The sequence below is a fragment of the Amblyraja radiata genome, chromosome 45, assembly GCF_010909765.2.
Source record: "Amblyraja radiata isolate CabotCenter1 chromosome 45, sAmbRad1.1.pri, whole genome shotgun sequence".
In the NCBI taxonomy this organism is placed as follows: domain Eukaryota; kingdom Metazoa; phylum Chordata; class Chondrichthyes; order Rajiformes; family Rajidae; genus Amblyraja; species Amblyraja radiata.
Genome location: NC_046000.1, coordinates 3,769,230 through 3,841,318, shown reverse-complemented (window position 1 = coordinate 3,841,318; position 72,089 = coordinate 3,769,230). Strand labels below are relative to the sequence as shown.

Sequence of the window (72,089 nt, the reverse complement as noted above, 5' to 3'; positions counted from 1 at the left end):
TGGCAGGACAAATCAAAATAGGACGTACGTGATAAATGGCAGGGAATTGAAGAATACAGTTGAACTGAGGGATCTGGGAATAACCGTGCATAGTTCCTTGAAGGTGGAATCTCATATATATAGGGTGGTAAAGAAAGCTTTTGGTATGCTAGCCTTTATAAATCAGAGCATTGAGTATAAAAGCTGGGATGTAATGTTAAAATTGTACAAGGCATTGGTGACACCAAATCTGGAGTATGGTGTACAATTTTGGTCGCCCAATTATAGGAAGGATGTCAACAAAATAGAGAGAGTACAGAGGAGATTTACTAGAATGTTGCCTGGGTTTCAACAACTAAGTTACAGAGATAGGTTGAATAAGTTAGGTCTTTATTCTCTGGAGCGCAGAAGGTTAAGGGTGGACTTGATAGAGGTATTTAAAATGATGAGAGGGATAGACAGAGTTGACGTGATCAAGCTTTTCCCTTTGAGAATAGGGAAGATTCAAACAAGAGGACATGACTTCAGAATTAAGGGACAGAAGTTTAGGGGTAACATGAGGGAGAACTTCTTTACTCAGAGAGTGGTAGCGGTGTGGAATGAGCTTCCAGTGGAAGTGGTGGCGGCAGGTTCGTTGGTATCATTTAAAAATAAATTGGATAGGCATATGGATGAGAAGGGAATGGAGGGTTATGGTATGAGTGCAGGCAGGTGGGACTAAGGGGAAAAAGTTGTTCGGCACGGACTTGTAGGGCCGAGATGGCCTGTTTCCGTGCTGTAATTGTTATATGGTTATATGGTTATAATATGTGTGTGAATGTATGTGTGTATGTGTGTATGAATATGTGTGTGTGTGAATATGTGTGTGTGTATGTGTGTATGTGTGTGTGCGTGTGTGTATATGTGTGTGTGTGAATATGTGTGTGAATATGTGTGTGTATGTGTGTGAATATGTGTGTGTGTGTGAATATGTGTGTGTGTGAATATGTGTGTGTGCATATGTGTGTGTGTGAATGTGTGTGAATATTTGTGTGTGTGTATAAGTGTGTGAATACCTGTGTGTGTGTGTGTGTGTGTTTGTGAATATGCGTGTGTGAATATGTGTGTGTGCATATGTGTGTTTGTGAATGTGTCTGTGTGTGTGTGAATATGTGTATGGTTGTGTGAATATATGTGTGTGTGTGAATATGTGTGTGTGTGAATGTGTATGTGTATGTGTGTGCATGTGTGTGTGTGTGTGAATGTGTGTATGTGTGTGTGTGAATATGGGTGTGCGAATATCTGTGTGTGAATATGGGTGTGTGTGTGAATATATGTGTGTGTGTGAATATGTGTGTGTGTGCGCGTGTGACTATGTGTATGTGAATTAATATGTGGTGTGTGAATCTGTGGTTTGTGTGTTGAATATGTGTGTGTGTGAATATGTTTGTGTGTGAATCTGTGTTGTGAATATATGTGGTGTATTGTGTGTATGAATATAGGTGTTGTGTGTATGTGTGTGTGTGCGTGTGGGTGTTATGTGTTGTGTGTGTGAGTATTGTGGTTTGTGTGTGAATATATGTTGTGTGTGTTTGTGAATATGTGTATGTGTTGTGAATTTGTGTACTGTGTGTGTGATACGTGTTGTATGTGTGTGAATGTGTGAGTGTATGTGTGTGTGTGTGTGAATATGTGTGTGTGTATATGTGTGTGTGTGTGTGAATATGTGAGAGTGTGTGTGAATATGTGTGAATATGTGTGCATGTGTGTGTGTGTGTTTATTGAATATGTGTATGTATGTGGGTGTGTGAGTATATATGTGTGTGTGTGTGGAATTGGTTGTCGGTGATATAGTTGGTGTTAGATGGTGTGTGTGAATATGTGTGTGGGTATATGTCGTGCGTGTGTGTGTGTGACTATATGTGTTGTGTGTATGTAGGCGTGTGGGTGCTGTTTGACTATGTGTGTGTGAATGTGCGATGGTTGTGTGAATATGTGTGTATTCGTATGTGTGTGAATACGTGTGTGTGTGTGTGAATATGTGTGTGAATATTGTTGGTCCTGAATATGTGTGATGTGCCTAGTGGTGTGTGTGAATGCGTGTGTGTGTATGTGTGTGTGTGTGTGTGAATATGTGTATGTTTATGTGTATATATGTGTGTGTGAATATGTGTATGTATGTGTGTGAATATGTGTGTGTGAATGTGTATGTGTGTGTATGTGTGTGTGTGTGTGTGTGTGTGAATGTGCGTATGTGTGTGTGTGTGTGTGTGTGTGTGTGTGTGAATATGGGTGTGCGAATATGTGTGTGAATATGTGTGTGTGTATATGTGTGTGTGTGTGTGAATGTGCGTATGTGTGTGTGAATATGGGTGTGCGAATATGTGTGTGAATATGGGTGTGCGAATATGTGTGTGAATATGTGTGTGTGTGAATATGTGTATGTGAATGAATATGTGTATGCGAATAAATCTGTGTGTGTGTGAACATGTGTGTGTGTGAATATGTGTGTGTGTGAATGTGTGCGTATGTGTGAATATGGGTGTGCGAATATGTGTGTGAATATGTGTGTGTGTGAATATGTGTATGTGAATGAATATGTGTATGTGAATAAATATGTGTGTGTGTGAATATGTGTGTGTGTGAATATATGTGTGTGTGAATGTGTGTGCGTATGTGTGAATATGTGTGTGCGAATATGTGTGTGTGTATATGTGTGGATGTGTGTGTGTGAATATGTGTATGTGTGTGTATGTGAGTGTGTGAATATGTGTGACTGACTATTTGTGTGTTAATATGTGTGTGCGTGAATATGTGTGTGTGTATGTATGTGTGTATGTATGTCTGTGTGTGTGTGAATATATGTGTGTGAGTGTGTGTATATATGTGTGTGTGCATATGTGTGTGTGTGAATATGTGTATGTGTGTGTATGTATGTGTTTGTGTGTGAATATGTGTATGTGTGTGTGAATACGTCTGTGTTTTTGATACAAATACATCGATAGATGCCCCTGAACACATCATCAGTGATGTAACCTGGGGTCATTGGGTGTTTCGGGTCTTTCAACATCTGACACCCTCAACCAGGCGACCCAGCCGTGGTTGATCAGACCACGACGTGTGTTCAGCTGGCATTCGCTCCTCCCCACGGACCTCTTCTCCTGATTCAAAGCCATCTCGAGGCCTTCTCCACTGCCTCTGTGATTTCTTGATGGCCCTTCTCCTCACCGCTCCGTTGATGCCCAGTGCACTCAATGCTTTGTAGAGTGATTGCCTTGCAAAACCTCTGCAGCCAACCTCGATGGGCATACACCTTGCCTTCCAGACCTGCGTGCGGCAGTCTATGACCAGCTCTTCATATTTGGCCATCTTCCTCTCGTGGGCTTCCTCCAGACGGTCATCCCACGGCACTATCATTTCCAAAAAGACGATGTTTTTGGTCGCTTCTGAGACCAGGAGGATAACTGGCCTCAGGGTGGTCGTGGCAATGTGCTGTGGGAAGGTCAGCTGTTTCACCAGATCTACAGAAAGCTGCCAGACCTGCGCAGTTGCCAGGATTCCTGACAGATTCCTGGTTGCTGTAGTTCTTGGCAGCGGCACTACGGCCTTCACGAAGGTGATCATCTGGGTATTGGGGCGTTCTCGTCTGCAGCTGCTGATTCCCATGCTGATGGCTTCTGCAATGGGGTTGAGAACCAGGTCGTGACGCCATGTGTACCGGCCCTGCCCAAGAGCCTTTGGGCAACAGCTCAGGATGTGTTCCATCGTCCCCTTGCCTGAGCATTGCGGGCAATCCGGAGATTCCGCTTTGCCCCGGATGAAGAGGTTCGATGGCCTGAGCAGGACACCATACACTGCCTAGCCAGGAACTTGATGCGCTGTGATTCAGCCTGCAAGAGCTCAGTCCATGTGACTTTTCGGTCCATGGCTTGCTCCCACCTTGTCCAGGCTCCCCGCTGCCTCAATCCAACTGCTCTGGTAGACCTCTCCTCCTCCACCACTGCCCTCACTTCCTCCTGGACCAGCCTGCGCCTCTCCTTTCCCTTGGCCTTGTCAAACTGGGGAGATGGGAAGATTCCCAGGCCTGCACTTCCCTGAGTCACTGCTCCCACCAGGACTCTGTGGCGTATCCGGGACTCTGCTTGCTGCACGGCTTCTCCGGCTCTCCACTTCCTCCCAGTTTTCACCTCCACCCCTGCTTGAGCCACCTTGGGGTCGCTGGAGTCCCTGTACAGCATCACCTCTCTGGCTTGAGTCACATTAAACCCCTCCTCCAGGGACTTCAGGGGTAGCTGGAGCTTGGTGTTATTTCCGTAAAGGGCGATGCTGCTAAGGCTCCTGGGTAGTCCCAGCGACCTTCTGAGAAAGCTGCTGACTTTCCTCTCCAATCTCTCTACGATGGATATTGGGACTCGTAGACTGGCAGTGGCCAGAGTATCCTTGGCAGGGTACCATGCTGGTAAATCCATGCCTTGAATTTGCCGGGAAGCCCCGACCGGTCCACTGCTCTCAACCAACTCTCCAGCTCCTGACAGGTTGCCTGGACAGATGCTGTATCCTTCTGGCTGCTGTTAAACACCTTGCCAAGACTCATCGCTGGCCTTTCGGAGACAGTTGGGATCGATGTCTCTTGATCGATGTTGAAGCGGAACCTGTCCATGACTTCGCCCTTCTTCAGCACCAGTGACCTTGATTTTCCTGGCTTAAACCTCATCCTTGCCCATTCAATCAGTGTCTCCAACCCCTGCAGGATCCACCTGTCTCCTGGCACTGGCTCAGTGGTGACAGTCAGGTCGTCCATGAAGGCTCTGATTGGTGGTTGGCGCATTCCTGACTTGGTACGAGGGCCCCGGCACTCTGGCTCAGCATACTTGACGATCATGTTCATCGCCAAGGCAAAACGGATCACAGAGATGGTACAGCCTGTGATGATCCCAATCTCCAAGTCTGTGCCACTATGATGTTACTGACCCTGATGAGAGTCTCATGCTGAACTGGTTGTAATAGTCCAGGATGAGATCTGCCACTTGGCCCGGCACATGATGCTTGGCCATGACTGTATGAATCACATTGTGCGGAATGGAGCCGTAGGCGTTGGCCAGGACAAGCCAGAGCACTGTCAGGTCTCCCTTGTTCTCCCTGGCTTCTCTGATGAGCTGGGTCACCACTCCCATGTGCTCTAGGCACCCCGGCTCTAAGCCTCCATTTTGCACTGAGCTGTCGATGTAGCCATTGCTGGAGAGGAAGTTGGTCAGCCGCCTCGCCACTATGCTGAAGACAATCTTGCCTTCAACGCTTAGCAAGGAGATGATTCTGAATTGATCGAGCTTCTTGGAAGCTTCCTCCTTTGGGATCCAGACTCCGAATCGCCACTGCTGCACCACTTTTCTTCTCCTCCAGATAACTTTCAGGATCTTCCACAGCCGTTTCAGTAACAAGGGGCAGTTCTTGTAGACCTGTAGACTCTGCTCGGGCCAGGGGCTGAGCCAGCTCTTGCTCTCTTCACAACGTCCTGGACCTCTTTCAGGAGTGGCTCTCTACTATCAAACTCCTTGATGGGTGGAGGTGGTTTTATCAGGATGTTGCACTGGCCCAGCTCCTGCTGCCTGACAGGGTCACTGGATGTTCCGGTCGATCTCCTCCTTAGAGCAAGCCAAACTCCCACTGCGCTTCTGCCCGAGTAGTTGTTTGGTGAAGCCGTATGGGTTCGCTATGAAGGATGCTCGCTTCCTGGCTCTTTCCTTCCGGCGTCTTCGGTGCCACTCACCTCTACGGAGGATCGTCAGCTTCTTCCTCAGGATGGTTCGCAGCTCAGCCAAGGGGTGACGTTGCTCTTCGCTGGCCTCTTTATACTGCTTTTTGAGGGACTTCAGCTCCTGCCGGATATTGTGGATCTTTGTTGCTCGTTGGTTCATGGTAAAAGGTGTTCTGGCCGGCTTCTTCTCCACTGCCACAAACCTTTCCTCTGCAAGGCTGATGTTGATTGTCGTCATCGTCCGCCGCCTTCGGTCCAAGTCTCCCTTCACATTTGCTTCTAGCACCTTGTCGACGTCCTCGTCGAACTGATGCCAGACTGCCGTCTTGCGGGCCTGAGGCCATTTGACTCGAACCTTCTCCGGAGAACTGTTCCGAGGGACTAGTTGCGCCACTTGGAGGCTTCGGGCTCTATGGGGTGATTCCGGGCCTGGCTCCCCCTGCGTCTCACCAGGTAAAATACCTGCGCGTTGTGACACTCCCTGTCCCTCCAAACACCTCATCCGGGTCTGGTGAATCTTCAGGCCTCGGCTGTTCTTGCAAACCTTTCCACATCTGCATTTAATACTCATAGTCGGTTGTCCATTGCCATTAGTCGTTAACCTTTGATCCGTCAAATTGAGGTGCTCATCCTCACCCCTCTCGCCCACTGGTGGTATTTTTCCATGTGATTTTCTGTAGCGTGATTTGGGTCACCCCAACTTCCAGTGTACAAGGACGCCCAGGTCTAGCTCTACCTCCCCCTTACCTAACCTATCCCCATTAAGATGATAATCTGCCTCCTTGTTTTTGCCACCTAAGCGGATAACATTGGGCGGCGCGACCGACGTCGCAGCGGCCTCTGCAGTCTGTCTGTGTATTTTTTATTGTTTTGTCCTGTTGAGGGTTTAGTTTCTAGTGGGTTTTTAAATGTGTATGTGTGGGGTGTGGGGGAAACTTTTAAATCTCTTCCCTGCATAGAGACCCGACCTTTTCCCTGTCGGGTCTCCGTTGCCGTTGGGGCCTAGCGCCGTGGAGCGGCTTCGAACCGGAGCGACCTGGGGCTGAAGTCACGGAGCCTGTGGTCCTGGGGAGCTGCGGACCTACCTCCGTGGAGCTAGCTAGCTTCGGAGCGTGGAGAGCTGCGGCGGCGAGCTGCTGCGACCCGACTCAGGTGGATGGTGACACCGGGAGCTCGCGTGTCCCCGGTGGGAGACTGCTTTGCGGGGCACCGGCAACGGCGACTTCTCCCGCCCGAATTGCGGGGTTGAGAGTGACCTGGAGCGGGGCCTTACAACGCCCGGCGCGGCTGTAAATTGCCGCGGACTTGCTAGCGCCCGCCGGGGGCTCCAACATCAAGACCCGGGGCAGGGCCCTACATCGCCCGGCGTGGATTTGAGTGGCCGCGGACTTGCTAGAGCCCGCCGGGGGCTTTGACCTCGACTTCGGGAGAGGAATGGAGAGCAGGGGAGAGACAAGTTTTGCCTTCCACCACAGTGAGGAGGACTCACAGTGATGGATGTTTATGTGAATTGAATTGTGTTGGTGTATGTCTTGATTCTGTTTTAGTATGGCTGCAGAAACCAAATTTCGTTTGAACCTCATGTGAGGTTCAAATGACAAATACAAGGTATTGTATTGTATTGTATTGTATTGTATTGTAATCTCACAGTGGCCTATATTATACTGCATCTGCCACGCATCTGCCCACACAATGAATATGTCCAGGTCACCCTGCAACCTCCTAACATCCTCTTCACCGTTCACACTGCCACCCAGCTTTGTGTCATCCGCAAACTTGCTAGTGTTGCTCCTAATTCCCTCTTCCAAAGCATTAATATATATAGTAAACGGTTTGGGCCCCAACACCGAGCCTTGCGACACTCCACTCGCCACTGCCTGCAATTGTGAAAATGCCCCGTTCACACCTGCACTTTGCTTCCTGTCTGACAAGCAATTTTCTATCCACGTCAACACCCTAACCCCCAATACCATGTGCTCTGATTTGTGTCACCAGTCTCCCATGCGGGACCTTATCAATGGCTTTCTGAAATAATCAATGGGTTTCTGAAATTCTCGATACACTGGCTCCCCTTCATCCATTTTACCAGTCACATCCTGCAAAAATTCCAGAAGGTTAGTCAAGCATGATTTCCCTTCCATAAACTGGGTCACAGTTAGGAAGGGCAATGGGCAGAGGCAGGGACTGGTGAGTACCCCGGTGGCTGTACACCTTGAAAATAAGTACTCGTGTTTGAGCAAGGGTGGGGGAGACAGCCTACCTGGGGGCAGCGACAGCGGCCGGGCCTCTGGCACAAAGACCGGTCCTGTTGCTCAGAAGGGTAAGGAAAAGAAGAGGAGGGCAATTGTAATAGTGGACTCTATAGTCAGGGGGTCGGATAGGCGATTCTGTGGACGCAGACAGGAGTCCCGGATGGTAGTTTGCCTCCCTGGTGCCAGGGTCAGGGATGTGTCTGAACGTGTCCAAGAAATCCTGAAATGGGAGGGAGAGGAGCCTGAGGTTGTGGTGCATATAGGTACCAACGACATAGGTAAAAAAAGAGAAGAGGTCCTGAAAGAAGAATTTAGGGAGTTAGGTAGAGAGTTAAGGAGAAGGACTGGAAAGGTAACAATCTCAGGATTACTGCCTGTGCCACAAGACAGTGAGAGTAGGAATGGAGCGAGGTGGAGGATAAATGCGTGGATGAGAGACTGGTGCAGTGGGTATGGATTCAAGTTTCTGGATCGTTGAGACCTCTTTTGGGGAAGGTGCGACCTGTACAGAAAGGACGGGTTGCACCTGAACTCAAGGGGGACCAATATCCTGGCGGGGAGATTTGCAAAGGCTACTGGGGAGACTTTAAACTAGTATGGTTGGGGGGAGGGACTCAAATTGGGAAAGCTAGCAGTCAGTGTGTGAAGCAGGGGGCAGAGAATGGTCGCACTCTGACCCAAAATGTAGGGGAGAGAGAAAAAAAAGAAAATAATCAGAGAATAAGAGAGGATGGGTTTCTTAAATGTGTATATTTTAATGCTAGGAGCATTGTAAGAAAAGTGGATGAACTTAGAGCCTGGATTGACACCTGGAAGTATGATGTTGTGGCGATCAGTGAAACATGGTTGCAGGAGGGCTGTGATTGGAAACTAAATATTCCAGGATTTCATTGCTTCAGGTGTGATAGAATTGGAGGGGCAAGAGGTGGAGGTGTTGCATTGCTTATCAGGGAAGATATTACAGCAGTGCTTTGGCAGGATAGATTAGAGGGCACGTCTAGGGAGGCTATTTGGGTGGAACTGAGAAATGGGAAAGGGGTAGCAACACTTATAGGGGTGTATTATAGACCGCCAAATGGGGAGCGAGAATTGGAAGAGCAAATATGTAAGGAGATTGCAGATATTAGTAGTAAGCACAAGGTAGTGATTGTGGGAGATTTCAATTTTCCACACATAGACTGGGAAACACATTCTGTAAATGGGCTGGATGGTTTGGAGTTTGTAAAATGTGTGCAGGATAGTTTTTTGCAACAATACATAGAAGTACCTACTAGAGAAGGGGCGGTACTGGACCTCCTGTTAGGAAATGAGATGGGTCAGGTGGCAGAGGTATGCGTTGGGGAACAGTTCGGGTCCAGTGATCACAATACCATTAGTTTCAATATAATTATGGAGAGGGACAAAACTGGACCTAGGGTTGAGATTTTTGATTGGAGAAAGGCTAACTTTGAGGAGATGCGAAAGGATTTAAAAGGAGTAAATTGGGACAGTTTGTTTTATGGGAAAGATGTGGAAGAGAAATGGAGTACATTTAAAGGTGAAATTTTAAGAGCACAGAATCTTTATGTCCCTGTTCGGTTGAAAGGAAATCGTAAAAATTGTAAAGAGCCATGGTTTTCAAGGGAAATTGGACACTTGGTTCGGAAAAAGAGGGAGATCTACAATAGTTATAGGCAGCATGGAGTAAATTAGGTGCTTGAGGAGTATAAAGAATGTAAAAAGAATCTTAAGAAAGAAATTAGAAAAGCTAAAAGAAGATATGAGGTTGCTTTGGCAAGTAAGGTAAAAGTAAATCCGAAGGGTTTCTACCGCTATATTAATAGCAAAAGGATAACGAGGGATAAAATTGGTCCATTAGAGAGTCAGAGTGGCCAACTATCTGCAGAGCCAAAAGAGATGGGGGAGATATTGAACAGTTTCTTTTATTCGGTATTCACCAAGGAGAAGGATATTGAATTATGTGAGGTAAGGGAAACAAGTAGAGTAGCTATGGAAACTATGAGGATCAAAGAAGAGGAAGTACTGACACTTTTGAGAAATATAAAAGTGGATAAGTCTCCAGGTCCGGACAGGATATTCCCTAGGACATTGAGGGAAGTTAGTGTAGAAATAGCAGGGGCTATGGCAGAAATATTTCAAATGTCATTAGAAACGGGAAAAGTGCCGGAGGATTGGCGTACTGCGCATGTTGTTCCATTGTTTAAAAAGGGGTATAAGAGTAAACCTAGCAATTATAGACCTGTTAGTTTGACGTCAGTGGTGGGAAAATTAATGGAAAGAATACTTAGAGATAATATATAAGCATCTGGATAAACAGGGTCTGATTAGGAACAGTCAACATGGATTTGTGCCTGGAAGGTCATGTTTAACTAATCTTCTTGAATTTTTTGAAGATGTTACTCGGGAAATTGATGAGGGTAAAGTAGTGGATGTTGTGTATATGGACTTCAGTAAGGCCTTTGACAAGGTTCCTCATGGAAGGTTGGTTAAGAAGGTTTAATGGTTGGGTATTAATGGTGGAGTAGCAAGATGGATTCAACAGTGGCTGAATGGGAGATGCCAGAGAGTAATGGTGGATGGTTGTTTGTCAGGTTGGAGGCCAGTGACGAGTGGGGTGCCACAGGGATCTGTGTTGGGTCCACTGTTGTTTGTCATGTACATCAATGATCTGGACGATGGTGTGGTAAATTGGATTAGTAAGTATGCAGATGATACTAAGATAGGTGGGGTTGCGGGTAATGAGGTAGAGTTTCAAAGTCTACAGAGAGATTTATGCCAGTTGGAAGAGTGGGCTGAAAGATGGCAGATGGAGTTTAATGCTGATAAGTGTGAGGTGCTACATCTTGGCAGGACAAATCAAAATAGGACGTACATGGTAAATGGTAGGGAATTGAAGAATGTAGGTGAACAGAGGGATCTGGGAATAACTGTGCACAGTTCCATGAAAGTGGAATCTCATGTAGATAGGGTGGTAAAGAAAGCGTTTGGTGTGCTGGCCTTTATAAATCAGAGCATTGAGTATAGAAGTTGGGATGTAATGTTAAAATTGTACAAGGCATTGGTGAGGCCAATTCTGGAGTATGGTGTACAATTTTGGTCGCCTAATTATAGGAAGTATGTCAACAAAATAGAGAGAGTACAGAGGAGATTTACTAGAATGTTGCCTGGGTTTCAGCAACTAAGTTACAGAGAAAGGTTGAACAAGTTAGGGCTTTATTCTTTGGAGCGCAGAAGGTTAAGGGGGGACTTGATAGAGGTTTTTAAAATGATGAGAGGGATAGACAGAGTTGGCGTGGAAAAGCTTTTCCCACTGAGAGTAGGGAAGATTCAAACAAGGGGACATGACTTGAGAATTAAGGGACTGAAGTTTAGGGGTAACATGAGGGGGAACTTATTTACTCAGAGAGTGGTAGCTGTGTGGAATGAGCTTCCAGTGAAGGTGGTGGAGGCAGGTTCGTTTTTATCATTTAAAAATAAATTGGATAGTTATATGGATGGGAAAGGAATGGAGGGATATGGTCTGAGCGCAGGTATATGGGACTAGGGGAGATTATGTGTTCGGCACGGACTAGAGGGGTCGAGATGGCCTGTTTCCGTGCTGTAATTGTTATATTATATGGTTATAAACCATGCTGTCTTGGACTAACGCTTTTAAATCTGTCCAAATGTCCCATCATTACCTCTTGAATAATTGACTCCAGCATCTTTTCCACCAGCGAGGTCAGGCTAACAGGTCTGTAATTCCCCGTTTACTCTCTCGCTCCTTTCTTGAAAAGTGGGATAACATTAGCTATCCTCTAATAGACAGGAACTGATCCTGAATCTATTGAACATTGGAAAATGATCACCATGCGCCCACTGTCCCCTAGGACACTGGGATGCAGACCATCTGGCCCAAGGGATTTATCATCCTTCAGTCCCATTAGCCTACCCAATATATATCTCGCCCAATGGACATTTCTTTCAGCTTTTCTATCCCCTTAGATCCTCTGTCCTCCAACACTTCTGGGAGATTGTTTGGGTCTTCCTTGGTGAAGACAGATCCGAAGTACCTGTTCAACTATTCTGCCATTTCCTTGTTCCGCATAATAATTTCATCCGTGTCTGCCTTCAATGGGACCCGCATTTGACTTTGCTACTCTTTTTTCTCTTAACATATCCAAATAAGCTTTTAGTGTCCTCTATACATTCCTGGTCAGCTTCACCTTGTACTTCATCTTTTCAGCCTGTGTAGCCCGTTTTATTTCATAGAAACATAGAACATAGGTGCACGATGAGGCCATTCGGCTATTTGAGCCAGCACACCCATTCATTGTGATCATGGCTGACCGTCCCCTATCAATAACCCGTGCCTGCCTTCTCCCCATATCCTTTGACTCCACTAGCCCCTAGAGCTCTATCTAACTCTCTCTTAAATCCATCCAGCGACTTGGCCTCCACTACCTTCTGTGCAGGGAATTACATAAATTCACAACTCTCAGGGTGAAAAGGTTTTTTCTCACCACAGTCTTAAATTATCTCCCCTTTATTCTAAGACTGTGGCCCCTGGTTCCGGACTCGCCGCACACTGGGACATTTTTTCATGCATCTAGCTTGACCAGTCCTTTTAATGTTCTTTGTTCACATTTTATAATAGAGAATGTTGTAAACTATATTCCTATGACACGAGGTAAGAGTTTCTTAAATGTAACTAATTATGTTAATAATATTATTTCGAACCTGAACAATAAACCAATTAACCATATAACCATATAACAATTACAGCACGGAAACAGGCCATCTCGGCACTACAAGTCCGTGCCGAACAACTTTTTTCCCTTAGTCCCACCTGCCTGCACTCATACCATAACCCTCCATTCCCTTCTCATCCATATGCCTATCGAATTTATTTTTAAATGATACCAACGAACCTTCCTCCACCACTTCCACTGTAAGCTCATTCCACACCGCTACCACTCTCTGAGTAAAGAAGTTCCCCCTCATGTTACCCCTAAACTTCTGTTCCTTAATTCTGAAGTCATGTCCTCTTGTTTGAATCTTCCCTATTCTCAAAGGGAAAAGCTGATCCACATCAACTCGGTCTATCCCTCTCATCATTTTAGAGACCTCTGTCAAGTCCCCCCCTTAACCTTCTGCGCTCCAGAGAATAAAGACCTAACTTATTCAACCTTTCTCTGTAACTTAGTTGCTGAAACCCAGGCAACATTCTAGTAAATCTCCTCTGTACTCTCTCCATTTTGTTGACATCCTTCCTATAATTATGCGACCAAAATTGTACACCATACTGCAGATTTGGTCTCACCAATGCCTTGTACAATTTTAACATTACATCCCAGCTTCTATATGCTCTGATTTATAAAGGCTAGCATACCAAAAGCTTTCTTTACCACCCTATCTATATGAGATTCCACCTTCAAGGAACTATGCACGGTTATTCCCAGATCCCTCTGTTCAACTGTATTCTTCAATTCGCTACCATTTACAATGTACGTCTATTTTGATTTGTCCTGCCAAACTTCAATAAGTAACATTAATAACATTACGTGCACAGTGTGATTAAGTAAAATCAGCAAAAACCGTCTTAGTTTGGGAAGTGACGCTAGACATACGTCTTCCTCGAAAGGTATTGTGAGATATATTGTTTGTGCTCACAATCACTACTCGGAGACTAAATCGTGGAAACAAGAAATGCTTTATTGCCAGTCTGCAGAATCGGGTGCCTCTCCAAGTTGAGACACACCGAGCTAAGGAAAAACGTCTATTTTTATACAATTCAGTATACAGTCTTTATTGATCGGACGCCTCCCCTTCTGACCCCTTCCAATCAGGGTACCGAGGTTCACAATCTTCCAACCCTCCCCTCCGTGCGTCATCAATCATTCCCTCTCCTCCCGCATCATACATCGCATGTACATTTAAATTAGGTTCTTTGTCATGAGGGGCGTAAAGTTAATATTCATTTAACTTATTAAGCATGCGCAGTATCTGTTGGCCTAACCTATTTAATTGCCTTTGACCTAAAGAATAGCTTCTGTGTTGTCAGCTACATTCCTTACCTCATCTTGTTATTCTACAATGTTATCAACAGCTCTGAAGGTCTGACTGTTTGTTCGAATCACAAGGTTGGTGATTCCAGCTACTCGGCCCATCACAAGGTCGGTGACTAAATCACTCGGCCCCTCACAATGATGGTGGTTTAATCATCTTATCCCTCACAATCCTAGCATTTTCTTTTGCTACGCATCCTGTATTAAACCCCATTCCTAGACTTCCTGCTCTTCCAAAGCTAATAACATTCTTTTTATCTCTCTTTCCTCTGGGTCCTCTCTCGGCCTCATTATCATTATCTTCTGGACGCCCCCTTTCTCCCCCATGGGGACTACAACTGCCTGCATTTGGCTTATACTTCTAGTTATAAGAACCCTGAGACATGGTATACAACAGGGGATAATGATCAATGCAGCTAATGCCCATAAAATCACCAGTCCCACCGCTTTCCACCAGGCTCCTCCTAAGATGTAATCCCACCATCCTGCTCCCATGATTGTGTTCCATCTCTGTACCGGGACATGTGCTATTTTTCTGATTCCTTCTGATATATCCATTACTGCTTGCCCGTTGTCATCTATGTTTAGGCAGCAATTAGAGAGGTTGCATTTTCCGCATACTCCTCCCTCTTCGGCTAGTAAGTAGTCTAAGGCCAAACGGTTTTGGTATATCGCTGTTCTCATCTGTGTCTGCTGCTTCGCCAACATCTCTAGTGCAGATGCAGTCTGGTTAGTCATTACTTCCAGCACTGCCTGTAGTCTTATGATCCGATTTAACATATACACTGGGGTCCGGTAGCCCCAGGATCCGTCCTGTGCCCAAGTGACTGGTCCATAATATGAGATGATTCTTGCAGGTGGCCACTCATCATTTTCCCATTTTCCGATGTCCATTCTTCTCTTCGTTCGGTGTAGATCGTCAAAGATGGGTGTTCCTAGCGACCGCCCCTCCTCAGTGGTCAAAAAAAAAAACCCTGGTTGTACCAGTCCAATTAAACAAGTCCCACTCTATTTTTCTGGCAATACCGAGTATGCCTTGTGTCCGCATATCCATAGCAGTCCTTCAGGGGCCGGTCCACTAGAGGTAACATTGTCCCATATGCCCTGCAACACTGGGATTCCCTGGTAAGGGTTGTTCCCGGTGCAATTCCATAATCCAGTCGATTCGCTTCCATCAGTCTTCATCCAGATAGTACAGTTTCCTTCATCCTTTACAGTGGGATACCATTGAGGTCCCTCTGGCCACCACACTCGGGATTGATTTGGCCACTGGGTGATGATGCGCTGGCAGGGGCTGCTGCCTACTAGGATGGCATCCTTTGCCCAGGGCCTGGCGATACACTCAGTTCCAACCTAGGTGTGTGTGTCAGGACCCATTCCTGGGGACTTCGATCTCTTCCTACCGTCAAATTCCACTTTATCAGGTCCCATACCACAATGATAGACCCTCTCCATGGCCAGCGTGAGCTCATCAGCGGTCCTCCACAAACCCAACAGTTAGTCACATTCAGGGTTCTGGCTATCCGGAGGGCCAAGTCCACAAACAGGTTTCTCCCCACTTCTGGGATCTCAATCTGCTGCTTTATTTCATCATACATAGTCTGGTGCAGTTGAGGCTGGGAAGGTGGGGGAGGTTTGTTGACTACTGCTTCTGCGAACTTCCCTATCACTACCTCCTTAATTGTGTCTAATGTGTCCTCCCTGGCTCGGGAAAGGATGCCTAACTGTCCTCTCTTGGTCATGCAGACCCATTTCTCCCCTTTTTGGCAGGTAATATGCCCAACACTTCCTACATGTCCCTTATTTTCTACCACATAATACCCCCTCCCTCCGTCCTGACAAACAGCTCTAGTCCTTAGGTCGTAGCAATCATCACTTACATGGGAATGATAGGTAAATGATCTGGTTGTTCGCCCTCCATATCTGATAGGATGGTAGCACTTATCACAGTTATTAACACTTCTTATAATGGTTACATACATAGTTAGTAATACTACAACTGCTCCTTTCATGCTGTTAGTTTCATACACTTATTTCTTACTGAAAGTTAATGCCAGGGGCTTATTCCCTGGTTTTACCGTCCACTGATCGTCTTTCTCATGAATTGACGGCGGGTCAACGGGTCCTTTAACCCGGGTCGCATGTGTCCACCCTTTTTCTTTTGTTCGTACTGCTGTCTCTGTTGTCAGCAATGCCAGGTATGGGCCAGTCCACCGGGGCTGCAGTTTCTCCTCCTTCCAACTTTTAATCAGTACCCAGTCACCGGCCTTTATAGCGTGTATTGGAAAGTCGAGTGATGGACTTTGTGCCAACAGTCCTTTTATTTTTAATTCTGCAAGGGAACGAGACACTGCCAGTAAAAAGTTCCTCAGGAACACATCGCTGCCTTCGAAGGTCGGCGTGCGCTCTACCTTTCCAAGATAGGACAGCCCAAACAACATTTCGTAGGGAGACACCGCAATAACTTTACGGGGTGCCGTTCGTATTCTTAATAATGCAATTGGTAAACACTTAGTCCAGGGTAGTCTGGTTTCCTCCATTAACTTAGTTATCTGTGTTTTAAGGGTTGCATTCATCATTTCCACTCGCCCAGAACTCTGGGGGTGCCAGGGTGTATGCATTTTCCAATTTATTCCCAAGGTACTGCAAACCAACAGGTGAACCTTAGAGGCAAAATGTGTTCCTCGGTCGGAATTTATGGATTCGATGACCCCATATCGGGGAATGATTTGTTCTAATAATATCCGGGTTACTGCCTGAGCGGTGGCATTTATCGTGGGAAATGCTTCCACCCACCTGGTGAAATGGTCTACAACTACTAGGAGGTACTTCCACCTTTGTATTCTTGGAAGTTCTGTAAAATCTACCTGTATTCTCTGGAAGGGTCTTATAGCCAATTGTTGTCCTCCACCAGGGACAGCACTCATTACTTTCTTGTTAACCCTCTGACATAACACACAACCGGAGACTGTCTGCTTAGCCAAAGTATAGATACCTCGGCAAGCGTAGGCCCGTAGTAGTGTGTCACACAGGGCCTGCGCTCCCCAATGTGACTGGGAGTGCAGTTGTGTTATCAAACATTTGTTTCCCATCCGGCGTCCACCACCTCCCGTCAGTGGAACGCCGAGCCCCTAACTCATTCATTTTATCCTCCTCCTCCTGTGAGAATACAGGTATCTTTCCTACTCCTTCCCTTAATGGTATTAAAGACAACATCCTCACTGTTCCTTCTGTCGCTGCCTTTTTGGCGGCTCCGTCTGCCGCTTCATTTCCCCTTGCTTCTAATGAGTTCCCCTTTAGGTGTCCCGCCACATGGACCACCGCTATCCTTTCTGGCAAATGTAATGCTTCCAGCGCCTTCTCAATTAATTGCTCATGTGCCAACTCCTTTCCTCTTGCTGTAATCATCCCCCTTTCTTTCCATATTCTCCCAAACGTGTGCACTACTCCAAATGCATATTTGGAGTCGGTGTACACCGTTCCTTCCTTCCCCTCCAACAATTCTAACGCCCGTATTAAGGCATACGATTCACATGACTGAGCCGACCAACTACCTGGCAACCTGCCCGCCTCCACTCCTTCAAATCCTTCTCCTCCTATTATGGCATACCCACTATATCTTATTCCATTTATACAGCGGGAAGAACCGTCTATAAACCACCTTTCTCCCTCTACCAGAGGCTGCTCCTCCAAATTCTCCGTGCTCTTGGTCTGTAGTTCTATAACTTCGCTACAGTAGTGTTCTGGCCTCTGCCCTTCCTGCTCGTCGTCCACCGAGTATAAAAACTGGGAAGGGTTTAAATTCTTATCGGTCAGAATGGTCAAGTCGTCTTTTTCCATAAGTATCACTTCGTACTTTAGGATCCTGGAGTCAGTCAACCACCGGTTGGACTTCTGAGTTAGTATTGTCCGGACCGTGTGGGGAGTAGATACTACCAGGTCACCTCCAAATGTCAATTTTCTACTTTCTTCCACTAATATTGCTGTTGCTGCGACCGCTTGAATACATACAGGCCACCCTCGTGATACCGGATCCAAGAGTTTAGAAAGGAATGCGACTGGCTGTCACTTCCCTCCTCTCTTTTGTGTCAGTACCCCCAATGCAATTCCATTCTCCGCATTAACAAAGAGATGGAATGATTGATCGATGGACGGGAGGGTCAGTACCGGTGCGGTGATCAGGCTATTCTTTATGTCTCCAAATCTCTGTTCGTCCTCAGAATCCCATTGTACTTTATCAGTCTCCTCACACAATTTATCATACAAGAACTTGACTTGTCGGGTGTAATTCTTTGGAGCGCAGAAGGTTAAGGGGGGACTTGATAGAGGTTTTTAAAATGATGAGAGGGATAGACAGAGTTGACGTGGAAAAGCTTTTCCCACTGAGAGTAGGGAAGATTCAAACAAGGTTCGTTTTTATCATTTAAAAATAAATTGGATAGTTATATGGATGGGAAAGGAATGGAGGGTTATGGTCTGAGCGCAGGTATATGGGACTAGGGGAGATTATGTGTTCGGCACGGACTAGAGGGGTCGAGATGGCCTGTTTCCGTGCTGTAATTGTTATATGTTATATGGTTATATGGTTAATTGTCTATCCATATTCTACAGTATCCAATTAACCCGCGAAACTTCCTGATTTCTTTTTGTTCCTTGGCATCGGCAGCCCGGTGATCCCAGCTATTCTTTCGGGGTTTATTCTCCTTTTCCCGTCACTAATCAGGTGTCCTAGATATTTAACCTCCTGTTCTACAAATTGTAGTTTATTTTTGGACACTCTCAATCCCTTTTCCCCTAAAAAGTTTAAGAGGGTTATGGTTGCATCCCTTATTGGCTCTTCTTCTCCGCCTGAGAGTAACAAATCATCTACGTACTGCAATAATTGTGTCCCATAGGTCCTGGGAACATCCTCTAATACTTGTTCTAATATTTGCCCGAACAGGTTCGGTGATTCAGTAAATCCCTGAGGGAGCAGAGTCCATCGATTCTGTTGCTTCCTCAGTGTGTCTGGGTTTTCCCACTCGAATGCAAATATGTCTCTTCTTTCCTCAGCCAGGGGGCAGCTCCAAAAGGCGTCTTTCAGATCTACCACACTGAACCACCTATGGTTAAGGGGTATACGTCCCATTATGGTATAAGGATTTGGGACTACCGGGTGTCGAGCCCTAATTACCCTATTCAATTCTCTTAGGTCATGGACCAGTCGCAACGTTCCGTCAGTCTTTCTTACAGGGAGTATTGGCGTGTTGTAGGGGGACATACAACTCTCCAATACTCCATCCTTCAGTAAGTTTTCCATAATTGGCTGCAGCCCTTTCCTTCCTTCCATTGAAATCGGATACGGTCTTACTTGTACTACTTCACTTCCTTCTCGCAAGGCTATCCTCAGAGGTTATATTCTTAGCCCTCCCCTATTTCCCTCTCTTGCCCACACCTGTGAGACTATTCTTTCTTCATCTTCGGTCGTCAATTTATATAGTTGTACTATAATCTGTCCACCTACGGGAGCTGTGCCCATTCCTAATTGACCTTGTAAGTCCCTTCCCATCAGATTTATTCCTGCCGGGGGCACCAGGATTAAGTCTTCCATGGCCTCTCGATTTTCATATCTTACCATTACTCCTTCTATCTCGGGAGCTGTCATTACCTTTCCCCCTACTCCAGAGATTTTGACTTGCTTTTCCCCTAATCCCATTCCCCCTGGTATCCTGGTTACACTTGATCTTTCCGCCCCTGAGTCCACCATAAATACCATGTCTTCTCCTTGGGGACCTAATTTTAAGTTTATCAAGGGTTCCCGTGTACGTCCTACACACCCCAAGGAGGGGAACCCCTGACCCCCCTATTCCTCCATCAGTGTGTATGATTGTACTTCATGCCTTATCTTTGGACATTCTCTTTTAAAGTGTCCTTCTTTGTGACAATGATAACACCGGGATGGCCCGATGCGCCATCCCCCTGATCCTTGTTCTTTATTTCCCGGGGGTCCCCAACCTTGGTCCCTCCATTCACCCCTTTTATGAGTTCCTTTGGCCATTCAAAGTAACAATACTTTATCATGACTTTCTTACTTTTACCCTGAGTCCCCCCCTCACCCCATCCGTGCAACATCCGCCCCAATGGACTACCAGGCGGAATGTGCGGCTCTTCACCAGTTTGAGCCTTTTTCCCCGGGCCCTTACTTTGCCCGTTCCGGTTACCCATCCCTGTCAGACCTTTTCCCGTCCAACAGAACCCAATTGCCCGAGTAATACTTAATAGTCAATATTCTTACCCAAGTCCTGTGCACAGGAATTGCTCGATTGATTGATCCCTTTCACCGGATTCCCTCTTGTTTCCAGAGTCTCTTGTCCGAATATCACTCGCTCAAACCGCTGACGGCAAGCAAGGAGATCAGAGACTGCTGAAATCAGCAGGGTGCACCTTCCCGTCCTTTCGTGCCTCCGTCAAGCGGCCGGAGTGGCGATCGCGGACGAGCCCCCAACTTGTGAGATATATTGTTTGTGCTCACAATCACTACTCAGAGACTAAATCGTGGAAACAAGAAATGCTTTATTTGCGAGTCTGCAGAATCGGGTGCCTCTCCAAGTTGAGACACACCGAGCTAAGGAAAAACGTCTATTTTTATACAATTCAGTATACAGTCTTTATTGGAACTGGAGCAAGATGGCGCCTGCCTGTGGCAACTTTTGCGGAGCTCCGGAAAATAAAAGGCTCAACTACAACTTCCAACAACTTACCTGGATCAGAAATACGGCAGAAATCGGTGCCGTTTCGGACAAGCTGCTTGAGCACCTCAAGGCTCTCGCAATTTCGCGAACTCCTGCAGCTGCGGGAACCCCGGACTTTAAACTTTCCCACGCTGGCTGTGGAACTCCCGACCCGACTGAGGATCCCAGGTACTGTACCTTGAAACCCCAGGATGACCCCCAAAGCCGACGGCTGGATCTCCCAGGAACAACGGAGCTGCAGCTGCCGACTTTGAGGGAACCCCGTTAGTTACGGAGCTGGAGCTGCCGTCTGTGAGGGAATCCCCGTTCCAGCGCAGGTCCGTAGAAACAGCAGGTACAGCAAGTACAGTACATGGAAACAAAGGGGAAGCCTCCATTGTGTCCGGAAACGTGGCCGTCGGGCAGGACTTCGGGTCAGAATGAAGCGCAGGGGACTTCGGCCCCCTCTCCCAACTAGCCTACTGGCTAATGTACAGTCCCTTGAAAACAAAGTGGAGGACTTAAGGGCAATACTGCTTTATCAAAGGGAGCTGAGGGAATGCTCTGTGTTCTGTTTCACATGGCTCACCCCCAGCTCCCCAGACTCAGCGGTCCAGCCTGAAGGGTTCTCCATCCACGGCATGGACCGTACCCTGGCATCTGGGAAAGGGAGAGGAGGGGGCGTCTGCCTCATGGTCAACTCTGCGTGGTGTTCCGACGTGGCCGTCCTGTCCAACTCCTGCTCTCCACACCTCGAACATCTGGCGGTGAAGTGCCGTCCCTTCTACCTCCCGAGAGAATTCACCTCCGTTAACCTGACCGCGGTCTACATCCCACCCCAGGCAGACGTCCGTCTGGCACTGGAGGAGCTGCACGCCGTGGTCAACAAACACCTGACGTCTTACCCCGAGGCATTTACCACCATTGCTGGGGACTTCAATAAGGCGAACCTCAAGAAATCACTCCCCAACTTCCACCAACATGTCTCCTGATGCACCAGAGGACCTAACACCCTCGACCACTGCTACACCACCATCAAGAATGCATATCGTTCTATCCCTCGCCCTCACTTCGGTAAATCCGACCATACAGCGGTGCTGCTTCTTCCTGCCTACAGGCAGCAATTAAAGAGCGCACCCCCAGAAGTGAGGACAGTACAGAGATGGTCAGGGGGGGGGGCAGAAGAACAACTCCAGGACTGTTTGGAGTCTGTAGACTGGGCAATGTTCAAGGACTCGGCAACGGACTTGAACGAATATGCCACAGTCGTTACAGACTTCATAAAGAAATGTGTGGAGGATTGCATCCCTACAAAAACCTTCCGAGTGTTTCCCAATCAGAAACCTTGGATGAACTTTGAGATCCGCACTCTCCTGAAGTCCAGACACAGGGCATTCACCTCCAATGATACAGTGGCCTACATGAAGACCAGATACGACCTTGGTAAGGCCATCAAAAAGGCCAAAAGGGACTTCTGCTCCAAACTGGAGGACAAGACAAATGTTCGGCAGCTGTGGCAGGGTCTGAATGCAATCACCTCCTACAAGGCAAAACCAGGAGGCATTTCGAATGCCGGTGTAACATCACTCCCTGACGAGCTCAATGCGTTTTACGCACGCTTTGACAGGGAGAATACTGATGTGCCTTCCTGATCCCCCATTCGCTGCGATGGCATTTCAGTCTCAGTCACAGAGGCCGATGTCAGGAAATCCTTCAGAGGGGTGAACCCCCGAAAAGCACCTGGTCCTGATGGTATATCCGGTCGTGTTCTAAAAACCTGTGCGGACCAACTGGCGGGAGTTTTAACGGACATGTTTAACCTCTCACTTCTGAGGTCTGAGGTCCCCACCTGCTTTAAAAGGGCATCAATTATACCGGTGCCGAAGAAGAGGAAGGTGACATGCCTCAATGACTATCGACCAGTGGCACTAACGCCGGTGGTGATGAAGTGCTTTGGGAGGTTGATCATGGAGCAAATCAACTCCTACATCGACAAAAACCTGGACCCACTGCAGTTCGCGTACCGCACAACAGATCAACGGTGGATGCGATCTCGCTGGCCCTCCACTCCGCACTGGACCACTTGGACAACAAAAACTCATATGTCAGGCTGTTATTCATTGATTACAGCTCGGCATTTAACACAATCATCCCCTCCAAACTGGTTACCAAACTCGCAGAACTGGGTCTCTGCGCATCCCTCTGCAACTGGATCCTCGACTTTCTCGTCCACAGACCACAGTCTGTTCGTATTGGTGGAAATGTGTCAGCCTCAATAACAATCAGCACAGGAGCACCTCAAGGCTGCGTGCTCAGCCCCCTGCTGTGCTCACTCTATACCCATGACTGCGTAGCCAACCACAGTGCGAACTCCATCATCAAGTTCGCTGACGACACAACTATTGTGGGGCGTATCACTGATGGGGATGAGTCAGAGTACAGAAGAGAGATCGAGCAACTGTCCATATGGTGCCAGCGCAATAACCTGGCCCTCAACACCAGCAAAACCAAGGAACTGATTGTGGACTTTGGAAGGAGTAGGAGGGGGACCCACAGCCCCATTTATATCGATGGTTGAAAGGGTCAAGAACTTCAAATTCCTGGGCGTGCACATCTCTGAAGATCTTTCCTGGTCCGAGAACACTAACGCAGTTATCAAAAAAGCTCATCAGCGACTCTACTTCCTAAGAAGATTACGGAGAGTCGGATTGTCAAGGAAGACTCTCTCTAACTTCTACAGATGCACAGTAGCGAGCATGCTGACCGGTTGCATCGTGGCTTGGTTCGGCAATTTGAGCACCCTGGAGAGGAAAAGACTACAAAAAGTAGTAAACACTGCCCAGTCCATCATCGGCTCTGACCTTCCTTCCGTCGAGGGGATTTATCGCAGTCGCTGCAGTATCTTCAAAGACCCACACCATCCTGGCCATACACTCATCTCCCTGCTACCTTCAGGTAGAAGGTACAGGAGCCTGAAGACTGCAATAACCAGGTTCAGGAATAGCTACTTCCCCTCAGCCATCAGGCTATTAAACCTGGCTCGGACAAAACTCTGATTATTAGCAACCACTTTCTGTTATTTGCACTACCAGTTTATTTATTCATGTGTGTATATATTTATATCATGGTATATGGACACATTTATCTGTTTTGTAGTAAATGCCTACTATTTTCTGTGTGCTTAAGCAAAGCAAGCATGTCATTGTCCTATACAGGGACACATGACAATAAACTCACTTGAACTTGAACTTGAACGTGATCGGACGCCTCCCCTTCTGACCCCTTCCAATCAGGGTACCGAGGTTCACAATCTTCCAACCCTCCCCTCCGTACGTCATCAATCATTCCCTTTCCTCCCACATCATACATCGCATGTACATTTAAATTAGGTTATTTGTCATGAGGGGCGTAAAGTTAATATGAATTTATGTTATTAAGCATGCTCAGTAGCTGTTGGCCTAATCTACTTAATTGCCTTTGACCTAAAGAATAGCTTCTGTGTTGTCAGCTACATTCCTTACCTCATCTTGTTATTCTACAATGTTATCAACAGCTCTGAAGGTCTGAATGTTTGTTCGAATCACAAGGTTGGTGATTCCAACTTATCGGCCCAACACAAGTTCGGTGACTACAATCACTCGGCCCCTCACAATGATGGTGGTTTAATCATCTTATCCCTCACAAATTGATTTGATGAAACTGATGAATATGAAATTTCTTGAGTATTTATTATTTGTTTCAGCGTTTAACTTTATCGTTTCCTGCACGGGAGACCCAACCTTTTCTTTGTCGGGTCTCCGTTGTCGTTGGGGCTGCAACGTGGAGCGGCCTCCAACAGGAACGACCTGGGGTTCCAGCTGCGGAGCTGCCGACTACTCACCGTCACGGGGCTGGCCGAGTCCGGAGCGGGTGGAGCTGTGGTGGAGCGCTGCTGCCACCCGACTCCCGGAGTTTCGGAGGCTGCAACTGCGGGTCTGGCGGACGGCGGCACCGGGAGCCCGCGGGTCCCTGCTGGGAGACCGCTTTTCGGGGCTTCCGCAACGGCGACTTCTCCCGCCCGAGTTGCGGGGTTGAAGATCACCTGGAGCGCGGCCTTACACCACCGCCCCGCGCGGCTTGGAATGGCCGCGGGACTTTGCGAGCGCACGCCGGTGGCTCTAACAACTAGACCCGGTGTGCGAACTTGCATCACCCGGCGTGGCTTTAATGGCCGCGGGACAATCGGCATCGCCAGCCGGGGGCTTTGACTTGACTCTGACTCTGACATCGGGGGGGGGGGGGGGGAGTGCAGTGGAGAGAAATTTATTTTTTTTGCCTTCCATGACAGCGATGTGATGGATGTTTGTGTAAACTGTGTTGTGTCTCGGTTCTTTTTGTTTTGTAATGTATGGCTGCAGAAACGACATTTCGTTTGAACCTCAAGGGGTCCAAGTGACGATAAAAACATTGTTTTTGTTTTTTTGTTGTTTATTTTATTAGAAGTTAATACAATACAAAACAATATAGTGGCACCTAATTTTAGGTGCCAACTATGTCATACCGTAATCCATTCTATGTACAACCTCTAGTTTTATGTTATGAGTAGGCAAGACAAGAAAAAGAAAACAATAGAAAGGGGAAAGAGTGGAAAAATAGATGGTGGAGAGTAGAAAAATGTGAAGTGTGGATTTAAAAAATAAAAATAAAAAAGAAAAGGTGGAAAGTAGAAATAGAAGAAAAGGCCCCTTAAAAGAGAATTTTTCAAATCTATATTCGTAGTAGATCTATCCACGTCATGAACTGAAATCAGCAATCCTTATGGTACCGCTGCATCACATGATTCCAAAAAGTCGATGAAAGGAGACCAACTCCTTAAGAATTGGTCATATTTATCTATTAGTCGGAGTCTCATTTCTTCAAGGCGTGCTATGTCCATCATATTACTAATCCACATTTTAACAGTTGGTTTGGTTGTATTTTTCCAAAATTTAAGTATCAATTTCTTTCCAATTATTAACCCATAATTAAAAAAAACATTTTGGTCTTTATTTAAATTGGTATCTTCTCCAATTATTCCAAATATAATCCATTCCATTTTGGGTTCTATTCTTGACTTGAAGAGCTTTGTAAATATATCAAATATATCACTCCAAAATTTATTCAACTTTGTACATCCTACAAATGAATGTGTTAAATTAGCGTTTTGAAACAAACATTTATCGCATCTGGGAGAGACGTTTGGATAAAATGTATTCAACCTCGTTCTTGAATAATATAGTCTGTGTAATAATTTGAATTGAATTAAATTATGTCTTGTATTAATAGAACAGTTATGTGTATTCATCAAATACTTTTCCCATCTTTCCTTCGAGATCTTTATCATTAGCTCATGTTCCCAATCTTCCCTTAGTGCTTCTGTTGAGGGTGATTCTCTATATAATATATTATTATAAAAGTATGATATTAATTTTTGTGAATCAGCCTTAATATTCATTGCTTCTTCTAAAGGGTCTAAAAATATAGTTTGAAATCTATGTATATATTTCTTCATAAAGTCACATAACTGTATATATTTAAAATATTGATTATCCTTCAATTTAAATTTAAATTTTAATTGTTGAAATGATAACAGTTTACCCAATTCATACATATCCCCTACTTTCCTAATCCCCAGTCTATCCCATTGTTGATATATGTTGTCGATGAGAGAAGGTTTGAATGCGGGGTTGTTCAATAGTGGGGTTAGTACTGATAAATTACAATAAATTGAATTGTAAATTGAATTGTATTGTAACTTTATCGTTTTTATATCGTTTTTTTTCTAAAACTGCAAATACTAACTTGTTTCTGTTAATGCTGTTCAGTGTTTTATTTTTCTTTACATTTTAAGCGGATGTCTCCTCTTAAAGGGAACAAGATGCTAATTTCCGAGTATGAAAATGACCATAACTTTTTCAATACTGAAGATATTAAAGTGAATTAGGTATCAAATTAAAGTTATTTTTATGCTTTATCTGATAGGATAAATTGCAGGCTTTATTTTTTAAATCTCAAAATGTTGTAACATTCCTACACACAGCGCTCCAGCTGTGGCCTCAGCAACGTTTTAAGGTTCACTCAAAATACCTCGCACTCTGCTGTAATTCTCCATTATTAGGCTCACTTTACACAGTATAGGCGCTCACTTTCTTTACATGTTTCTGCCATTTAATCTCAGTAGAACTGATTACTGTCAGCAAAATTCCAATGTATTTCTTTGTAAATTATTTTATGAATTACTCGTTGATTTTAGGTGTCGATTAATTATGTTGCTTCCTTATTTGCAAATTTTACACCGAAATGTCCCTGTGAACTAAGCCCCTGTGCGCAGTGGCTGCCAAAGATCTCTTGCTCCGCTCTAAGATCTTTGGTGGCTGCCTCGGCGGCTCCTCTGATTGACAGCTCCATCTGCCTCTCGCCCGGGATCACGAGATGACCTCACCGTGCCAATTGCGATCTGACGTCACAGAGATCTGGCAGCGTCGCTGACGTCGTTCCCACGGCAATGGACAGCGAGGCCCACGGAGGAGGATCGGCCTGGCCCCGGGGTGCACACGAGAGTTGTCGAGTCTTCGGTGCCCGAGCGCGGTTCCAGCGGTAGAGAAGAGAAGAGAAGAGAAGCGAGCGGACTGGAGCCGGATTCAAACATGGGTCCGGCCGCAGCTGTCCCAGGATGGAAGTGAGTGTGTGACCTGGTCCTGATCTTCGGCCCGAGGATGCAGGAGTCACCATGGGGTTTATTCCACCCCCTGAGACCAGGGGTCGTGGGCTGGGAAGGAGAATTGCTAAGGACAAACTGCACCCCCTCCACATAATAATAATAATAATGGATGGGATTTATATAGCGCCTTTCTAATACTCAAGGCGCTTTACATCGCATTATTCATTCACTCATCAGTCACACTCGGTGGTGGTAAGCTACTTCTGTAGCCACAGCTGCCCTGGGGCAGACTGACGGAAGCGTGGCTGCCATTCTGCGCTTACGGCCCCTCCGACCACTACCAATCACTCACACACATTCGCAAACATTCACACACAGGCAAAGGTGGGTGAAGTGTCTTACCCAAGGACACAACGACAGTATGCACTCCAAGCAGGATTCGAACCGGCTACCTTCCGGTCGCCAGCCGAACACTTAGCCCATTGCGCCATACACCTGGTTCTCCTGCCATCAGGCAAGAGATATCGAAGCATCACAGCCCGGACTACAAGACTGCTAAACAGCTTCCTACCACAAGCTGTGAGGCTGCTAAACAGTCACTCTGTACTCACAGTCACTTGATTCTGCGGCTGACACGGTCACTTTAATAACTGGCACTGGCCACTTTAATAACTGGCACTGGTCACTCAAATCAGCTGCCCCGGACATTTTTATGATTGGTTTATTGTATTTTAACGTTGTGTTTTACCTGCTTTTAACTATTTATTTATACTGTTCCATCAGGGACTGGATTGTTTTTAGTGTTATTATGTGTGAAACGTTTTAAATTTCATGTGCGATGCTCCGCTATTCGCTGGGAAACGTCTTTTCATTTTGCACTGTTCAACTGTTGCTTGCAAGCTGACAATAAAGGTTGATTTGATTTGATTTGATTTGATTTGCGAAGCATTGACTCGACTGAACTGAAACTGTCGATGCAGAGATACTATTAAGGGACAGAAGTTTCGGGGTAACATGAGGGGGAACTTCTTTACTCAGAGAGTGGTAGCGGTGTGGAATGAGCTTCCAGTGGAAGTGGTGGCGGCAGGTTCGTTGGTATCATTTAAGAATAAATTGGATAGGCATATGGATGAGAAGGGAATGGAGGGTTATGGTATGAGTGCAGGCAGGTGGGACTAAGGGGAAAACATTGTTCGGCGCGGACTTGTAGGGCCGAGATGGCCTGTTTCCGTGCTGTAATTGTTATATGGTTATATGGTTATATTCCCTGCAGCAGGTAAGTCTGCGAGCGGTCGACAGGCGCTCCCACTGAGAAATAAAGGGAGAACATTTTAGAAACACTCGGCAGGTCGGTCAGCATCTCTTGGAGAAAAACAGAGTTTCGATTCCAGGTCTCAGCTCTGTTTCTCTCATCACAGTCGCTGCCTGGGGCAGACTGACGGAAGCGTGGCTGCCATTCTGCCTGGGCTGCTGAGAGTTCCCAGCACGTGTTATATTTATCTTGGACTTCCAGCATCTACAGATTTAATTTTCTTCCCATCTAAAAATTGGAAGCTGAGGTTAAGGACTGAACTGAACTGGGGTTGGGCTGTACTGCTAAAGTTTAGAAGAATGAGATGTGATCTCACGGCTTCTCTTGTGGTTTGTAGACTGACCCGTAGGGATGTACGAGATGTCGATTGCATCAAACGTGCCATCCCATGTGGATCTGGGACCTGACTAGTGGAATCTTGTGGACATGAGTGCTCCTCCACTGTAGACATCGGGGTCTTCTCTTCTTGACTGCCGGTGAGTGAACAGTGAGTGTGTGTTAGTACCTTACTCCAGCAGTCCCTGACTCAGTTTTAACAATGCCATACTCATGTTCAAATCCCTTCTTTGCCCTCAACCTTTCTGTAACACCCTCCGCTCTTCTGGCCCTCTGAAATCTATGCTCTCCTCCACCTGTGTCAATGTCATGTCCCTTCCCTTTACAGATTGGAGGACTCTGACCAGTGGATCTTAATTATCTTGCTCCAATCCCAACCAGAAACGTTTCCTCCATAAATGCAGCATATAGGGTGATTTCACGAAAGGTCACTGGATCACAGATCCTCACCCACGTGGACGCAGAATTTAACTGGGGTACAAACGTCACTTCCGGTACATGTTATTGATGCTAGAAACGCGTACTTTCACACCCGTTAAAAACCGCGAAAACGGTCCGTTTTGGAGCTGTAAATAACTGTGCCAGTCGGGGTGACCGTGAGGCACAGTTATCTCGCTTTACAGTCCAGAAGATAAAGAAAAACGAAGGTAAAGACAAGAGGGAGCTGAAGGGGCAACAACAGCGGAAATGTTTAGCAAACATTGGCTGTAGAGATATAAAGATAAAAAATATCGGGAATTATCGCGATTGCTCACTGCATTTCATCAAAAGTAAGGCATTATGTTTTATCTTTATTAATTTGTTATATAAAAAGTTTTAAAAGTGAAAAATCTATCATTAAAAAGAAAATGCTTCTGAAGCTACATTTACCATTTAAATAATCGTAAACCATAAATGCGTTTTGAAATGAATTTTACTCAGATGCAAGCTAAGGAATGGGATATTTGTCAGCTGTTAATTGGATAATAATAATAAAATGTCCTGATTTTGTCCAATTAACATCTGACAATTATCCCATTCCTTAGCTTGGATCTGAGTAAAATTCAATTAAAAACGCATTTATGGTTTACGATTATTTAAATGGTAAATGTAGCTTCAGAAGCATTTTCGTTTTGCATGTTAAAACCCACCTGAGAACCATGGAAGATTTTGCAATTTTAATGATGTATTTTTCACTTTAAAAAATTTTTTTATAACAAATTAATAAAGATAAAACATAATGCCTTACTTTTGATGAAATGCAGTGAGCAAACGCTGGTGAAGTCGCGGTCAGTGAAAAAAAGTTGTGAAAGTATATAGCAGGATACAGAAATGGATGGAGAAATGTGAAATCCAGTGTTTCATTGGAGCAAATGAAATGGGTTGCACTTTGGAAGGTCTAATATAAGGGGAAAGTATATAGTTAATGTCTGGACCCTCAACAGCATTGACGTGTAGGGGGATTTTGGGGTACACGACAGCATCCTAAAAGTGGGATCATAAGAAGGTAGTGTGGTAAAGCCGGCACATGTTGTTCTTTGTCAGTCGGTGTATTGCGTAAAAGGGTCAGGATGCCAAGTTGCAGCCTTGGAATATTGTCTGGTCACCTCATTACAGGAATGTTGGAGAGAGTGCAGAAGACGTTTACCAGAATGCTGCCTGGATTAGAAGGCATTAACTATAAGGCAAGGTTGCATGGAATTGGATTGTTTTCTCTGGAGCTTCGGAGTCTGAGGAAGAAGTAGATAGAATTAGGAGGGGCATATATAGTGTGGATAGTCTGAACCTTTTCCCCTGGCTGAAATTGTCAAAAACTAAATGGCTTAGCTTTAAGCTTTGAGAAACAGATGTGTGTGGCAGGGTGGCATGGGTACCTGGAATGTGTTGTCTGGAATGTGCTGCTTGGGAGATGAGACTGGCAGATAGAATAGTGGCATTTAAGAGGCTTTTGTATAGACATATGGATATAGAGGGATATGAATCACATGCAGGCAGAGGGGAGTCATTAAACTTGGCATTATGATTGTTTAGTTTATTTTACAGTGCGGAAACAGGCTCTTCGGCCCACCGAATCTGCACCGACCAGCGATCCCCGCACATTAACAATATCCTACACACACTAGGGACACTTTACACATACACCAAGCCGAGCCAATTAACCCACATAACTGTACGTCTTTGGAGTGTGGGAGGAAACCGAAAATCTCGTTGAAACCCCACATGGGTAGAACGGATAAACGCCATACAGACAGTAGCCGTAGTTGGAATCATTTGGGGCTGTTCCTGCGCTGTTTTATGTTCTTGTCTTTTTAGATGCTGCAGGGATCAGTGTTGGTTGCTGTTGTGTGTCATGTATATTTACATAAATAAGAGGCATAATTATAAAGTTTACAGATTACTCCACAGTTAGTGGTAGAGTGGAGAGTGAAGAGGGGTATCTAAGAGTTGGAAGTGGCGGCGCTGCCTTGCAGCTGCGGCTCGCCTGCAGTCCGTTTGTCTTTTCTGTGTTTTTGTTTTCTTTTGTCCGTTCAAACAGTTTATTTCAGTTTATTTAGCTGTGTATGTGTGGGGGGGGGGGGGGGGGGGTGGGTGTAACATGTTTTTTGACTGTTCCTTCGGGGGGATGCGATCTTTCCTGCCGTATCGCCGTCTCCATGTCCGTCTGTGCTGACGCCTATCGCGGAGCTGGCGGCCTCCAACTGCGACCGACCTCGAGGCTGTGGAGGCAGAGCCAGGACTTACCAACGCGAGCCTGGCCGACTTCGGGGCTGTGGTTGCGGTGCGACACAGCTTCCGACCCGACTTTGGAGCCTCGGAGGCTCGGCCGCGGGCCAGTGGACGACATCATCGGGAGCTCGAGTTCTGTTTTCCGGAGCTCCCGCTACTACAGCTGCGTCCGCTGGATTGGAGGACGGCAGCTTCGGCAGCTTCGACCGCCCCGGGCCGCGGAGTTTGAACCGGCCCGTTTGCGGAGCTCGGATTCAGCCGCGGGACTTACCTACCATCGCCCGGCTGGGTCACAACATCGGAGGCTTGGATTGCCTCAGCGCAGAGGGAGAGCAAGGAGGGAAGATACAATGACTTTGGGACTTTAAACTGTGTTGAGTGTTTGTTATTTATTCTATGTTATGACTGCAGGCTAAACCATATTGTTTGTTTTGTTTTGTTTTTGTCTTTTGTTTTGTCTCTTTTCTTATTGATTGATTGTGTTGTGATGTGTTTACCTTGTTTACCAGAGGGACTAAATATGGAAATTAGCTACTGGCTACAATCTTGCGTATTACATGTAAATGTTTATTAATATGCACTGTCCCTATACAAATAAAACTAAATTAAAAATTTAAAAAAAAAGTTTACAACTGAATACTGATCAACTGGGAAAGCGGGCATGGGAATGGCAGTGTAACTTAATTTGGACAAGTGTGTAGTGATGCATTTTGAGAGATAAACCAAGTAGGAGTACACAATGATCACACATAATCTTATACATCTTCACCTGGTCAGCCTCCACTGCTCCAAGGAAATCAAGCCCAGCCTGTCCAGTCTCTCCTTATAACTAAATGATTCCACACCAGGAAACATGTAGGTGAATCTCCTCTCCAGTGTAATCTCATCCATCTGACAATAGGGCACCAGAAAAGTCCACACTGTTGCAGCTGTGGCATCACCTAAGTTTTAAAAGGTTCTAGTAAGACGTGTGTTCTGACTAATAAAGACAAGTATCCCACAGGCCTCCTTCACCACCCATCCTAACTGTGCTGCCACCTTCAGGAGTATTTTGCATGTCCATCAACATCTCTCTATTCTACAATATCTCCTCAGCCCATGGTACATCTGACTCGTGTTTAACCCTGCCAAATGCTTCACCTCACATGTATCAGGATTGTGTTCTATTTGTTAATTTACCAGCTAATCCATATCAATCTATAGTCCAAGACTGCACTCCTCACTATCAACGAAACCAGCAGTTCTTGTGTTATCTGTAAACCTGTCAACCATACCTCCTGTATTTGCATCTGAATTGTTAAATAAGATGGCAAACAGCAAGGGACCCAGCACTGATGACTGTGGTACACCACTGCTGACAGGATCTCAATAGACACTAGGTGCAGGAGTAGGCCATTCGGCCCTTCGAGGCAGCACCGCCATTCACTGTGATCATGACTGATCATCCCCAATCAGTATCCCGAACCTGCCTTCTCCCCATATCGCTTGACTCCGCTTTCTAACTCTATTGAGAGCTCTATTTAACTTTCTCTTGAATTGGCCTCTACTGCCCACCGAGGAAGAGAATTCCACATGTTCACAACTCTGGGTGAAAAAGTTTTTCCTCATCTCTGTTCTAAATGGCCTACCCCTTATTCTTAAACTGTGGTCCCTGGTTCTGGACTCCCCCAACATCAGGAACATATTTCTTGCCTCTAGCGTGTCCAATCCCTTAATAATCGTATATGTTTCAATAAAATTCCCTCTCATCCTTCTAAACTCCAGTGTATACAAGCCCAGTCGCTCCATTATTTCAACATATGACAGTCCCGCCATCCCGGCCATTAGCGTCGTGAACCTACTGCTTCAATAGCAAGAATGTCCTTCCTCAAATTTGGAGACCAAAACTGCACACAATACTCCTGGTGTGGTCTCACTCGGGCCCTGTACAACTGCAGAAGGACCTCTTTGCTTCTATACTCAACTCCTCTTGTTATAAAGGCCAACATATCATTAGCTTTCTTCACTGCCTGCTGTACCTGCATGCTTACTTTCAGTGACTGATGAACAAGGACACCCAGATGTTGTTCTACTTCCCAATTTCCTAACTTGACACCATTCAGATAATAATCTGCCATCTTGTTCTTGCCACCAAGCTGGATAACCTCACATGTATCCACATTAATCTGCATCTGCCATGCATCTGCCCACTCACCTAACCTGTCCAAGTCACCCTACATCCTCATAGCATCCTCCTCACAGTTCACACTGCCACCCAGCTTTGTGTCATCTGCAAATATGCTAATGTTACATTTAATCCCTTAATGTATATTGTAAATAGCTGAGATCCCATCACCGGGCCTTTCCTACCCCACTAGTCACTACCTGCCATTCTGAAAGGGGGATGGAGAGCAGGTGAGAGACAAGTTTTGCCTTCCATCACAGTGAGGAGGAGACTCACTGTGATGGATGTTTATGTGAATTGAATTGTGTTGGTGTGTGTCTTGGTTCTTTATTTGTATGGCTGCAGAAACCAAATTTCGTTTGAACCTCATGTGAGGTTCAAATGATAAATAAAAGGTATTGTATTGTATTGTATTATATTGTATTGAAAGGCAGCCGTTAATCCCTACCCTTTGTTTCCTGTCTGCCAACCAATTGTCTAACCATGCCAGTACTCTATCCCCAATACCATGTGCTCTAATTTTGCACACTAATCTCTTGTGTGGGACATAGAAACATAGAAACTAGGTGCAGGAGGAGGCCATTCGGCCCTTCGAGCCAGCACCGCCATTCATTATGATCATGGCTGATCAACCCCAATCAATAACCTGTGCTTGCCTTCTCCCCATATCCATTGATTCCACTAGCCCCTCGACCTCCATCTAACTCTCTCATAAATCCATCCAGTGACTTGGCCTCCACTGTCGTCTGTTGCAGGGAATTTGACCTTGTCAAAGGCTTTCTGAAAATCCAGGTACACTACATCCACTGGCTCTCCCTTGTCCATTTTCCTAGTTACATCCTTAATAAATCCCAGAAAATTTGTCAAGTATGATTTCCCCTTCGTAAATTCATTCTGACTCAGAATTATCCTGTTACTGATATCCAATTGTGCCGCTATTTCATCTTTTATAATTGACTCCAGCATCTTCCCCACCACCGATGTCAGACTAACTGGTCTATAATTCCCTGTTTTCCCTCTCCCGCCTTTCTTAAAATGTGGAATAACAAAGAAGCTTTCACTATCTTCCTTTATGTTCTTGGCTAGCTTACCTTTGTACCTCATCTTTTCTCCCCGTTTTGCCATTTTAGTTATACTCTGTTGCTCTTTAAAATGTACCCAATCCTGTGGCTTCCCGCTCATCTTTGCTATGTTATACTTCTCTTTTATTTTTATACTGTCCTTGACTTCCCTTGTCAGCCATGGTCACCTCTTACTCCCCTTAGAATCTTTCTTCCTCTTTGGAATGAACTAATCCTGCACCCTCTGTATTATTCCCAGAAATACCTGCCATTGTTGTTCCACTGTCAGCCCTGCTAGGGTATCTTTCCAGTCAACTTTTGCTAAATCTGGATCTAAATCTAAACACAAATCTCGCACACAGAAATCAGAGATCACACAAGCTATTAAAGTTGTAAATTACAACGGTAAATACGCTTCGACTCAAGGTGGGAACCACTTTCTCAAAGAAACAAGCAAACACAATGACGCAGCAAATCACCTGCACTTAAACACTTGGATTTAAACAAAAGCAAATAAAGTTGTAACACGCCAGCAAAATTACTGTCAAACGTGAATAAATATAGTTAAGAACTACGATACATAACCACACTGCAATATAGAATATAAGCATTCAATTGCAATACAATTCTAAGGTAAATCACATTATTTTAAATTACACTAGATCACACAATTTTAACAAACAGTTACGATTCAAATCACATATACAATAGCAGGGTAAATTACACAATTCTACGCGTCGCTTTATTACAATTACGGAGTTATTCGCTATTTTACAAGATCAGAAACTAACAACTATACAATAACCAGAAGCATTCCATATGAACACCCCGAATTTTGCAAAATTTAAATTGAAGAATTTTGCTCACTGTCCAAGACTTATAAGAGATGCATCTTACCAGCTCTGTGTTAAGTATTCCAGTCAATTTACTTTAACACTGAGTTCCCAGTACTGTTTGGGACTTGAACCCACACAGGCGCAGCATATCATTAGCCCTAGGCCCCAAACCTTTCTACCCACTAAATACTGGTCATCAGCAACTACTGCTTCATGCTGGCTCCCAATGCCGATCTTTAAAGTGTCGTCTTTCCAATCACACCCTCAGCACCAATTCAGTACTTGCCCCTGTTAGTACTGACCCTCAGTCTTGTCTTTGAAGATATCTCGGCAATCGATACCCCAACACTGAGTAGGGCCTCAAACCCCAGGGTTTACCAACCCTCAAATCCTCAGGTACCATTCCAATGGTCCTGATTGCAACAGCTGTTGACCTCCCTGGGTGGGGACTTTAACCCGATAGGAACGGACCTTGTGAACCCGACCCTCACCCCCTGGGACTCAAACCCATCTAGGCGGGGACTTTAACCCTCTCGGGCCTCAAACCCTCGCCCTCAGTGCTCGCCAGACTACTATCAATCGTTCGATCTCGTCGGGAATCCAAGCACAAGCAAGCGAATGACCGATTCGTCATCAGATAGCAGAGCGGGGAAAACCGATGCAAAAATTCACACCGTGGCGCCGATTTCACCGTCCACGATCCGACATGGCTCGATTTGTTTGACCGCAAACTCATGTTGGCAATCCGTTGAGATCCCGGATGAGCCCCCAATGTTAATTCCGGATCTAAACGTACCTCAATCAAACATAGAATACGAGCACTGGAATTCCAATTCTATTTTATTGTATACTATACCGTGGGACCGATCCTTGTTACCACTTACTCAAGCCCAACACAGCCTCATGCAAATAGAACAGACCTAAGATGATCGGCACACACCAATGTGCTCCCCACCCCTTTATACCACTCCAAACTAAAGGCACGAAAATACCTGGGGGAGGGGGAAACCTCTACAAGCCAATTATAGAAACATAGAAACATAGAAATTAGGTGCAGGAGTAGGCCATTCGTCCCTTCGAGCCTGCACCGCCATTGAATATGATCATGGCTGATCATCCAACTCAGTATCCCGTACCTGCCTTCTCTCCATACCCTCTGATCCCCTTAGCCACAAGGGCCACATCTAACTCCCTCTTAAATATAGCCAATGAACTGGCCTCGACTACCCTCTGTGGCAGGGAGTTCCAGAGATTCACCACTCTCTGTGTGAAAAAAGTTCTTCTCATCTCGGTTTTAAAGGATTTCCCCTTTATTCTTAAGCTGTGACCCCTTGTCCTGGACGTCCCCAACATCGGGAGCAATCTTCCTGCATCTAGCCTGTCCAACCCCTTAAGAATTTTGTAAGTTTCAATAAGATCCCCTCTCAATCTCCTAAATTCTAGAGAGTATAAACCAAGTCTATCCAGTCTTTCTTCATAAGACAGTCCTGACATCCCAGGAATCAGTCTGGTGAACCTTCTCTGCACTCCCTCTATGGCAATAATGTCTTTCCTCAGATTTGGAGACCAAAACTGTACGCAATACTCCAGGTGTGGTCTCACCAAGACCCTGTACAACTGCAGTAGAACCTCCCTGCTCCTATACTCAAATCCTTTTGCTATGAAAGCTAACATACCATTCGCTTTCTTCACTGCCTGCTGATCCTGCATGCCCACTTTCAATGACTGGTGTACCATGACACCCAGATCTCGCTGCATCTCCCCTTTTCCTAGTCGGCCACCATTTAGATAATATTCTGCTTTCCTGTTTTTGCCACCAAAATGGATAACTTCACATTTATCCACATTATACTGCATCTGCCAAACATTTGCCCACTCACCCAGCCTATCCAAGTCACCTTGCAGTCTCCTAGCGTCCTCCTCACAGCTAACACTGCCCCCAGCTTAGTGTCATCCGCAAACTTGGAGATATTGCCTTCAATTCCCTCATGCAGATCATTAATATATATTGTAAATAGCTGGGGTCCCAGCACTGAGCCTTGCGGTACCATTATCGATACAGGCTGCAAAATACATAGAATGACAACTCGTTGGCCCAATCATACAATAGCACATAACATAGTTTCAACACATAGCACTTAGGGGGAGACACTTACATTAAGTAAAGAAACATTATCGCTAAATAAAGTAAACATAGAAACATAGAAATTAGGTGCAGGAGTAGGCCATTCGGCCCTTCAAGCCTGCACCGCCATTCAATATGATCATGGCTGATCATCCAACTCAGTATCCCGTACCTGCCTTCTTTCCATACCCTCTGATCCCCTTAGCCACAAGGGCCACATCTAACTCCCTCTTAAATATAGCCAATGAACTGGCCTCGACTACCCTCTGTGGCAGAGAGTTCCAGAGATTCACCACTCTCTGTGTGAAAAAAGTTCTTCTCATCTCGGTTTTAAAGGATTTCCCCCTTATCCTTAAGCTGTGACCCCTTGTCCTGGACTTCCCCAACATGGGGAACAATCTTCCTGCATCTAGCCTGTCCAACCCCTTAAGAATTTTATAAGTTTCTATAAGATCCCCTCTCAATCTCCTAAATTCTAGAGAGTATAAACCAAGTCTATCCAGTCTTTCTTCATAAGACAGTCCTGACATCCCAGGAATCAATCTGGTGAACCTTCTCTGCACTCCCTCTATGGCAATAATGTCCTTCCTCAGATTTGGAGATCAAAACTGTACGCAATACTCCAGGTGTGGTCTCACCAAGACCCTGTACAACTGCAGTAGAACCTCCCTGCTCCTATACTCAAATCCTTTTGCTATGAAAGCTAACATACCATTCGCTTTCTTCACTGCCTGCTGCACCTGCATGCCTACTTTCAATGACTGGTGTACCATGACACCCAGGTCTCGCTGCATCTCCCCTTTTCCTAGTCGGCCACCATTTAGATAATAGTCTGCTTTCCTGTTTTTGCCACCAAAATGTATAACCTCACATTTATCCACATTATACTGCATCTGCCAAACATTTGCCCACTCACCCAGCCTATCCAAGTCACCTTGAATCAGTAAAGAAACATTATCACTAGATAAAGAGGCATCTTTGGTGAGGCCACTCTCCTGGACCAATCACAATTAACGGCAGGAAGGCACTTTAACATTTCCCCAACCAATCCCAAGCATGCATTTGCAGCAATGCATAGCTCCTTTTGCAGAATCCCATACATATGAACAACTTGCAGGCCATCTGGATAGAAACCTCTCTTGAACCCCTTCCCAGGCTTCAGACTCCTTATAGCCACCCATGTCATATGGTTCTGCAACTCCCTGCAAATTATGTCAAACACGTTTCACAGATATTTTCACAAACATTTTCCATTTTCCCAAGTACCCACATTTCTATTATTCACACACTTTGGCTAGCTCCTCCATCATGGCTCCATAGTCCCCTTTGCTCAACTGTAATACTGACACTTCTGATTTTTTCTTCTCCCTCACAATTTATAGATTAAAACATCATATTATGGTCACTACCTAATAGCTCCTTTACCTCGAGTTCCCGTATCAAATCCGGTTCATTACACAACACTAAATCCAGAATTGCCTTCTCCCTGGTAGGCTCCAGTACAAGCTGCTCTAAGAATCCATCTCGGAGGCACTCGACAAACTCTCTTTCTTGGGGTCCAGTACCAACCTGATTTTCCCAGTCTACCTGCATGTTGAAATCTTCCATAACAACCGTAGCATCACATATGCGACATGCCAATTTTAACTCTTGATTCAACTTGCATCCTATATCCAAGCTACTGTTTTGGGACCTGTAAATAACTCCGATTAGAGTATTTTTTCCTTTACAATTCCTCAGTTCTATCAACACTATATCTCCTGATTCTATGTCATCCGAATTTCAATCATAAAAGTAACCTTCCCCCATCACCTTCTATCACTTATAACCAAGCCACTTCTGGGTACTTTTGGCCACATTACTTTGAATACCATGGGTCTAATATTTTGGACCAGCCTTCTGTGTGGGACCTTGTCAAAGGCTTCTCTGAGCTCCATGTGAACCACAACTACCAAACAGCCATCATCAATATATTTAGTTATTTTTTCAGAGTTCTCAATTAGATTGGTCAAATGGGATCTCCCACCAACAAATCAGTGTTATGCGAACAATCCCTGCCTTTCCAAATGCAGATTATTCCCGTCACTCAAAGCTTTTTCTATGAATTCCCGAACAACTGACCCCAGACTTATTAGCTTGTAATTGTGTGGCTTATCACAGTTCCCTTCCTGAATAAAGGAGCCTCATTAGTTGTCTTCCAGTTAATCAGCATCTCAGCTGTGGCCAGTAAATATTTAAATATCCCTGTCAGTGCCCCAGTAATCATCTCCATGCCGAACAAAGTAGCCTGGGATATTTTGCATCAGTCCTGGGGAATTATCCTCCTTTCTGGAGGATAATCCCCCGTTAAGATATCAGAGTGTTCTCTCGAAATTCACTTCACACTTAAAATCTCCAGCCATAATGAATTATAAATGAGCAAAGGTGAAAACAAACAGGCCTGATTCTTTCCCTGGTAACATTTTTGCTCTTAATCTACTTCGCAATCTTCCTGGGATTGTACTTGATCTGAGCTGCCACTAATTTTGTCCACAGCTGACTGTTTCTCCACAATGCTGTGTGCGATGTTTATTTGGTTGTGTCCACAAGCTACAGGACTGTGGTTTGTATATTCTCTGTCCTGGTAGTGCAGGTCATAGTGCAGTGGTCTGATGATGACACCCGTGTTTGCATCATGGTGGGATGCAAAGTCCATGCAATGTGGGTATTTAAATGTCTGTACCTAAAAATCCACTGGTGTTTTGTTTGTTGGCCTGTAGTTTCACATTACAAAATCCTACAGTGCAACGGCCCGTGTTGCAAGGGCTGTGTCCTCATAGTGCAACGGCCCATGTTGTAAAGGTCTATGTCTTCACAGTGCAACGGCCCATGTTACATAGAAACATCGAAAATAGGTGCAGGAGGAAGCCATTCGGCTCTTGGAGTCAGCACCACCATTCATTGTGATCATGGCTGATCGTCCCCAAATTAATAACCCGTGCCTGCCTTCTCCCCATATCACTTGATTACACTAGCCCCTAGAGCTCTATCTAACTCTCTCTTAAATCCATCCAGTGGTTTGGTCTCCACTGCCCTCTGTGGCAGGGAATTCCACAAATTCACAACTCTCTGGGTGAAAAAGTTTTTTCTCACCTCAGTCTTAAATGACCTCCCCTTTATTCTAAGACTGTGGCCCCTGGTTCTGGACTCATAGAAACATAGAAAATAGCTGCAGGTGTAGACCATTCGGCCCTTCAAGCCTGCACCGCCATTCAATATGATCATGGCTGATCATCCAACTCAGTATCCTGTACCTGCCTTCTCTCCATACCCCCTGATCCCTTTAGCCACAAGGGCCACATCTAACTCCCTCTTAAATATAGCCAATGAACTGGCCTCAACTACCTTCTGTGGCAGAGAGTTCCAGAGATTCAACACTCTCTGTGTAAAAAATCTTTTTCTCATCTCGGTCCGAAAGGATTTCCCCTTTATCCTTAAACTCGCCCAACATTTGGGAACATTTTTCCTGCATCTAGCTTGTCCAGTCCTTTTATAAGTTTCTATAAGAACCCCCTCATCCTTATAAACTCCAGTGAATGCAAGCCCAGTCTTTTCAATCGTTCCTCATATGACAGTCCCGCCATCCCAGGGATCAATCTCGTGAACCTACGCTGCACTACCTCAATCACAAGGATGTCCTTCCTCAAATTAGGAGACCATAACTGTACACAATACTCCAGATGTGGTCTTACCAGAGCCTTATACAACTGCAGAAGAACCTCTTTACTCCTATACTGAAATCCTTTTGTTATGAAGTCCAACATTCCATTAGCTTTCTTCACTGCCTGCTGTACCTGTAAGCCAACTTTCAGTGACTGGTGTACAAGGACACCCAGGTCTCACTGCACCTCCTCCCTACCTAACCTAACTAACCACATTGAGATAATAATTGGCCCCCTTGTTTTTGCCGCCAAAGTGGATAACCTCACATTTATCTATATTATACTGCATTTGCCACGCATCTGCCCACTCATTCAACCTGTCCACATCACCCTGCAACCTCCTAACATCTTCTTCACAGTTCACACTGCCACCCAGTTTTGTGTCATCCGCAAACTTGCTAGTGTTGCTCCTAATTCCCTCTTCCAAATCATTAATATATATGGTAAACAGTTGCGGCCCCAACACCGCGCCTTGCTGCAGTCCACTCGCCACTGCCTGCCATTCTGAAAAGGACCCGTTCACTCCTACTCTTTGCTTCCTGTCTGCCAACCAATTTTCTATTCATGTCAACACCCTACACCCAATACCATGTGCTCTAATTTTAGTCACCAGTCTCCCGTGCGGGACCTTATCAAAGGCTTTCTGAAAGTCTCGTTACACTTCATTCACTGGCTCCCCTTCATCCATTTTACTTGTCACATCCTCAAAAAATTCCAGAAGATCAGTCAAGCATGATTTCCCTTTCATAAATTCATGTTGACTTGGACTAATCCTTTTTCTGCTATCCAAATGCCCCAATATTACCACTTTAATAATTGACTCCAGCATCTTTCCCAACACTGAAGTCAGGCTAACGTCCGTAATTCCCCGTTTTCTCTCTCGCTCCTTTCGTGAAAAGTGGGACAACATTAGCTATCCTCCAATCCACAGGAATTGATCCTGGATCCATTGAACATTAGAAAATGATCACCAATGCATCCACTATTTCTAGAGCCACCTCCCTGAGGACTCTGGGATGCAGACCATCCGGCCCAGGGGATTTATCATCCTTCAGTCCCATTAGCCTACCCAATACTATCCCTCGCCTAATGACATTTTATTTCAGTTCCTCTACCCATTAGATCCTCTGTCCTCCAGTACACCTGGGAGATTGTTTAGGTCTTCCTTAGTGAAGACAGATCCGAAGTACCTGGTCAACTCTTCTACCATGTCCTTGTTACCCATAATAATTTCACCCGTAACTGCCCACATTTGACTTTGCTACTCTTTTCCCTTAACATATCTAAAGAAGCTTTTACTGTCCTTCTTTATATTCCTGACCTGCTTCCCCTCGCACTTCATCTTTTCAGCCCGTGTTGCCCGTTTTGTTTCCTTCTGTTGTCCTATGAAAGTTTCCCAATCTATATTTCTCGTTTCTTGTGAAGGCTCAAGACTCAAGTCAAGAGTGTTTTATTGTCAGATACTGTGTCCTGGAACAGAACAGTGAAATAGCAGCAGCAAAACAGATATGTAAACATTGTACTCTGCAAACGGCATAATAACCAACAACTGTGAAGTTCAGTAGTTAAAAAGAACAAACAATAATAGTGCAAAGACAAAAATAATTGCCAAAGTCTATTTAGCTATGGAGCTTAGTTGGAGTTTGTGGTGTTTAATAGCCAGATGATGTTGGGAAGGAGCTGTTCCTAAACTTGGAAGTTAATTTTCAGGGTCCGAAACTACCTTCCCAATCACATTGGTGAAATGAGTGCATGGCAAGTGTGATGTTGGTCTCTGATGAAGTTGGTTGTATTCTTGAGCCTGCTACTCCAGGAGGTCACTACGACGGTGGGGAGGACAATATCTGTGATGGACTGGGCAGTGAGTAAGAAGGATCTAATGATGCTAGTTTAAACCGAAGATAGATACAAAAAAACTGGAGTAACTCGACAGGACAGGCAGCATCTTTGGAGAGAAGGAATGGGTGACGTTTCGAGTCGAGACCCTTCTTCAGACTGGTTAGGGATAAGGGAAACAAGAAATATAGACGCTGATGTGGAGAGATAAAGAGCAATGAATGAAAGATATGCAAAAAGGTAACGACAGTAAAGGGAACATTGTTAGCTGTTTGTGGGGTGAAAATTAGAATATAGTGCGACTGGGTGGGTGAGGGATAGAGAGAGAGAGAGGGAATGCCGGGGCTACCTGAAGTGAGATAAATCAATATTCAAACCACTGGGCAGAAAGCTGTTGAGATTCTGTTCCTCCAATTTGCGTTTACACTCACTCTGACAATGGAGGAGACCAAGGACAGAAAGGTCTGTGTAGGAAGGTTTGGTTGTTTGTTTGTTTGTCTTTTTGCACACAGTCCGCGAGCATTGCCACTTTTCATTTCACTGCACATCTCGTATGTGTATGTGACGAATAAACTTGACTTGACCTGAATGGCAAGGAGAATTAAAGTGTCCAGCAACCATGTGACCAGGTAGGTTCAGAGGGGCTGGTTGAAATTACATAGACATGGCTCCTGGGAGACCAAAGCTGGGAGCTAAACATGCAGGGGTATTAAAAATTCAGGAAGGATAGTCAGAAAGGAAGAGGACATGGAGTGGTATTGCTGGTTAAAGAGGAGATTAATGCACTAGCAAGGATAGACATTAGCTTGGATGCAGTAAAATCGGTATGGGTAGAACTGCGAAATAACCAAGGGCACAAAATGCATATTGGAGTTGTATACAGACCACCAAACATCAGTAGACAATAGACAATAGGTGCAGGAGTAGGCCATTCGGCCCTTCGAGCCAGCATCGTCATTCAATGTGATCATGGCTGATCATCCCCAATCAGTACCCCGTTCCTGCCTTCTCCCCATATCCCCTGATTTCGCCATTTTTAAGAGCCCTATCTAGCTCTCTCTTGAAAGCATCCAGAGAACCCGCCTCCACCACCCTCTGAGGCAGAGAATTCCACAGACTCACCACTCTCTGTGAGAACAAGTGTTTCCTCGTCTCCGTTCTAAATGGCTTACTCCTTATTCTTAAACTGTGGCCCCTGGTTCTGGACTCCCCCAACATCGGGAACATGATTCCTGCCTCTAGCGTGTCCAAACCCTTAACAATCTTATATGTTTCAATGAGAGCCCACTCATCCTTCTAAACTCCAGAGTGTACAAGCCCAGCTGCTCCATTCTCTCAGCATCGGACAGTCCCGCCATCCCACGATTAACCTTGTAAACCTACACTGCACTCCCTCAATAGCAAGAATGTCCTTCCTCACATTAGGGGACCAAAACTGCACATCTTTGCTCATATATTCGATTCCGCTTGTTATAAAAGGTCAACATACCATTCGCTTTCTTCACTGCCTGTTGTACCTGCATGCTTACTTTCATAGACTGATGTACAAGGACCCCCAGATCCCGTTGTACTTCCGCTTTTCCCAACTTGACGCCACTAGATAGTAATCTGCCTTCCTGTTTTTGCTACCTCAGATTTATCCGCATTAAACTTCATCTGCCATGCATCTGCCTACTCCCCAAACCTGTCCAAGTCACCCTGCATTCTCATAGCATCCTCCTCACAGTTCACACTGCCACCCAGCTTTGTGCCATCTGCAAATTTGCTAATGTTACTTTGAATCCCTTCATCCAAATCATTGATGTATATTGTAAATAGCTGTGGTCCCAGCACCGAGCCTTGCGGTATCCCACTAGTCACTGCCTGTCATTCTGAAAGGGATCCGTTAATCCCTACTCTTTGTTTCCTGTCCGCCAACCACTTCTCTATCCATGTCAGCATTCTACCCCCAATACCATGTGCCCTAATTTTGGCCACTAATCTCCTATGTGGGATCTTATCAAATGCTTTCTGAAAGTCCAGGTAAACTACATCCACTGGCTCTCCCTTGTCCATTTTCCTAGTTACATCTTCAAAAAATTCCAGAAGATTAGTCAAGCATGATTTCCCATTTGTAAATCCATGCTGACTCGGACCAATCTTGTTACTGCTATCCAAATGTTCGGCCATTTCATCCTTTATATTTGACTCCAGCATCTTCCCCGCCACCGATGTCAGGCTAACTGGTCCATAATTCCCTGTCTTCTCTCTCCCTGGGATGCAGGCCATCAGGCCCTGGGGATTTATCAGCCTTCAGTCCCATCAGTCTATCCAGCACCATTTCCTACCTAATGTGGAGTTCCTTCAGTTCCTCCTTCACCCCAGATCCTCTGGCCACTACTATATCAGGAAGATTGTAGTGAGGTTGGGGATAGCATCAAGCAGGAAATGAGGTATGCGTGTAGTAAAGGTACATCAGTTATCATTGGTGACTTCAATGTACATATAGATTGGGCCAACAAATTGGTAACTGCGCTGAGGAGGAGAATTTCCTGGAATGTATACAGGATGGTTTTTGTAAGCCAATAGAGGGCAGGCCATCCTAGTCTGGATATTGTGTAATGAGGAAGGATTAGTTAGAAATCTTGTTGTGCAAAGCCCTTTGGGCAATAGTGACCTAATATGATGGAATTCTGCACTAGGATGGAGAGTGCCATCGTTAATTCAGAGATTAGGGTCCTGAACTTGAAGAAAGGAGAGTTTGAAGGGATGAGACGGGAATAGGCTAGGATAATCTGGCAAATTATATTTAAAGGGTGGACTGTGGAGATGCAATAGCAAAGATTTAAGGACTGCATGGATGAACTCCAAAAATTGTTCATTCCAGTCTGGCGAAAAAATAAAATGCGGAAGGTCGCTCAACCATGGCTAAGGAGGGAAATCAAGGATAGTGTTAAATCCAAGGAAGAGGCATATAAATTGGCCAGAGGAAGCCGCAAACTGGAAAATTGGGAGAAATTTAGAACAACGGAGGAGGACAAAGGGGTTACTTAAGAGGGGGGGGGGGGAAGAGCATGCGGGGAATATAAAAACTGACTGTAAATGCTCCTTTAGATATGTAGAAAGGAAAAGATTAGTGAACACAATTGTAGTTCACTTACAATCAGAGACAGATGAATTTAAATGGAGAAACAAGGAAATTACAGAATAGTTAAATGAGTAATTTGGTTCTGTCCTCACTAAGGAAGACACAAACAATCTCCTTGAAATACATGGGGACCAAGGATCTAGTGGGAGGGAGGAACTGAAGGGAATCCACATTAGTCAGGAAACTGTTGGGATTATAGGTAAATAAATCCCCAGGTCCTGATGGTCTGCATCCCAGCGTACTCAAGGAGGTGTCCCCAAAAATTATCAGAATCAGATTTTATTCGCCAAGCATGTTTTACAACATACGAGGAATTTCACTGGCCAGGTCAGTCATACAATTAAACGCAACAGATCACCCAAAACACATTTTAACATGAACATCCACCATAGTGATGGAAGGCGAAATCCTACACATTCCTCACTGTGATGGAAGGCAAAATAAAGTTCAAGTCCTTTGCCTTAGTTCTTCCTCGGTCGTGGGCCTCAAGCCCCCGTTGACGGGACAGTCTTGACTCCCGTAGCCGGCGGCATTCAGGCCCTCCGCATCGAGGCGATGGATGCATTGGTGATCATTTTAGAAACATAGAAACATAGAAAAAATGTGCAGGAGGAGGCCATTCGGCCCTTCGAGCCAGCACCGCCATTCATTGTGATCACGGCTGATCGTCCCCTATCAATAACCCGTGCCTGCCTTCTCCCCATATCCCTTGGCTCCACTAGCCCCTAGATCTCTCTCTAACTTTCTCTTAAATACATCCAGTGATTTGGCCTCCACTAACCTCTGTGGCAGGGAATTCCATAAATTCACAACTCTCTGGGTGAAAATGTTTTCTCTCACCTCAGTCTTAAATGACCTCCCCTTTATTCTAAGACTGTGGCCCCTGGTTCTGGACTTGCCCAACATTGGGAACATTTTTCCTGCATCTAGCTTGTCCAGTCCTTTTATAATTTTATATGTTTCTATAAAAAGCCCCCTCATCCTTCTTAACTCTAGTGAATACAAGCCTAGTCTTTTCAATCTTTCCTCATATGACAGTCCTGCCATCCCAGGGATCAATCTCATGAACCTACGCTGCACTGCCTCAATCACAAGGATGTCCTTCCTCAAATTAGGAGACCAAAACTGTACTCTTTGGCGTCGCGACTCACCCGTTGCAGCGGCCCCTGTCTTTCTGTCTTTTTAAATATTTTTTGTCTAGTTAAATGTAGTGTTGGTGTTTTTTAATACTGGTTTTAAATGTGTATATGTGGGGGGCGGGGGGGGGGAAGGGGAACTCTTTAAAATCTCTTCCCTGACCGGGAGACCCGACCTTTTCCCTGTCGGGTCTCCGTTGTCGTTGGGGCCTAGCACCGTGGAGCGGCCTCCAACCTGAACGACCAGGGGGCTCGGGAGACTGCGGAGCTGCGGACTACACCCCATCGTGGGGCTGGCCGGCCTCGGAGCGTGGGGAGCGGTGGTGACTCGCTGCTGCGACTCGACTCCTGGGGCTCGGAGGCTCCAGCAACACAGCCGCAGGTCCGGTGGACTGGGACATCGGCAGCTCGCGGGTCCGGGGGGAGAGACCGCTTCCCGGAGCTCCCGCAACGCGACTTCTCCAGCCCGTGTTGCGGCGTTGGAACGACCCGGAGCGGGGACGTACATCGCCCGGCGCGACTTCATGGCCGTGGGACATTCCAGTGCCCGCTGGGGGCTCCAACATTGTGACTTTTAGACCGGGAGAGGGGCCGTAAATCACCCGGCACGGCCTAATATGGCCGTGGGACTTATCATCGCCCGCCTGGATCTTGGATATCGGGAGAGAAATGGTGAACAGGGGAGAGAAAATACTTTGCCTTCCATCACAGTGGGTTCACTATGATGGATGTTTGTGTGAATTAAATTGTGTGTATGTCTGTAGGAAATTGTCTTTGTTTGTATGGCTGTGGCTCAAATGACAATAAATGATATTATATTGTATTGTATTGTTGTATTGTATTGTACACAATACTCCAGATGTGGTCTCACCAGAGCCCTATACAACTGCAGAAGAACCTCTTTACTCCTATACTGAAATCCTCTTGTTATGAAGACCAACATTCCATTAGCTTTCTTCACTCCCTGCTGTACCTGCATGGCAACTTTCAGTGACCGGTGTACAAGGACACCCAGGTCTCCCTGTATCTCCCCCTTACCTAACCTAACCCCATTGAGATAATAATCTGCCCCCTTGTTTTTGCCGCCAAAGTGGATAACCTCAAATTTACCTATATTATACTGCATCTGCCACGCATCTGCCCACTCCTCAACCTGTCCAAGTCACCCTGCAACCTCCTAACATCTTCTTCACAGTTCACACTGCCACCCAGCTTTGTGTCATCCGCAAACTTGCTAGTGTTGCTCCTAATTCCCTCTTCCAAATCATTAATATATATGGTAAACAGATGCGGCCCCAACACCGAGCCTTGCGGCACTCCACTCGCCACTGCCTGCCATTCTGAAAAGGACCTGTTCACTCCTACTCATTGCTTCCGGTCTGCCAACCAATTTTCTATCCATGTCAACACCCTACCCCCAATACCATGTGCTCTAATTTTAGTCACCAGTCTCCGTGCAGGACCTTATCGAAGGCTTTCTGAAAGTCTAGATACACTACATCCATTGGCACCCCTTCATCCATTTTACTTGTCACATCCTCAAAAAATTCCAGAAGTGTAGTCAAGCATGATTTCCCTTTCATAAATCCATGTTGACTTGGACTAATCCTTTTACTGCTATCCAAATGCCCCATTATTACCTCTTTAATAATTGACTCCAGCATCTTTCCCACCATTGTAGTCAGGCTAACTGGTCTGTAATTCCCCGTTTTCTCTCTTGCTCCTTTCTTGAAAAGTGGGATAACATTAGATATCCTCCAATCCACAGGAACTGATCCTGAATCTATTGAACATTGGAAAATGATCACCAATGCGTCCACTATTTCTAGAGCCACCTCCCTGAGGACTCTGGGATGCTGACCATCAGGCCCAGGGGATTTATCATCCTTCAGTCCCATTAGCCTACCCAATACTATTCCTCGCCTAATGAACATTTATTTCAGTTCCTCTACCCCTTAGATCCCCTGTCCTCCAGTACATCTGGGAGATCGTTTGTGTCTTCCTTAGTGAAGACAGATCCGAAGTACCTATTCAACTCTTCTGCAATTTCCTTGTTGCCCATAATAATTTCACCCGTGTCTGCCTTCAAGGGACCCACATTTGGCTTTGCTACTCTGTTTCCCTTAACATATCTAAATAAGCTTTTACTGTCCTTCTTTATATTCCTGGCCAGCTTCCCCTCGTACTTCATCTTTTCAGCCTGTATTGCCCGTTTTACCCGTTCTGTTGTCCTATGAAGGTTTCCCAATCGTCTGGCTTCCGGCTACTCTTTGCTGTGTTATACATCTTTTCTTTTAGTTTTATTCTATCCCTAACTTCTCTTGTCAGTCACGGTTGTGTCCTACTCCGCTTAGAATCTTTCTTCCATTTTGGAATGAAATGATCCTGCGTCTCCTGGATTACGCCCAGAAATTCCTGCCATTGCTGTTCCACCATCATTCCTGCTACGATCCCTTTCCAGTTAACTTTGGCCAGCTCCCCTCACATGGCTTCATCGTCCTCTTTGTTCAACTGCATCTCTGACACTTCCGATTTAACGTTCTCCTTCCCAAATTGCAGATTAAAACTAATCATATTATGATCACTACCTCCAAGCGGTTCCTTTACCTCAAGTTCTCTTTATCATATCTGGTTCATTGGACAACACTAAATCCAGAATTGCCTTTACTCTGGTCGGCTCCATTACAAGCTGCTCTAAGAATCCATCTCGGATGCACTCTCCAAACTCTCTTTCTTGGGGTCCTGAACCAACCTACTTTTCCCAGTCTACCTGCATATTGAAATCCCCCATCACCAAGGTGGCATTACCTTTGTTACATGCCAGTTTTAACTCCTGCTGCAACTTACACCCTACATCCGGGCTACTATTTGGGAGTCTGTAGATAACACCAATTAGTGTCTTCTTGCCTTTACAATTCCTGAACTCAATCCACAGTGACTCTACCTCGTCAGTCCCTATGTCTTCCCTCGCAAGGAACTGAATTCCATCACTCACCAGCAGAGCTGCCCCCCTCCTCTGCCCACCTGCCTGTCCTTTCTATAGGATGTATAACCTTGAATATTAAGTTCCCAGGCCCGATCCTCCTGCAGCCACGTCTCAGTAATCCCCACAATGTCATATCTACCAACCTCTAACTGAGCCTCAAGCTCATCTACTTTACTTCTTATACTTTGCGCATTCATATACAATACTTTTAATTCCTTACGTATCTCACCTTCCACATCGATCCCTATTACACTTGGCCATACTCTCCTATCCCTTTGTGTGCTTCCTTTCCCGTTAATTCTGCGGTCATTCACCACCCCTTTGCTCTCTTTCCCTTTAACTCCATCCTCGACTACCCCATTTGACACTTCACCCCCTTATTTTCTAATTTTCTCATTTTTGCTCGACTCTGGATCACTTCCTGTGCACTGGAGGGTAGCCACTGTAACTACACTTTTTTAAGAAAGGAGGGAGAGAGAAAATGGGGAATTATAGACCAGTTAGCCTTACATCGGTTGTGGGGAAGCTGCTTGAGTCAATTATTAAAGATGTTATAATAGCGCGTTTGGAAAATGGTGATCGGACCGGTCAAAGTCCGCAAAATTAGTGCACATGGTATTGGGGGTAGGGCATTGACATGATAGAGAACTGGTAACAGACAGGAAGCAAAGATTAGGAATTAACGGGTCCATTTGTGAATGGCAGGCAGTGCCTAGTGGGGTGCCACATGATTCGGTGCTGCGACCCCAGTTGTTTACAATATATATTAACGATTTAGCCGAGGGAATTAAATGTAACATCTCCAAGTTTGTGGATGACCCAAAGCTGGATGGCAGTGTGAGCTGTGCGGTGGATGCTATGAGGCTGCAGGGTTACGTGGATAGATTGGATGAGTGGGCAGATGCATGGCAGTTGTACAGCGCCCTGGTGAGACCACATCTGGAATATTGAGTGCAATTTTGGTCTAATTTGAGGAAGGATATTATCGCTATTGAGGGAGTGCAGCGTAGGTTCACCAGGTTCATTTCCGGATGGCGGGACAGACATATGATGAAAGAATGGGTCGACTGGGCTTGTATTCACTGGAATTTAGAAGGATGAGAGGATATCCTATAGAAACATATAACATTCTTAAAGGATTGGACAGGCTAGATTCAGGAAAAATATTCCCGATGTTGGGGAGTCCAGAATCAGGAGGTCACAGTTTAAGAATAAGGGGTAGAACATTTAGGACTGAGACGAGGAAAAACTTTTTCAGCCAGAGAGTTGTGAATCTGTGCAATTCTCTGCCACTGAAGGCAGTGGAGGCCAATTTACTGGATGTTTTCAAGACAAGTTAGATTTAACTCTTAGGGCTGAAAGAATCAAGGGATATGGGAAAAATCCGGAACGGGGTACTGACTTTAGATGAACAGCCGTGAACATAATGAATGGTGGTGCTGGCTCGAAGGGCCGAATGGCGTAGTCCCGAACCTTTTTTTTCTGTTTTTATATTTCTCACTTTAGGTAGGCCCGGCTTTCTCTCTCTCTCTATCCCTCCCCCACCCAAGTCGCACTAGCTTCTCATTTTCACCCGACAAACAGAAAAGAAACAGCTCATTCGTTGTTCTTTACCTCTCCACATCACTTTCTATATCTCTTGTTTCCCTTGTCCCTAACCAGTCTGAAGAAGGGTCTTGATCCGAACCGTCACACATTGCTTCTCTCCAGAAATGCTGCCAGTGCCGCTGAGTTACTCCAGCTTTTTGTGTCTATGGACCTGGCAGTGTTCATCCATTTGTCCAATCATCGTTGATTCTGGTCGTTCAAGTTGCTGAACCAGGAAATTATGCAATTAGTCAATATGTTCTCCACTGTACATATGTCGAAGTTAAATAAAGTATTTGTTGGCATACTGAATTTTCCCAGTCTTAGAAATAGAAACATTAATACACTTTCTTTATGATTGCATCAATGTGCTGGGGCCAGGACAGATGTTCAGAAATATGCATGCCCAGGAATTTGATACAGTTGCATATGGATGTGCAGAAACCCAGTTCCCTGAGCTTGATAACCAGTTTAGAGGGGACGATTGTATTGAAGCGGTGCTAAAGTCTGACACCAATCTGTTCACTACAGGACTGTGGTTGGTTTCCCTTTGTCCATGTCCCTGCTGTCAGTGCTGGAGCTGTACTGGGCAGTCTCCATGCAGTTCTGAGATGGTTAGTGCAGGTCTGTGTCCTTACAGTGTTGGGAGTGGCTGGTGCAAATCTCTCAGACCACAGGCTGTGTGGTCTGCACTGGACTGTAACTTCACAATGTAGTGTCGGGGGTGTTCCTGTCTTTATCTGTACAGGAGGGGTTGGTGTTGGAAATCTGTTGCCCCACAGGGAAGTGTGAGGTCCATGTCATTACATTATTGTGCGGTGTGATGGTCAAATAGTGTGTTTTCCAGGAGTGTCTCCTTGCAGTACAGTGCAGGGAAGTATTCCTTCACCGTGTGCTTTCTTTTTTATGAATCCTCTACCTAGGGGGGAAAAAACTGTTTTCATTCAGTTTATCCCTGCCGATCAGTTTCTTGTACACATCAAAAAGGTCACTGTTTAGCCTTCAATGCTGCAAAGTATAAAGTCCCAGCCCATCCATCCTCTCCATGTAATGCAAGCCCAGGTAACATATGATGCATCTCTTCTGCACCTGTTCCAATTTAATGAGATTCTTGTAAAAGCTTGGCTACCAGAACTCCATACAATACGCCAATCATGGGTCACACCAACAACTTGCGACCAACACTAACTGCATCATGATGTGGCAACTTTTGTACTCTATATCCTTCCCAGTGAAGTAAAAGATGCAAAACACAGCCTAAACTGCACTGTCCACCTGACTCACCATTTTCAGGGAGCTGTACACCCAGATCTCTGTGTTCTGCCACACGCTTCAGGGTCCTACCATTTATGTGCAATTCTTGTTCATTGTTTCATGGACCAAAATCACGGGAAGAACGAACAAACTCCGAAAAGACAAGATCCATAGACTGAATTGCACCCGGGTCACTGGCACCGTAATGCAGCAACTTTGCCGCTGCCCCCTCTGGTGTTATTAATTTTGCAAAAACGACTCAAAAATTACCTACTGGTTGAGTTTAAGTCCTATTTCACTCTGTCTCAGAAAATGGCATTGACTCCACGCAGTTCTCTCTAGTGCATTTAGTTTCAGGCCAGCATTCTTTTTTCTTGGACGAATATTTGAGAACCGGTTTTCCTCCCGTTTTGTGCTCATAACGCGCTCAATGTATCACCAATTATTCCGAACCCAACATTACTCACAGTGCCGCACTGCTTTTGGCAGCCGAGCCAAATATAACTGATTTGTTCGCAAGCTCAGATAATCTCTCCCAGTAATAAATATTTTCCATTTCTTCCGCTTCTTTGCGGCTGACGATTGGAATATTGCTAAGGAATTAGTTCTGCGGTCTATTTTAACCTTTTTTGATTTGTACATTGCGTTATTGGTAAGATTAATCACGGTATTTGAACGCATGACGGCAAGCGCTTTGGTTTCATGGTAAAAGTCCACGGGTAAATTATATTATTGAATTATCGGTAATGTTCAGTTGCTGGATGCATATAATACAATTTACTCTTTCGCATTACGGAACAGCTTCATTTAATTTTATAATATATCCGTCTACTGATTGCACTGCGCGTTGGCTTTAAAAAAAAAAATATTTGACTTTTGGGGAACTCTACGACCATGGACGTAAAACATAACCTTTGTTCCTTTCCTCGCAGTTATGCCTGGACATATGAGAAATATGTGCACTACCTGGTTTTTAGAATAATTTTGCTGTGGCGCTTCTCAACACGCTGCCTGCCTTTATAGAATTACATGTGCATAATGAGCCAAAAATACACGCCCAAAAAACACGACACGGGAAATTGACCATCATAAATCAGATTCCGAAAAAAAACACAGTCAATAAATTGTATGAAGGGCCTCTGACACGAAACATTTATATTTCAAAACAAATCTTGCCTGAGTGTATCCAAAAATTAATCTTTTTATTTCACATTTCATACTTTATTTTTCTATTTTAAGTATTTATATTCCACGAGGGATGCTTGCTTCAGTTGGCTAGAATTTGTTAATGAAGGTTAACAATCTCAGTTCGGTCACGTGTGCTTTTTTGATTTGTACTCCATAACTCCTCAGGATCAACAGTCTCATATTAGTATAAATGAGGGGGTGGACATGAGTGCACATGTGGATAATTTCTCCTGTTGCCACTGAGGTTTTAGAGAGAAATTCGTTGAATTTTTCACTGCAACCTCAGTGGCAACATGAGAAATTTATTGCAACAATGGTGAGCTGGTGTGGGAACTCAGCGCCTCAGAGATCATCTGAAGCGGAAATGCATAATCGAGGTATGGGATGGAGATACTTCATATTGAGCTTCTTTACATCCTCAGAGATTCTCTGACCCGCTGAGTTCCCTTGCAGCTTTCTTATTTTTCCCGCAGATGCAGACTCAGTTTATTGACAGATCCAGCATGGAAATGATTTTTCTCAACAATGGCTAATGGAAATGTCACCGGATTTCCATTGAAATACACAAAATGCTGGAGCACCTGCGGGACAGATCTGCGCTTTGTCTCACCGATCTATTGCAGTCCACACCTGGAACAGCGCATACTCTGGATGAAGGAATGGTGTCGTATCGGTTCGAAACCCTTCTTCAGTCTGACCGTCAGTGGAAAGGAGATTACAGAGATGAGGAAGTGTAAGAGATGAAAAGAGATGATGATTAGGTAAAATGTAGAATAGATCATTGTTAGTTCGGAGAAAGTGACAACAATGCAAACAGAGATACAATGTCATCAGGGGGGCAGTCAGACTTGTCGGATAATTGGGAAGAAGAGGGATGGAGAGAGCGGGAGAGAGAGGATTACTTGAAGTTAGCGAATACAATATTCATACCGCTGGTGTGCAAGCTGCCCAAGGTGCTGATCCTCCAATTTGCGCTGGGCCTCACTCTGACAATGCAGGTGGCAAAGGAGAAAATGGTCATTATGGGAATGGGAGGGGGAGTTAATGTGTTTAGCAACCGGGAGCTCAGGTAAGTTTAAACGGCATGAGCGGAGTGTTCAGCGAAACGATCGCCGAGCCTGTGCTTGGTCTTGCTGATATACAGGAATCCACACCTGGAACAGCGCATAGAGTAGATGAGGTTGGAGGAGGTGCTAGTGAACCCCTGCCTCACCTGAATAGATTGTCCGGGTCCTTGGACGGAGTCGAGGGAGGTGGTATTGGGACAGGTCTTGCATCCCCTACCGTTTCAGGGCAAAGTACTTGGGGAGCGGGTCGGCTGGGAGGTAAGGGTGTAGTTCACCAGGGAGTTGCGGAGGAAACGGTCTCAGCAGAAAGCAGAAAGGGGCGGAGATGGGAAGATGTGGCTAGTCGCGGGATCCCGTTGAAGGTGACTAAAATGGCGAAGGATTATGTAGTGTATGCGTCGGCTGATGGGGTGAATGGTGTGGATTGGGGAGGGGGGGGGGCTCCGTCCCTGTTGCGACTGGGGGAAGGGGGAGCAAAAATTGAGCTGCGGGAAATCGATGAGGCCCTACTGAGGGCCTCATCTATGATGGAAGAGTGGAACCCTCGTACCCTAAAAAATGAATAGTATGGGACACTTAATCTTGGGCGCCGATGTGACGGAGACGCCGGAATTTGTAGTAGGGGACAGAGTCTTCGCAAGAGGCAGGAAGTGTAGTCTATACACATGTCGCAGTCAGTAAGTTTATATTAGATGTCAGTTCATAGTCTATCTCCTGTGATGGAGACGGACAGATCAAGAAACAATAAGTCGGAGATGGTCTACGTGAATTTGAGTGCAAGATGGAATTTAGTTAACCATATAACCACATAACATTTACAGCACGGAAACAGGCCATCTCGACCCTTCTAGTCCGTGCCGAACACGTATTCTCCCCTAGTCCCATATACCTGCGCTCAGACCATAACCCTCCATTCCTTTCCCGTCCATATAACTATCCAATTTATTTTTAAATGATAAAAACGAACCTGCCGCCACCACCTTCCCTGGAAGCTCATTCCACACAGCCACCACTCTCTGAGTAAAGAAATCCCCCCTCATGTTACCCCTAAACTTCAGTCCCTTAATTCTCAAGTCATGTCCCCTTGTTTGAATCTTCCCTACTCTCAGGGGGAAAAGCTTATCCACGTCAACTCTGTCTATCCCTCTCATCATTTTAAAGACCTCTATCAAGTCCCCCCTTAACCTTCTGCGCTCCAAAGAATAAAGCCCTAACTTGTTCAACCTTTCTCTGTAACTTTGTTGCTGAAACCCAGGCAACATTCCAGTAATTCTCCTCTGTACTCTCTCTATTTTGTTGGCATCCTTCCTATAATCAGACGACCAAAATGGTACCCCATACTCCAGAATTGGCCTCACCAATGCCTTGTACAATTTTAACATTACATCCCAACTTCTATACTCAATGCTCTGATTTATAAAGGCCAGCACACCAAAAGCTTTATTTACCACCCTATCTACATGAGATTCCACTTTCAGAGAACTGTGCACAGTTATTCCCAGATCCCTCTGTTCATCTGCATTCTTCAATTCCCTACCATTTACCATGTACGTCCTATTTTGATTTGGCCTGCCAAGATGTAGCAACTCACACTTATCAGCATTAAACTCCATCTGCCATCTTTCAGCCCACTCTTCCAACTGGCATAAATCTCTCTGTAGACTTTGAAAATCGACTTAATTATCCACAACCCCACCTATCTTAGTATCATCTGCATACTTACTAATCCAATTTACCACACCATCATCCAGATCATTGATGTACTTGACAAACAACAGTGGACCCAACACAGATCCCTGTGGCACCCCACTTGTCACTGGCGTCCAACCTGACAAACAACCATCCACCATTACTCTCTGGCATCTCCCATTCAGCCACTGTTGAATTCATCTTGCTACTCCACCATTAATACCCAACCATTGAACCTTCTTAACCAACCTTCCATGAGGAACCTTGTCAAAGGCCTTACTGAAGTCCATATATACAACATCCACTGCTTTACCCTCATCAATTTCCCGAGTAACCTCTTCAAAAAATTCAATAGATTTGTCAAACATGACCTTCCAGGCACAAATCCATGTTGACTGTTCCTAATCAGACCCTGTTTATCCAGATGTTTATATATATTATCTCTAAGTATCCTTTCCATTAATTTGCCCACCTCTGACGTCAAACTAACAGGTCTATAATTGCTAGGTTTACTCTTAGACCCCTTCACTAGTTGTGAAGTTAACGTTGTTAAAAGTAAGGACCAGCTCTGCTAGGCGGAGGAGTAATGCAATATGCGCGTTATTACGTGGCCATTGATATTATTATTATATACATTAATGTATAAATATTCATAATTAAATGCCAACCATTTTGTAGATGTTGGTCTAAAGACTATGCCCAAATGTATCCTAACGTGACCTTTGATTTGCTTTTATAATACAGCATTCCTTGTCAATCCATTTCATTAATTAATTTCTGATACTTCTTCCTTTCCAGTTCATGATTTTGTTTGTTTAAAATTGTTGTCCGTGATTCTAGATTTGTACACCGTCGACTTGTATATTGTTAATTGTTAAAGAGAAACACATATTCTAATAACCTTCCGAGAGTAAGTAGAATCCCACCCGCTACCCCTGTATGTGGAGTTGACTTGCACGTCAGCAATCCCATACCCACCTGAAGCAGCCACATAGAGGGTCCAGAAACTGTCATTGGATGAATATTGAGAAATGTGTGACCTATTATTCATCGGATGATTATTCTTTCCATATCAGATTAAGTAGTTCCGATTATTAACAAATTGAACGTTCCATCTGTTTCAAGATTGCATCACGAATGTTGGCAAACGTCCACATCTGTATGCCGGCATGCTCTAATTGTTTCTTCCAGATTGAAGTGCAGTTTTTGTTTCTTTTTCTTCCCCAGCCAACTTATTGGTGATTGTGATTCTGAATAAAGGAAAGTGCGGTCTCTCCATGTGTGTCACTAGCTACATGGTGGCCATGGCCACGGCGGGTCTTCTCGTCATTGTATTCGACGTCGTTCTTAGGCACATTCCGATCGTCATTCCGCACCAGTTCCGTTTTGTGTTGTCACTGCCCGTGAGTAATGTCCATTCGATGCTGCTGTATGCTGCGGTAGATTCCTCTGTTTGGTTCACAGTCAGTTTCACATTTGACCGATTTATGGCCATCAGTTGCCAAAGACTGAACGTTAAATATTGCACCGAGAAAACGGCGGCTGTGTCCTGGGAACCGTGACGGGAATCTTTTGTTTAAAGGACGCGACCTGGTACTTCATACATATGAAACAATATCGCCTTGGTAATAACCCCACATTTTGTGGCGTGGAGACGAGTGTCAGTGTTTCACAGGCGTGGGCAGCAATTGAGCTCTTCCATTATGTTCTCACCCCCTGTGTCCCATTTGTACTGATTTTGCTGCTAAATGCCTTAACAGTCAGAAACATTTTAATCGGCAGCAGTGCCCGCGAGCGACTCCTTCAGCGCGGCCGTTCGGAAATTAGCAAAGACCCAGGATTGGAGACCCGCAGAAAATCTATCATTTTACTGTTCGTTATCTAGGGGGATTTCTTAGTGATATGGGCGCTGTTTGCGGTGAGTTCCATTTTAAGCCGCATTATGTGGTTGGGAAATTTTATGTCTGGTACATTTTATATTATGCAGGAATTGGGATACATTATGCAGCTTCTGGGTTGCTGCTCAAACACGATTACCTATGCCATGTCACAGACCAAGTTCAGACAACAGCTGCTAAATAAAATTAAATACCCGTTTCCCACAATTGCTGCAATTATTAAAAGATCGGGTATTTGGAGGCGGTTCAAGCATCCGAATTCCATCCCATCTCATCTTCCTAGCAGTCTTCCACCTCAATCTGTGAAGTAGTAAACTGGATCCTGTCCTCTCGTCCCTCTGATGCCTGTCTGGAGTAGGGAAATTGTCGCCATTGTTTGTACTTATTGAAAATCAACTCTGTTTAATTGCGTATAACCATATAACAACAACAGCACGGAAACAGGCCATCTCGGCCCTTCAAGTCCGTGCCGAACGCTTACTCTCACCTAGTCCCATCTGTAGATCAGTGCATGCTCCTTTAACATAGTGACCTCACCACTACTAACCACTCCCTATTATCTTCAGTATAACTGTAGCCTCCCCACGTCTCTCTCGCTCTCTAGCTCCAGTGACAGACCACGGACAGCTAGGGCACGGTGTGTGTTTTATACCAGTGTCTATAATAAAACATGTAGTGAAGACCACGCGTGTTTGGAAGTCATTACATGGTGTCAAGAAGTCGTACTTCGCGCCTCCTGTCTATCGGGTTTTTTTTCTTTCCCCCAGTTCCAATTTCCATGTTATTTGCCATGGCTAACTCGTGTCGTAAACCTGACGTGTTGGTGTTTGACTCAGACATCGTGCACCGTTGGGCGGTCTTCAAACGCGATTTCCGGCATTACATCGCGATCGCCCATGCCAATGCCACCCCGGAGGTGCGGGCACATCTGCTACTTAACCTGGCTGCCCCGGAGGCCATGGAACGTTCGGAATCGTTCGAGTACGGCGCTGGTGAGGATGCTGAGGACCCGGTATGTCTTTTGGCTAAATTCACCGCGCTCTGTGACATTCCTACTAATTGCATAATTGAGCGGTGTTGGTTCTTCACCAGACGCCAAAACCCCGGGGAGCATATCGACTCTTTCATTGCCTCGTTGCGTCACCTGGCTCGGCGTTGCCACCTTGACACGGTGACCCTCGACCAGATGATCAAGGATGTCCTGGTTCACGGTCTACAGGACGAGAAGCTACGGGCTGAGCTCTTAAGGAAGCCCGACCTGACTTTAAACGAGGCTTTGCATTCCTCTCGCATGGCTGCTGCTGTTGCCTCTGTATCTACACCTGCTCCTCATGACATTAACTATGCCAGCACTACAGGGCGCAGGCGGTACGATGGCCCGCCACGCCAGCGTAGCGCTCCCGCACCCGCGGGGACGGCCCGCGTCGTTGCCCCAACTGCAACTTCGCTAGTCATCAGTTTAATGTTTGCCCAGCGCTGGGGAAAACTTGCAATTTCTGCCGAAAGCTGAATCACTTTTCTGCAGCCTGTCGTTCAATTGGCAGGCCGGTCCCTGCACCACGTAGAAGCCTAAACAACCTTGCTGAGCCTGATAGCGCTCTTGGTTCCCAGCACCATTCAGACGAACTCCTTGATTCAGATAACGTCTTCTCCCATGATGAATCGTCTATTTTCTCGCTCTTGGGTGCACCTGCTTTGATAAAGGATCCCTCTGTACGTGTTACCGTGATGGGTCGACCTTTACTGCCAAGGTCGACACGGGAGCTTTCACAAATGTTATGTCAAGAAGCCTCTTCGAACAGATAAGATCTGGTGAGAAGGTTACTCCCGACGACTCCCGTCTTCATGCCTATGGGGGAGGAGTGCTCACACCAGTCGGAAAACAACCCTTATCTGTACAGTCCTGGATACCTCTCGGCCCCTCACTTTCCTCTGCTGGACTCTGAGAATGTTACTCTGTTGGGCGCTCGAGCGTGCCAGGACCTCGGTTTGGTTGCCTCCCACCTCGGTATCCACCCGGTGGACCCCATGATCGAGTACCCCGATCATTTTGATGATGTATTGGGGAAGTTACCCTGCAACTACAAGATCTCTGTGGACCCGGAGGTCGATTCGGTGGTCCGCCCGGCTCACCCCGTATCCTTTGCCATGAAGGACAGGGTGGAGTCGACTCTGCGCCACATGGCGGCCACGGGCATACTAAAGGAGGTGAGTGATCCCACCCGGTGGGTCTCCACCATGATTGTTGCAGCAAAGAAGGACAAGAGCAAGATTCGAATCTGCATCAACCCAAAGGACCTAAACCTTGCCATCAAGCGCCCGCACTGCCCCATGCGAACGGTGGAGGACGTCGCTGCACAGGTTGGCCCGGCCACTGTATTCTCGGTCCTCGATGCCAAGAGCTCTTTCTGGCAGATTCCGCTGGACGAACGTTCCTCCTTCCTGACCACCTTCAGCACTCCTTTCGGCAGGTTCCGTTTCCTCTGCATGCCTTTCGGGATCAACTCTGCCAGCGAGGTTTTCCAGCGCACCATGGAGCAGCTGTTTGCCGGTCTGCCGTGTGCTATCATTGTCGACGACATGCTGGTATACGGGAGGGACGTCGCCGAGCACGACCTCCACCTCCGTCAAATCCTGGATAGGGCTCGTGAGGTCAACCTCAAACTGAACCCCAAGAAGTGCCGTTTCCGCGTCCCGGAGGTCACGTACGTGGGACACGTCTTCACGGCTGAGGGTCTGAGGCCAGACCCACAGAAGACGGCTGCGGTCTCGGGGATGCCCGCTCCGTCCGACGTGCCCAGCCTGCAACGCTTTCTGGGCATGGTGAACTACCTGGGGAAATTCGTTCCCGACCACCGCGAGCTGAGTGCGCCCTTGAGGGAGCTGACCAAGAAGGACACCGCCTGGGTTTGGTTCCCGCACCATCAGTCGGCTTTCGAAGCCCTGAAGTCCCAGTTGGTCCGCGCCCCCAATCTCAAATATTTTGACCTCAAGCGCCCCGTCATCCTCACCTGCGATGCCTCGAAGTTCGGCCTCGGTGCCGCCTGCCTGCAGCTCTACGACAGGCTGCAGCTGCCTGTCTCCTACGCTTCCCGCACCATGACCCATGCTGAGTAGCGCTACGCTCAGATCGAGAAAGAGCTCCTTGCCGTGGTGTTTGCCTGCTCCAAGTTCAAGGAATACATCCTGGGCAACACCTTCACTATTGAAACCGACCACCAGCCGCTGGTCACGATCCTGAATAAACCGATACACGTTGCCTCATCCCGCCTGCAGCGTATGATGCTGCAGCTCCAGCGCTTCACCTTTCGAATTGTATACCGCAAGGGCAAGGACATGTTTGTGACCGACACTTTGTCCCGCGCACCGCTGGCGTCCACTGCCCAACACCCGTACGAGTCGTCTGACCTGATGATATTGAACGTTAACATTGTGCCTTCCCAGCAGATGCAGTCCCTGGTCCAGCACACTGCCAAGGATCCTGCCCTGCAACAGCTTGCGGACGTCATCCGCCGTGCCTGGCCCGACCGCCGCTCGTCCCTGCCTGATGGCGCTGCGCCATACTTCCTCGTCCGGGATGAACTTGTACTGCACGACGGCGTGGTGGTGAAGGGCCACAAGGTCGTGGTGCCTGCTGCGCTGCGGGACCACTACTTCCAGTCTGCCCAGAGCGGCCATCCAGGGGTCGAAGCCACTCTGTCCCAGGCCCAAAGTCAGTTTTATTGGCCCGGCATGGCGCAAGACATCCGGGACAGAGTCTCTGCCTGCTCGACCTGCAACTGCCTCGCTCCCCACCAGCAACGCCAGCCGCTCCTGCAGCAGCCTGCCCCCGCCCTGCCGTGGATGTCGGTCGCCACTGACATTTTTGAGTGGCGCGGCAAACATTTTCTGGTCCTTGTGGACTCCTACTCCAGCTGGTTCGAGGTGGATCAGCTGCCCACCCTCACATCTGCTGCTTACATCGGGATGCTGCGCCGCAACTTTGCGACCTTTGGCTCCCCAGTTACTTTGCAGTCTGACAACGGCGGCCAGTTCTCCAGTGCGGAGATCAGCGCTTCCGCTGCATCCTGGAACTTTCGCCACATCACCAGCAGCCCCGAGTACCCGCAGAGCAACGGCCTTGCTGAGCGCGCCGTCCGCAGTGCTAAGGAGTTGCTGGAGCATTGCAGACTTTCGCGGTCGGACTTTTACCTGGCCATCCTCAACCTCCGCAATATTTCCTGTGACCCTGCCCTGGGCTCGCCTGCTCAGCGGCTCATGTCCCGCAACACACGCCCTCCAATCCCTGTCTCCCAGCGATCTCTGCAGCCCGCGGTCCTCCTCCCTCCCACCGTCCACGAGCGTTTTGCCCAGAAACAGGCCATTCAGAAGCGCTCCCACGACAAGTCCTGTCGTCCCCTTCCGCGTCTCTTCCCGAATCAGGTGGTCCGGATGCGGTCCCTCTCCGGCCACTACCGGCTAGCCGTGGTCGTCGGTTATGCGGACTCTCCTCGGTCGTACCTCATTGACTACGAGGGTACCATCTACCGCCGGTCCCGCCAGCATTTGCTCCTGTTTAACGAGCCCGCTCCACCCCCTGTTGCCCCTTTTGCCCCTCCGGTTCCTTCCTCTCTGCCCTCCACTCCTCGCATGCCCAGGTCTCTGCCGTCTCAGCTCTGTGTGCCTAGTTCTCCCCCGGCTCCTCCCAGTCCGCCTTCGCCTTCCTCGCCCGCTCCCGCTTCTCCCGCTTCACCTCCCCGCTCTCCTCGTCCTCCCTCTCCCACAAGCTCTCCTGCCCGTTCCCCTGTCACCGCCCCGGATCTCGTCCCTGCTCTTCCTGCGGAGGGAGGGGAGAGTGGGCTGCGCACCCGCACCGGTCGGTTGGTCAAGCCGCCTGTACGTTACGGGGAGTTTGCGTGAATGTGTTAACTGTTTCTTGCCGGTGTACGCGCAGAGGGTGTTTCTAGCGTATGAGTCGTGGTCGCAGTGCCACTGCCATAATACTTTGTTTCCGAGGGGAGGGATGTAGATCAGTGCATGCTCCTTTAACAAAGTGACCTCACCACTACTAACCACTCCCTATTATCTTCAGTATAACTGTAGCCTCCCCACGTCTCTCTCGCTCTCTAGCTCCAGTGACAGACCACGGACAGCTAGGGCACGGCGTGTGTTTTATACCAGTGTCTATAATAAAACATGTAGTGAAGACCACGCGTGTTTGGAAGTCATTACACCATCTACCTGCACTCAGACCATAACCGTCCATTCCTTTGCCGTCCATATACCTATCCAATTTATTTTTAAATGATAAAATCGAACCGGCCTCCACCACTTCCACTGGAAGCTCATTCCACACAACTACCACTCTCCGAGTAAAGAAGTTCCACCTCATGTTACCCCTAAACTTCTGTCCCTTAATTCTGAAGTAATGTCCTCTTGTTTGAAACTTCCCTACTCTCAATGGGAAAAGCTTATCCACGTCAACTCTGCCTATCCCTCTGATAATTTTAAAGACCTCTATCAAGTCCCTCCTTAACCTTCTGCGCTCCAAAGAATAAAGACCTAACTTGTTCAACCTTTCTCTGTAACTTCGTTACTGAAACCCAGGCAACATTCTAGTAAATCTCCTCTGTACTCTCTCCATTTTGTTGACATCCTTCCTATAATTAGGCGACCAAAATTGTACACCATACTCCAGAATTGACATCACCAATGCCTTGTACAATTTTAACATTGCATCCCAACTTCTATACTCAATGCTCTGATGTATCAAGGCCAGCACACCAAAAGTGTTCTTTACCACCCTATCTGCATGAGCGTCCACCTTCAGGGAACTCTGCACAGTTATTCCTAGATCCCTCTGTTCAACTGCATTCCTCAATTGGCTACCATTTACCATGTACGTCCTATTTTGATTTGTCCTGCCAAGATGTAGCACCCCACACTTATCAGCATTAAACTCCATCTGCCATCTTTCAGCCCACTCTTCCAAATGGCCTAAATCTCTATGTAGAATTTGAAAATCTACTTCATTATCCTCAACTCCACCTATCTTAGTGTCGTCTGCATGCTTACTAATCCAATTTACTACACCATCATCCAGTTCAATGATGTACATGACAAACTACAGTGGACCCAACACAGATTATTGAGGCACCCCACTGGTCACCGGCCTCCAACCTGACAAATAGCCATCCACCATTACTCTCTAGCATCTCCCATTCAGCCACTGTTGAATTCATCTTGCTACTCCACCATTAATACCCAACAATTGAACCTTCTTAACCAACCTTCCATGAGGAACCTTGACAAAGGCCTTACTGAAGACCATATAGACAGCATCCACCGCTTTACCCTCATCAATTTCACTAGTAACCTCTTCAAAAAATTCAAGAAGATTAGGCAAACATGACCTTCCAGGCACAAATACATGTTGACTGTTCCTAAACAGACCCTGTTTATCCAGATGTTTATATATATTATCTCCAAGTATCCTTTCCATTAATTTGCCCACCACTGACATCAAACTAACAGGTCTATAATGGCTAGTTTAACTCTTAGAACCCTTTTTAAACAGTGGAACAACATGCGCAGTACGTCAACCCTCCGGCACTATTACCGTTTCTAATGACATTTGAAATATTTCTGTCATAACCCCTGCTATTTCTACACTAACTTCCCTCAATGTCCTAGGGAATATCGTGTCAGGACCTGGAGACTTACCTACTTTTATATTTTTCAAAAGTGTCAGTACTTCCTCTTCTTTGAAGCTCATAGTATCCATAGCTACTCTACTTGTTTCCCTTACCTCACATAATTTAATATCCTTCTCCTTGGAGAATACCGAAGACAATAACTTGTTCAATATCTCCCCCATCTCTTTTGGCTCTGCAGATAGCTGTCCACACTGACTCTCTAATTGACCAATTTTATCCATCGTTATCCTTTTGCTATTAATATAGCTGTAGAAGCCCTTTGGATTTACTTTCACCTTACTTGCCAAAGCAACCTTATATCTTCTTTTAGCTATTCTAATTTCTATCTTAAGATTATTTTTCCATTCTTTATACTCATCAAGCATCTCATTTACTCCATGCTGCCTATAATTATTGTAGATCTCTCTCTTTTTCCGAACCAAGTGTCCAATTTCACTCGAAAACCATGGCTCTTTCCAATGTTTACTATTTCCTTTCAACCGAACAGGGACATACATATTCTGTACTCTTAAAATGTCACATTTAAATGTCCTCCATTTCTCTTCTACATCCTTCCCATAAAACAAAATGTCCCAATTCACTCCTTTTAAATCCTTTCGCATCTCCTCAAAGTTAGCCTTTCTCCAATCAAAAATCTTAACCCTAGGTCCAGTTCTGAACCTCTCCATAATTATATTGAAACTAATGGTATTGTGATCACTGGACTCGAAGTGCTCCCCATTATTGGCATATGCTTCCAGACTGGAAAAATAAAATTCTTAAATATTGCAATTTACAGGCACATTAAACGCAACAACGCTACAAATATTCATTAACGAATCTTAACATTATTAATTATGCTGGGTAACCAGAACGTAATTGCCATCAGGAAGACGGTACAGGAGCTTGACATCTGTAACGTCCAGGTTCAGGAACAGCTCAATCCCCACAGCCATCAGACTATTAAACCCTACATCGAATAAGCTCTAAGCTCTGAACTGAAAATACTATATTATTATTTGTTACTTGCACAAAATACTATATTATTATTAGTTATTTTGCCGTTATGTACAATGTTTACATATTCACATATTCTGTTGTGCTGCAACAAGTAACAATTTTATTGACAATAAAACGCTCTTGACTCTTGACTCTTGAACATAATGGCGCGCTGCAGTACGCAGTGCACGCATATACAAAGGACATTGTTGTTTGATGCGGAGGTTGGGTTGAGGTTCGGGTTGTCCAGAGTGGTTGAAGAGCCTGATGGTTGGTGGCACAAAATCTGTAGTGTGGATGTCGATTCTCAGGCACCTGTGTTCACAGATGGTAGCAGCGAGGTGGGAGTATGGCCGATATAGCGTATGCTTTTAATTCGTTTAGCAAACCTTTTGAGGCGGCTCTTCCTGCAGATCCCTTCAATGTGCGGAGGTCAGTGCCGATGATTGATCATGCAACATACACCAGTTTCTGCAACTTTCTTCATTCGTTGGCGTTCAGCAACGCGAACGAGGACACGATGCAATGAAGAGAGAGTCAATAGTTTTAAATTATTTAATGCACCAGGACGAGGTTAATGTGATTATGTCTGCTGCAGCTTCACAATAAAATTAGCGCGTCACCTCAGTCGATAAACATCCAATAAAAAACACTATACATGGTCAGTTTACTCTTCAGCGTGTTTCTGCAGACGTTCGATGGACTGTTCTTTGTGATTATATCAATATGGTGTGCCCAGGATGGATCAGAGAAGAGATAGCAGAGTAAATTGACAGTCTCCAGCTTCAGGTTCTTGGAAAGTACATCTTATCTACTCTACTTACCAGATCCACCCATCTACGGTTTCGTCGCTTTTCATTTACCCCGAGTAGACTGGCGTGGAGGATGACAGCGGGACAGAGGTGGCATAATGTTAAACAAAATATATGGTTTTAAAACACATTCTCATAATTTAACGACAGCTTCTTCCAGCTATCCCGGCAGTTCCCATGTTCGCGGGTCGACCGTGTTCTATGACGCAAAATGAATTGTGAAACCGATCAATGTGCGTATTTACATGAAACCTTAGAATAGAAGTAGGTGTCAACCCTTACGGAATCCCAGACCATATATTGTTATCTCAGGTCTGAACGACCGACTCGTTATTTCGATAAAGTTCAGAATAGAAACATAGAAACATAGAAATTAGGTGCAGGAGTAGGCCATTTGGCCCTTCGAGCCTGCACCGCCATTCAATATGATCATGGCTGATCATCCAACTCAGTATCCCGTACCTGCCTTCTCTCCATACCCTCTGATCCCCTTAGCCACAAGGGCCACATCTAACTCCCTCTTAAATATAGCCAATTAACTGGCATCGACTACCCTCTGTGGCAGGGAGGTCCAGAGATTCACCACTCTCTGTGTGAAAAAAGTTATTCTCATCTCGGTTTTAAAGGATTTCCCCCTTATCCTTAAGCTGTGACCCCTTATCCTGGACTTCCCCAACATCGGGAGCAATCTTCCTGCATCTAGCCTGTCCAACCGCTTAAAAATGTTGTAAGTTTCTATAAGATCCCCTCTCAATCTCCTAAATTCTAGAGAGTATAAACCAAGTCTATCCAGTCTTTCTTCATAAGACAATCCTGACATCCCAGGAATCAGTCTGGTGAACCTTCTCTGCACTCCCTCTATGGCAATAATGTCCTTCCTCAGATTTGGAGACCAAAACTGTACGCAATACTCCAGGTGTGGTCTCACCAAGACCCTGTACAACTGCAGTAGAACCTCCCTGCTCCTATACTCAAATCCTTTTGCTATGAAAGCTAACATACCATTCGCTTTCTTCACTGCCTGCTGCACATGCATGCCCACTTTCAATGACTGGTGTACCATGACACCCAGGTCTCGCTGCATCTCCCCTTTTCCTAGTCGGCCACCATTTAGATAATAGTCTGCTTTCCTGTTTTTGCCACCAAAATGTATAACCTCACATTTATCCACATTATACTGCATCTGCCAAACATTTGCCCACTCACCCAGCCTATCCAAGTCACCTTGCAGTCTCCTAGCATCGTCCTCACAGCTAACACTGCCCCCCAGCTTAGTGTCATCCGCAAACTTGGAGATATTGCCTTCAATTCCATCATCCAGATCATTAATACATATTGTAAATAGCTGGGGTCCCAGCACTGAGCCTTGCGGTACCCCACTAGTCACTGCCTGCCATTGTGAAAAGGACCCGTTTACTCCTACTCTTTGCTTCCTGTTTGCCAGCCAGTTCTCTATCCACATCAATACTGAACCCCCAATACCGTGTGCTTTAAGTTTGTAAACTAATCTCGTATGTGGGACCTTGTCGAACGCCTTCTGGAAGTCCAGATACACCACATCCACTGGGTCTCCCCTATCCACGCTACTAGTCACATCCTGGAAGACGTCTATAAGATTCGTCAGACATGATTTACCTTTTGTAAATCCATGCTGACTTTGTCCAATGATTTCACCACTTTCCAAATGTGCTGCTATCCCATCTTTAATAACTGACTCTAGCAGTTTCCCCACTACCGATGTTAGACTAACTGGTCTGTAATTCCCCGTTTTCTCTCTCCCTCCCTTCTTAAAAAGTGGGGTTACGTTTGCTACCCGCCAATCCTCAGGAACTACTCCAAAATCTAAATAGTTTTGAAAGATTATTACTAATGCATCCACTATTTCTGGAGCTACTTCCTTAAGTACTCTGGGAAGCAGCCTATCTGGCCCTGGGGATTTATCGGCCTTTAATCCATTTAATTTGCCCAACACCACTTCCCGGCTAACCTGGATTTCACTCAATTACTCCAACTCCTTTAACCCGCGGTCCCCTGCTATTTCCGGCAGATTATTTATGTCTTCCTGAGTGAAGACGGAACCAAAGTAGTTATTCAATTGGTCCGCCAAATCCTTGTTCCCCAAGATCAACTCACCTGTTTCTGACTGCAAGGGACCTACATTTGGTTTAACTAATCTCTTTCTTTTCACATATCTATAAAAACTTTTGCAGTCAGTTTTTATGTTCCCTGCCAGTTTTCTTTCATAATCTATTTTTCCTTTCCTAATTAAGCCCTTTGTCCTCATCTGCTGGTCTCTGAATTTCTCCCAGTCCTCCGGTATGCTGCTTTTTCTGGCTAATTTGTACGCATCATCCTTCGCTTTGATACTATCCCTGATTTCCCTTGTTATCCACGGATGCAATACCTTCCCTGATTTATTATTTTGCCAAACTGGGATGAACAATTTTTGTAGTTCATCCATGCAGTCTTTAAGTATCTTCCATTGCATATACTTTTAATCTCTGTAGATTCTGTAGTTTGAAGACTACTGGAGGGGATTCTGAAGGATGGGATATACACACATTTATATGGACAAGGGTTGCTTAGGGAGAGTCAGCATGGTTGTGTACATGGGAGGTCGTGTCCCAGAAATCTGACTTGAATATGCGAACAAAAAGGTTGATGTGGGCAGAGCTGTAGATGTTCTATATATGGCGTTCGGCAAAGAATTCGACAAGGTTCTGCGTGGTAGGCTGGGGTGGAACGTTAGGTAGCATGGGATCCAAGGAGAGATAGCTGAATGAATAGAAAATTGGCTTCATGGAAGGAAACAGAGGGTGATGGTGGACGGTTGCTTCTCGGACTGGAGGCCTGTCACTAGTGCTGTGCCTCAGGGTTCGTTCCTGTTTGTCATCCATAACTATGATTTGGATAAGAACATACATGGCAATGTTAGAATTGTGGCAGAAAATACAAAAGTGGGTGGTTTTGCAGATAATGAAGATGTAACAAATGCATCAGGAATTTGAACCTTTGGTCGGGTGGGCTGTGGAATGATTGATGGAATTTAACAGAGAAATGTGAGGTGTTACATACAGGGAAATCTAACATGGGCAGGACCTACACAGTGAATGATGGGAGCTTGGGGAATGTTGCAGAGCAGAGGAATTTAGGAGTGCGGGTACAATGTTCCTTGAAGGCGGTGTCGTAAACATTTAGGGCTGGATAGAATGGCTTTTGGCACATTAACTTCCATCATTCAGTATTGGGAAAAGATGCTAGAGGTCATGTTGCAATTGGAAAATACGTTGGTGAGGCCATCCTGGAAGTGGCGGCGCTGCCTGGCAGCTGCGGCTCGCCTGCAGTTTCTTCTTTTTGTTGTTGTTTTCTTTTGTCTGTTTTAGTTGAATATGGTTTATTAGGTTGTGTATGTGTGTGGGGGGGGAGGGCAGAAATATGGTTTTGGACTCTCCCTTCGGAGGGTTGCGACTTTTCTTGTCGTGTCCCCCGTCTCCGTCTGCGCCGAGGCCTAATGGCGCAGCAGGCGGCCTCGGGGCGGTGACGGCGTTCCAGCGTCCTGTCGGGGGACCCGACTCCACAGCTGTGGCGGCGTTCCAGCGTTCCGTCTGCGGCGGCAGACCCGACTCCGGTGCTGTGGCGGCGTTCCAGCGTTCCGGCGGCGGCGGCGGCGGACCGACTTCGGAGGCTCGGCCGCGGGCCCAGTGGACGACAACATCGGAGGCCTGGATCGCCTCGGCGCAAAGTGAGAACAAAGACTTTAAGAATTATGGAAACAGGTCACCAGATTAATTGATTTTAACAGAAACAGAACGTTAACAGAACGTGATCAAGATGAAATCTAATATGAGCCAACAATTGAACCTCTGCCAGGAGGTTGGCAAGAACCAAGATGTACTGCTGTGTTCACAGCTGTTTCGGAAGAACGCAGAAGACACACCCAGTGGGAAGAAGACATGTTGAAGATATCCAATGGTTTCATGAAGGAGGCAGAGGAGTGGTTATCTGAAATTATACCACAACTCACGAGCTTAGTAGCTGGAACGGTGAAGCAACAAGGTGCCAGAATGGAAGATTAAATTACACGACGATATAATATCTCCAATGTATCTCCACGAGGATCAAGACACAAATCTGGTTCTTCAGCCAGTTCGGTAACAAGGGCTTCTACTCGATTGGTAGTTGAAGCTGAACTAG

The 72,089-nt window shown here is 45.9% G+C and overlaps 1 long non-coding RNA gene across 1 annotated transcript; it reads right to left on the bottom strand.

Annotated features, from left to right (window-relative positions):
* Positions 1–33,647: 33,647 nt before the first annotated feature.
* On the bottom strand, positions 33,648–57,768 carry LOC116968627. The gene is made up of 4 exons (XR_004410492.1): positions 57,758–57,768; positions 53,618–53,627; positions 44,920–45,048; positions 33,648–33,698 (listed from the first exon to the last, which is right to left on the bottom strand). It is a non-coding gene; the product is annotated as an uncharacterized LOC116968627 (long non-coding RNA).
* Positions 57,769–72,089: the final 14,321 nt, after the last annotated feature.